The following is a 53,508-nucleotide window of genomic DNA, read 5'->3' on the forward strand; positions in this document are numbered from 1 at the left end:
AACAGATAAACCAAAACAGCATGCCTCCAAAAACCACATTTGGCTATGGAATTCATTTTTCTACTTTTGCTTAAGGCTGACTATGTCTGATAAGAGAAGAATTGGGTTTTTAAATTAATTAAAAACTCATTTTTTTGTCTGTCTCTGTTCCAGTCGGCAGGCACTGGGACATACCCTGCTTCCTGGTCCCCTCAGCTCGTCCAGCTTTCACGGTTCTTTAACCCATATGAGGGGAAGGTGGCTTCACTGCTCAGTTTCTGATCTGAGAGCAAAGAGTTCTTCCCTCATAGTCATACTTAAAAAGCAGCAAAATAAAGGAACTCAGGTTTCTAACTTCCCACCAGCTACAAATCCTCCCATCAAATTCAAAACAGAGGATGTCAGTACAATTCATCTCCCAGACACATCGTTGGGAGTTTATTTCTAACACAACTCAGCCCAAGCTCACATACAGACTTCTGGATCATATGGAACCAAACAAAGAAAAATATGTGTCAACAACAATCTAGAAAAGAGGCTTCAAGAATAGTGTTTGAAGGGACCTGCAGTTCACTTCATCTTTTTCTCCAGTCCACCATTCTGCCCAAATATTTAACCCCAAAACTAACTGACAAAATATCTCCTCCCTACCAGGCAGGAGGCTGAACAGAGAGAAGGGATGCCTGCAAAACGTTGACCACACCTGTGAAATTGCTAAAATGTCCGTCTTGATATGACAAATACTGAAATAAATTCTTTAAAAAAAGAAAAGAGAGAGAAGACAAATACTTCCCAGTGGGAGATGTGAAGAAGAGGTAAGCATCTCATCTATTTTTAAAATCAGGAGGAACAGCAGCTGTTGTATTAAAGCGGGCTTGTTAATTACTTAATCTCTGGTAAAGCCATACACTTCTGCCTGGAGAGCCCATGAGAACCGCCCAGCCTGGTCTCTTCCCTTTAGCCCATGTATCAGGGCTCAGAGGCACAGACCACTGTAAATGGTAGTGTGTGCACACTACTTCTGGCTTCTGAGAAATACATCCAAATTCAAGATGCTGTTTGATCTCTTTCACTTTCTTGCACTTTTTCTAAATATCCTGCTTGAAAAGTGGAGTCCAGAAAATCTCTGAACAAGGCAACTCTAGACCATTCCTACAGCCTTGATTCCCACCACACCCAGTGCAGCATGTACCTGCTCTGTCACAGAGGACAAAGGGACCTCTCAGACTCTCACTGACGCCCCTGGAACTGAAAACACTGGGGCCTCCTGCTCTTTACATCCCACGTGAGCAAACTTCACCTCGCTCCTCTTACTGCCCTTCACAGACTCGGGGAGGTCAAGGAACATATAGAAACTGGCCACCACTGAGCACCTCTGCTTACAGCCTCAGATCACCCACACAGGGACACACACACACACAGACACACACACACACGCACACAAGCTGATAGAAGCCAATGCCTGTAGTGTTGAATCCACACTATTTTGAGGGATAGCTTCTTTGGCAAGGTCTTTGGGTAAACAGAGGTGGAAAGTGGGCTAGGCTGGCCTGGAAGTGTTCATGTTCTGAAGCCAGACACTTGTTCAAACCATTAGATGGAGAGCTGAGTGAGCTCAGGACAGGGCAGGCCAGGGCAGGACAGGTCGGAGGACCCAGCTAAAGAGGAGGTTCCTAGAACACCACTGATGACAAAGGGCTGAATCCCAGAAGGTCACACAGGACAGGAAAGGAACAGAGATGTTGTCGACACTTGGGGAAGAAATGGTGGCAAGTGGAACGAGAAGGCAGACCCCTTGGACAGCTGGGCTGGAGGCAGAGCTGAGCTTCCTGAGAGACTCAGGAGGTTTGTCAGTCCCTAAGCACCATGGGAGGGCTCACCTACCAGGCGCTGGTGAAAGGCGAGGTCCTGAAGGCCGAGAGGTCGGGGAGGGGTTCACATCTGAACCTCCCTGCCAAGTCAACGAGTCACTCTGAACCTCAACTCAAAACCAGGGGGTTGTTCCTAATAAGAATGGCTGCTGTGAGGAGTCGAGACAGCAGGTGTGGAAAAGGTTATGGCATCTATCGACAGAGATGGCACTGAAAAAACACTGCTTCTTTCAGTTGCCAAGGGAACAGACAACCCCTCCATCCTCTTGACATCGTGTGTTTGTCCAGCTATCACTCTGTTTGCAGAACCCATGGCTGTGAACCTCAGCTTGACCCTCATTCCTGGTGTCTTGTAAAAACCATTGACCATATTTTCCCAGAGTGAATAAACAGATGAATGAACGGCTGACGTGAGCTTTCTCATGCTGGTTTCTGCTCCTGGAGATGCTGCTAATTGAAGGACTTGGCAAAGTCACTCCACTTTCTTAAGTCTTGGTTTTCTTATCTGGAAAAAGGGAGACTATTTTTTAGACTGCAGATAACCTCAAAGGCACCTCCACTCCATTTGTTTATCACCTGTTCAGGATATCATACCTTTTGAATGAACTGAGTCAGAAACACTGTACTCTGCAATGCTGAAGAACACAACGGATAGAACTTCTTCAGGAGTGCCAGGGAACATCAGAAGAACAGAAAGGAGCCAGAGCTGAACAAAGTCTTAAAGACTCACCCCAAAGATGTCTTGATTGGCCTGCAGATCATTATAAAATGCACCAAAATCCAAGTCCAGACACTGACCTTCAGCAGAACCATTCAAGTTACCAATCAATTCACACATATCATCTTGACCAACACAATAACCCTGTGAGGTGAGAACAACTATTGTTGCATTTTTCAGATGCGGAAAAAAAAAAAAAAGAAGAAGTCAAGATAAGTGACTTGCTTCTTGAGTGAGAGAGGGAGGTAAAATTCAAACCCAGGCAGCCCCACCCCCAGAGTAGCCACGTTCAAGAGGATCCAAGAACTCCCATGAAAATTCATTTGTTTTGTTCTTCATGCCAGCCTTCAGGGATCAGTGGAACATTGCTATGGTGCCCAGCAGGAGTTAGGGTCACCAGGCTGATCTCTAAAACAGCCGGAAGCTCATGGACAAGACGACAGAATTCCCTGGAGGAAATTGTTCAGCTTCCCTGAGTCTTGGAGTTTTCTAATCAGATCATCTTTACAAAAAAAAAAAATTTACTTTAGTCACAGCAAAATGGATAGATCTAGAGAATATTACACTAAGTGAAGGAAGTCAGAGGATATCACTTATATGTGGAATCTAAAAAAAAATGATACAAATGAACTTATTTATGAAACAAATAAACTCACAGACTTAGAGAACAAATTCATGGTCACCAAAGGGGAAGGTGGGGGGTAAGGGGGTGGGTAAATTAGGAGTTTGGGATTAGCAGACACACACCAGCATAAATAAAATAAACAACAAGGACATACTGTATAGTACAGGGAACTAGAGTCAACATTTCATATTAACCTATGATGGAAAAGAATCTGAAAAAGAAAATACACACACACACACACACACATATATATATATCACTTTGCTGTACACCTGAATCTGACACACATAGTAAATCAATTATACTCCAGTAAAGTTTTTTTAAATTACTCTGGCTGTAACGCAGAAGAGAGGTTGGAAAGCACCGTGATTAGCTCTGTGAGATCAGTTAGAAACATGCTGTGCAAGGCCAGCTGACCCGAGATGGTGGCCTGCACTGAGGCTGCAACGATGGACGTGGAGAGATGGTGTTCAAACCACAAGGATCGGCGACCAACAGGCACGGCAGGGCAGCAGAGAGCAGAGGGAAGTCATAGAACTGAAAGAGCAGATGGTCGGTGACAACATCCCTTGCAACTGGAAACTCTAGGGGAAGACGGGGCTCGGGGGCAGGAGACAGAAATGTGCTTTTGATGTGCCTTTTAGATGTACCTGGGGAATGTCTGGGAGCAGGTGCTACTGGGGAACTCCAGGAGAGGAGGTCTGGTGAGTTTTGTTGATTTGGAGTTTTCCTTCCTCCCTTTTTTATACAGTGCTCTGTTGCTGCAGTGGTGTGCTTTAAGACAACAGGAATTAAGTACATAAGAAGGAAAAAGTCAGTACACAATTGTGGGTGGAGCATCAGACTGAGGGTCAGCACCCCTCTGAGTGCTGCCTTGAAGCTCTAATTCTACAAATCTTGATTTTTCACACATAAACTAAAGGGATGAGCTCTAAAACCTCTTGAAGTTTGGAAGCACAGCAATTCTACCTTCATCTGAAACTGCCTTTGTACCTTCTGTTCCAGCTGTCACCATTTTTAGAAATGAGGTCTATTTCCTGACAACTTGGTTTATTGTTGTCATTCTCCTAGGAGTAAAAGTCAGATGCAGTTGAGAAAAAGAAGTAAATTTCTATAATCATGAAAACAGAAGGACCTCCCTGGTGGCTCAGTAGGTAAAGAATCTGCCTACAACACAGGAAACCCAGTTGCAAGCCCTAGATCAGGAAGATCCCCTGGAGAAAGGAATGGTTACCCATTCCAGTATTCTTGCCTGGAAAATCCCATGGACAGAGGAGCCTAGGGGGCTACAGTCCATGGGGTCACGAGTCAGACATGACTTAGCAACTAAACCACCACCAGCAACAGAATGAGGTTGTAGATGAGATAAGCTGGGGTTGAGGGATGTAGGCAGGCACACAAAGTACATTATAGAATTTTATTTACTTCTCAATGTGAGAGATTTCCTGTTCTGTAAAAGGAGAGGACATGAAGTCACGAAGGACTACTATATAGCATTTCTAGGTTTTCAGGTCCTGGTTTTCAGGTCCTAATTTTCAGTAAAAATAGGATTTCAGCATCCCATTTACTAAACGATACTAGAACTACATGTTGGATCCATAGTGTTGGCTACATTTTAGAACTCCTTCACCTTTTAGTTGAGGCTCCCTGCTTCCCCTTTAAGATCACCTTAAAATGGCCACAAAGGTCATCACATGTCCATTCAGCAAATATTTATTGAGTATATACTGTGTACCAGGAACTGTGCTAGAAATGTAAGGTGTATCAGTGGCGAAAACAAAGAACCATTCTTGCACAAAGCTTTTGTTCAGCTGGAGCAAACTATAAACAATAACCAAAATAGATGCATGATAATAAGTAAATATGCTATACCTGTTAGAAATTGATCAGTGCAATGAAACAATATAACAAGGCAAGGGGGCACCGGGTGGGATGAGTTGCAATTCCATAGAAAGTGGTCAGGATGAGGCTCTTAAAGAAGGGATGATGTATGGCCAAAGACATTAAAGAAGCAAAGAAATGGGCCGTGAGACTGTCCAAGGAAAGGGTGACCCTGACAGAGGCCCTGAGGTCATTAGAGTGTGCCTGGGATATTCCAGGAAGAGCAAGAAGGCCAGTGCGGCTGAAACAGTACTCCCTTTCAGGGAGGCCAGAGTAAGTGAGGGGAGGGAAGGAAGGGAGGAAGAAAGGAGATAACAGGCAGACAATGCTTTAAAAGATGGGACATCATTGGAGGGTTCCCTCAGAGATGGGTTTAGAGCAGAGAAGTGAGATGCTCTGGTCCATATTTTCAAAGGAGCAGTCTGGATGCTGCTTAGGAAACAGATGAAGAGGATGCAATGATGGAGGCCAAGAGCCCAGGTAGAAGCTACTGCAGGGACACAAGTCCCAGAAGATGGAGGCTTGGGGTGGGGGCAGGTGGAGGCAGCGATTGGCTTCTGGATATAAAACAAAGGCAGAGCCGATGCACTGGCTGAGAGAGAGGAGTCACAGATGCCTTCAAAGTGTCTAACTTGAGCCTCCTGATGAAGGTGAAAGAGGAGAGTAAAAAAGCTGGCTTAAAACTCAACATTCAAAAAATGAAGATCACAGCATCCGGTCCCATCACTTCATGGTAAATAGATGGGGAAACAATGGAAACAGTGATAGACTTTATTTTCTTGGGCTCTAGAATCACTGCAGATGGTGACTGCAGCCATTAAATTAAAAGATGCTTGCTCCTTGGAAGAAAAGCTATGACAAACCTAGTCAACTTATTAAAAAGCAGAGACATCACTTTGCCAACAAAGATCCATCTAGTCAAAAGTATGCTTTTTCCAGTAGTCATGTATGGATGTGAGAGATGGACCATAATGAAGGCTGAGCACTGAAGGAGTGATGCTTTCCAATTGTGGTGCTGGAGAAGAGTCTTGAGAGTACCTTGAATTGCAAGGATATCAAACCAGTCAATCCTAAAAGAAATCAGTCCTGAATATTCATTGGAAGGACTGATGCTGAAGCTGAAGCTCCAATACTTTGGCCACCTGATGGGAAGAGCCAACTCACTGGAAAAGACTCTGATGCTGGGAAAGATTGAGGGCAGGAGGAGAAGCAGGGCAGGGATGAGATGGTTGGATGGCACCACTGACTCAATGGACACAAGTTTAAGCAAACTCCAGGAGATAGTGAAGTCTAGGGAAGCCTGGAATGCTGCAGTCCAAGAGGTCGCAAGGAGTTAGGCACAACTTAGTGACTGAACAACAGCAAAGACGGAAGGATGGAAGGGTCATTACCCGAGGAAGTGAAGGCTGCAGGCAGTGTGGATCAGGAGTTGGGGGAGACAGTTCAGGACAAATTCAGTTGCATGTTTGCTCACTTTGTGATGTCAAGTAGGCCATGAAATTTATGAGGCTGGAGAGCAAGAGAGAGCCCCAGGCTAGAAATAAATGGGCACCCTTGGCACAAGAGGATATTTTAATCCATGGGGTTGGATGAGACCACCGGAGTACAATGAGCGGAAATACATGAGGCCAAGGCAGAGTGAGGAGATGGAATGAGCAAAGGAGGGACCAGCGAGAAGGAGAGTCCAGAGCGTCTAGTGCCCCAGAAGCAGGCAAGACCAGCAGTGCAGGCGGCAGAATGAGGACAGACACCTGACCTTGGAACCCACATCTCAGGCCATCAGTGACTTCAGTGAGAACCATCTTGTGGAGCCAGGCACCAGAGTCTGATTAGAGGGGATTTCAGATGAAGAAGAAACAAATTTAGGAGGACAAATATGGAAAACTGTCTCGGGCAGAAGAGCCAAAGGAGCATACATGGGGCAGTGAAGGGAACGGGCTTAATGATGGTTTGGAAGATCAGAAACAACATCCTCTGGGTGTGTGTGGGCTGAGTTGGCAGAAGAGAAAAACATAGCGAGGATGAAAGTACAACCTGAACAAGGAGCTTGCTCTGCAGAGGTTAGAAGAGCGGGGAATCAAGCCCCAGAGTGGAGGGGCTGGCCCTATGGGAGCCCCTCTGGTTCCTCTCTACAGTCTCCAGCCCAGCGGCAGACTTGGGGTTCATGTCCTAAGGGGAGGGGGTGGGTCGTGTGAGAAGTCTGTGGAAGGGCCAGACGTGCAGCCTGAGCCCGCAAGGTAGGAGGCACCTGCCTCCCTCTGAACGCTGACTGCATCCCTCAGTCCAACTGACTGCCTAGGGGCAGCAGTGCTGATTGTGACCAACACGTGTGGTGCTCCCAAGAACACTTCAGCTATATGACCTTGAGCTAGCTGTTCACACTCTCTTTGCCCTGGTTCAGTTCAGTTCAGTTCAGTTCAGTCACTCAGTGGTGTCTGACTCTGCGACCCCATGAATCGCAGCACGCCAGGCCTACCTGTCCATCACCATCTCCCAGAATTCACTCAAACTCACATCCATCAAGTCAGTGATGCCATCCAGCCATCTCATCCTCGGTCGTCCCCTTCTCCTCCTGCCCCCAATCCCTCCCAGCATCAGAGTCTTTCCCAATGAGTCAACTCTTCGCATGAGGTGGCCAAAGTCCTGGAGTTTCAGCTTTAGCATCATTCCTTCCAAACAAATCCCAGGGCAGATCTCCTTCAGAATGGACTGGTTGGATCTCCTTGCAGTCCAAGGGACTCTCAAGAGTCTTCTCCAACATCACAGTTCAAAAGCATCAATTCTTCAGCACTCAGCTTTCTTCACAGTCCAACTCTCACATCCATACATGACTACTGGAAAAACCATAGCCTTGACTAGACGGACCTTTGTTGGCAAAGTAATGTCTCTGCTTTTGAATATGCTATGTAGGTTGGTCATAACTTTCCTTCCAAGGAGTAAGCGTCTTTTAATTTCATGGCTCAGTTACCTCATCTGCAAAGAAGGTTGGATCGCATCACTGACTCAATAGACCTGAACTTGAGCAAGCTCCAGGAGTTGGACAGGGAAGCCTGGCCTGCTGCAGTCCATGGGGTTGCAAACAGTTGGACACGACAGTGACTGAACTGAACTGAAAAGCAAGAAAGTGGGTAGTCACCTCCTAGGGAGTAGTTGTGAGCATTAAAGGAAGTAATACTTGTGAAGCCCTTATCTCGGTGCCTGGCAATTAGCCTTGGCCATCAGTGTCATGGACTTCCCAGGTGGCTCGGTGGTAAAGAACCCTCCTACCCATGCAGGAGATACAGGAGATGAGAGTTAGATCCCTGGATCGGAAAGACCACCTGGAGGAGGCATGGCAATCCACTCCAGTATTCTTGCCTGGAGAATTCCATGGACAGAGTCTAGCAGGCTACAGTTACTGGGATCACAAAGAGTCAGACATGACTTAGCAACTGAACACACACACCTGAGCACGCATCAGCTCCGTTCCTCCCTGGACCTGTGAATGAAGACACCAGCCTGGCCTCCTCTCCAATCGCGTTCTGAAATTCACACTGGGTGCTACTGGAAGCACCCAGAGGCCTCACTTTGCCTCCTCATTTGCACTTTCGCAGTTTCTCACTCTCACATACAAGCAAGACAGCAGCACGGACTACATCTCTGGTTGGAGCCTGCGCTCCACGACAAACAAGCTGTGAAGTCTTGGGCAAGCCTCTGGGTCTCTTTGAGCTTTATTTTCATCCTATGTAAATGCTGGACCAAATGAGTTCAAAGGTCCCTTCAAGTTTTGTAGTCACAAAACATGTTTTTCCTTAGGGTATAAAAGGTCTTCATTATATAAAGAAATAGAATTGGGGATGGAGGGCAAGGGATGTGTTTTGCAGAAAGCTGTTTCAGGGCACACAGAGGGTGGAGCCGAGTGTGTGCTTAAGCTCCTATGGCAAGGACTTTGGGCAGCTGCTGAGACCAGATCCTGAGTGAGATGAACCTCCCCTCCCAGCCCAGTGGCCACACGGACATGCACACCAGACAAAGTGGACATCTAAGCACAGACGCAGCCCTATTGCCAAAGACTCCTTCACCCTCAAAGCCCAAAGCCCACCATTATCTCCCAAATCAGAGGGAGTCTGTCCCACGGGACTGAGGACTGGCCCTGCTAAATCCAGGCTTCAGAAAACAAGCTCAGTCCCTGATTTTCCCACTTGAGAAGGTAGCTTTTCTGAACATGACCCAGCACATTCAGAGAAGCCGGGATAAGAAAACACATCTGCCAAGAAGCAGCTCCAACCAGAAGCAAGAAACATTGTGCAAAATAAAACACCACTTTGCAGATCAACCCGGCTGTGACCATTCTGTAGCAGACACCTCTTCCCGTGTTCAGGTCAGAGCTTCGTCCAACACTTGTAAGTTTCACAGCCATGTGAGGCCTCGGCTCTGAGTGCTGCTAAAGTTTGGTACAATAAAGTAGAAAGTAAGAACCAAGCCTCCTGGAGATTGGGAGCAAGGTGGTTTTGTATGTCATGTGACAGTGGCTGAATGGGCAGATCCTGCCAAAAAGAAAAAAAAGTGTTTTGTTTCCACACAACCCTGCAGAACAGGCTCTTCCAAACCCCCAGGAGATGCGTACTAAAGTCCACATCACAAAATGCAGCTGTTCCTTGGCCATCTGAGGAATGCAGTGACGCTGAGCCGGGATCAGGCTTAGGACACGCACTCAGGGAGACGTACCTTGGACCAGGACTCAGTTCAGTGTTCAACATCCCAGGGGCCGTTTGAGAAGGTCTTGACTTAAATCATTCCCAGTTCCCAGAAAAGCTCCCAGCATCCTTCATGGATGATGCATCCAACCACCCTCCAGTGTGCACTTGGAGACCTTAAGTGCAGACCAAGGACAGATGGAGCCAACAGATGGGGTCACCATGGACAGCGGGGAAGAAATGCTGTGCTCTCAGGGATCCCCCACTCAGCAGAAGGGCCAACAGGTCTGTACAGCAGGCCAAGCTTCACAGTGATTTCTGAGCTGAGTCTGGTTTCTAAAGACTGGTTTCTATCCGGAACTGGGTGTTTCCCGGGGGTAGAACTGCAGCCACTGCAGCAATGTCTTTGTAGTGAGTTGAGTGCCAAGCTGCTAACAGGGTCTCAGGCCAGCCAGACTCATCGTGGACACAGGGAACTCAGCACCAGAGGGATGGGGGGCATTGGTTCACCCCAGTCTGCACAAAAAAGCACGAGAATGGGACTTGAGGAGGAAGAGGGGGCTCTTACAAGGGACCAATGGATGCCAGCAGCAAGGCCCCCCTTGAAGCCCCCATAACCACCATCCTCTCCCAGGAGGCAGCTCACAAGGGTGGACTGAGACGGAGGCTGCAGCCTGGGATCTGACGACACTGGGTTCTCACCCTCGCTCTGGTGTCTGCGGGCTGTCATCCTTGAGACAGGTCCCCATCCCTCTCTAAGCTGCTGTCTCCTTGTGTGTAAAGTGGCAATGGCGACATCCACCACTCCATGTGGATGCTGTCCCCTGACATGAGAAGACGCAGCTGCACACCAGTTAGTGCCACAGGGTAGGTGCTCAAGAGATGGTGTCTGTTATGGCTTGGGTACCAAATGGGGCTTCATCCATGGTGGCATTTCCGTTCAGACGGGGAAGGCTGCAGGACCTTGCATTCTGCCTCTTCCTTCCTCGCTCCCTCCCTGACCTGGGGAGTCTCAGCCACACCATCAAAGATCTTTCAAAAGCCATCACCGCGGTGGTCCACAGGCACTTCTAGGCTCCCCTCAGTTATCTGGACACTCTTCTTGCAGGGAGCCTTCCAGAGCCTGCCAGTACCTCAGGATGTCTCGCGGCTTGATATGATGGGAGGCCACAATCTTCTTATAACGGCAGGTGGTGAACGGTAACCCATCAGGGAAGAAAGTCTGCTTGGAGTGAAGTTCCTCCAGCCTGATCTTCAGTCTTTTCAGGCAGAGCCCCACAAAGACATCTTCCAGTTTAATGAAGGGCACGCTATTGGCAACATGGTACACCTCACCCGCCACGTCGCTGGAGAAAACGTAGCCAGTGCCGGAGCAGAAGGGCGGGTACTTGTCCCACGGATATTCATACTTACTGACAAACCACTTATTGAACCGTTTCCTGATGGGATACTCGTTCAGTTTTAGGAAGCCAGTGAAAAACCGAGTTGTTCTGTTTTTCTTCAGGAGCAGTTCGGTCAGATAGTAGATATTGACGAACATGTCAGAGTCGGTTTTCATCACGAAAGTGGTCTGTGGACAAAAGCTGTGGACCCACTGCATCCCCATCATGGTCTTCAGGGTCAGATTGAAATAAACATCTGTAAAGTCCTTCTGGATAATATCACGAAACTTCTGGCTCTCCTTGGCCACTTCTCTTGAGATGTGTTTACTGGGAGAGGTTCCCAGGAGAAAGAATGTTTTTATCCGCTTTCCCTTTATGATCTTTTCTCTTCCCCACGTGCTCCGGATGACCAAGCGGACAAACCACTGCTCATGAGATGAAGCTACCAGCAGTACAAGAAAGGGGGGATCCTGCCTGCAATCTATATCTGGGAGCTGAAGAAAGTCCCCAAGTTCATTCTTGAAAATCACTGGTTCTCCTTTAAAAGGATTCAGATCCTCCAGGTTATAATACAGACAAAAGGCTCCCAGGACCACCAGGGAAATATATACCCATCTCATCTTCATGTAAGCCATCTGAAAGGAAAACAATCAAATAGTTAGACCTCAAAAAGCAGGAGTATAGCTTTGCCCTGGGTGGCTGAGATGGGGGACGAGATGAGATCCATGCTTCATGGCTCAAGTTTTAGAAACTCTGGAGTCTTGCTGCAGACACAAGGGGAGTGACGAGATTCCACAGGGAGGCAGAGACGAGTGCCACCGTCTCTCACTCCCTGGTGGAAGATCGGGACCACAGGAGCCAGGCAGTGGTCCTGGCTCCTTCATGGTGGGAGTCTCAGATCCCTGATCTAGAAGGACATGGAACCACACGGCTCACTAGGTCTGTCCTTCCAGTTCTGCCCTTCTCTGACTCCATACTGGCATCTAGCTAGAGAACCTGCAATGCTGGAAAGCACATGTCCTAGACCCAAATGTACAGATACCTAGCTCTCTTCTTTGACTGATTTAAGCACTGTTTCATCACTCCCAGAAAGAAGCAAGACCAGTCTTCAATGTGCACAACTACCTTGGAATTTCATCCACGCAAAGCAGTGGCTTTTTTTCTTTTTCTTTTTTTAGGTTACTTTTTAAATCTCCTATTCTTTCACTGGACTTCCCAGGTGGCACTAGTGGTAAAGAACTCACCTGCCAATGCAGGAGATATAAGAGACATGGGTTCGATCCCTGGGTGGGGAAGATCCCCTGGAAGAGGGCATGGCAACCCATTCCAGTATTCTTGCCTGGAGAATCCAATGGACAGAGAAGTCTGGCAGGCTAAAATCCATATGGTCGCACAGAGTCAGACATGACTAAAGCGACTATACATGTATGCGTGTTCTTTTGCTCACCTATCTCTTATTCTCCACAAATCCAGGATCATCCATGTCAGCATTATAACATTAAGAAAGCAAATAACTCACGCTTTCCCTGGGTAAGATGAACCTCTTGTTTGAAAGCTAAGCCAAAGGGCAGATTCCAAGAGCTGTCAGCATATGACATTCGGCACAATTAGGTCTTGAGCTTGGTTTGTGTGCCAGAAAATGATGATTCTCTTCCTCGGGAAGCCCTATGAGGAAAAACCAAGAACAATGTCATTCAAATTGCTTATGCCTCAGCAGCAGCTCTTTACTATTTGCTGTGCTGAAGCATTTGCCGTAGTGCCAATGCACTACTCATCGGTAGGACATTATTCCTCAGCCTCACTTTTCTCATCTGTAAAATGGTCCAATCAAGACACATACCACCACATGTTTGCTCTGTTGACAATAATAAGAGCAGTCAAATATCTGAAAATCCTTTTAGCCTAATGGGTTAGGACAGCATTCCAGAACTTTTTAAGGAGACACAGCAGACAACCAAGTCAGTTACTCACATAATAGAGTCCATGGCTGATGTTTAAAGGCTTAACATAGGGAGGAAACACATCAATTCTCAACTCAATGTCTGTGTTTTCAGAATATCATGCTAGATAAGAGGACAAAGGGCAAGAAAAGAAACCCACTGTGTGAAACAAAGAAAGGGTCAGTTATTTTGACAGCAAAAGAGCACTTTGAAATTTCATTAAGGAAAAATCTGTTCCAAATACATTCCCCATAAAAGAAATGGAGCAACTAGCCGACTCTCTGGAGGTCAACTTAATCCAGCTCCTGTTCTCCTGGGTCCCCCGTGGAACTTGTAATCAGCTGGAGCCCTCACCGACTTCAAAGAAATCACCCCAGGAGGCAAATGGACTTTGAGAACGATGCTGAGCTGATGCTGTAAGAGGCTAAGAAGTCTGTCCCTTTCTTTGTGAGACTGTACTTGCAGGGCTAGGATGTGTAGTCTATTTTGGCGGGGGAAGGGGTAAGGGAAACCAAATTGCATTTTCTCCTGCAGTATGCTTTAGAAAGAAACATAAAAGCCAATGCAGGCAAAAGATGCTCTTTCTCAATTTTGCTACCTTTCTCAGATAAGTCTGCTCTTCCTCAGCGGTTGTCTCATTAGTAACCCTCGGTTCTCATCGCCCATCCTCTGCCCTTTCCTGGGACCCTCCATATGAATCTCAGTCCCCAGGAAGGGATGCTCAGCAGGATGAGCACCACGTCTGACCATCTGACTGGCCAAAGCTCGCTGGGGCTGTTTGTTTTCATGTGCAGTTGGAAGACAGTGTAGAGACCAAGAAGCATGCTCTCCAAACGTTCTACTTTGCGGAGACAAAGGCATCAGAAGTCCACAGCCCGAGAACTGGGAAGCCAAGGGGATGATCTGGAAAGTTAAGTTTAAGGGGGCTGGTGGGAGGACCACCTGCTGAAGGGATAGATCTGGAATGGACAGCAATGGTCCACTCTGAGGCCAGAGACAGTGCCTGGGGCTGAAGCACACAATCAAGGGGCTTGTGACCTCAAAGGAAAGAGAACTGTCCAGCCTGCTGGACAGGCCACGAGGAAGATGTGGTATTTAAGCTCATTCTTGAAGGGCAGGTGTGTTGTGACAGGTGGGAACAGGGATGGGAATCCCAGCCCCAGGACTCACAGAGGACAGTGAGCCGTTCAGAGGGCTGGGTTTCACCTTCAGCACACCTGCTCCAGAGCCGTCATCCTCATACATCTGAGAAGACTCTCACCATCCCCCAGGCCTTTGGAGGACAGACAGAAGGACATTGTGTGGAAAGCAGAAAGAACAAGCGACGTGCAGCCTAAACAACCCAGAGCCTCTCAAACTCAGGTATAAGAATCTCCCAGAGCTGAGAAGCTGCATCAGAGACACCGTCATCTGCAAAACCTCAAGCATTTACTTACTAGCTTGCCAACTCGTGGTCCCCTGCAGAGAGAAAAAAAGTATACCAAAGGTTCTAAGTATTTGTCTGAGAATAATACAACTCTCCCATTAAAAATAAGAAAAACTCTTAAAGCAATTTTTGAATAGAGGTGAAAGGACATTATTAAAGCATCAAACAATATGAAATATGAGGAAATAATGTCCACAAAAGGAGAAATAACGATATTTTTCTAGATGAAGTACTACCATTAAAATGTTTGTAAATTGCTGTTCACAGCAGGGTCCCAGTAGGATATGTTTGCTCTGACAGTTTTAGTGGAAAACACGGAAGGATGATCCGTCAAACATAGCAGGACATTTAAAAGAAGTTTTGGTTTATAATCAGATTGGCTTCCGTGGGTGTAAAGAGTCCACCTGCCAGTGCAGGAGACGCAGGTTGAAGCCCTGAGCGGGAAAGACCCCCAGGAGGAGACGGCACCCTCTCCAGGGTCCTTGCCTGGAGAGCCCCACTGACAGAGGAGCCTGGCTGCCACAGTCCATGGGGTCCCAGAGAGTCAGATGCAAGTTAGCAACCAAACAACCACCTGTGTTTAAGATCAGGTTTTCATCACTGGGGAAATGTTTTAACAATCAGTTATCCAGTTTCCAAAACAACATACCTAGACCTTACAAAGAAATATGAGACAGTTGTATTTAGCAGCTCTAATTATGACATAAATGGCAGGCAACCCACTCCAGGATTCTTGCCTGGAGACTCCCATGAACAGAGGAGCCTGGCGGGCTACAGTCGGACACAGCTTAGCAACTAAACAACCACCACCAAACACAGGAGAAAGGCTTTACTGAGTAGGACACGGAGCCCTGGAAGACATGAAGACAGTAAGCCAGCCCATACAAAGACTCAAATCGACTTTGGCACAGCAGAAGGTGCCACGAGGATGTACTAGAAAACTGGCAGAAAATAACCATGCGTACGAATGACCGTGTCGTTTAAGAGCAGAGTGCTGTGACACATACAGGGCAGGGAAATACGTGGTGACTGCCAACAGGCGCTTCGCGCTCGAAGAGCTCAAAGAACACACGCTAGGCTCTTGGGCCCATTGGTCAGAAAGTTACAAGTTTAGTACCAGTCTTGACTCTCAGATGGCTTAAACTCTAACCTGGTTGATACGCTGTACCTGTATCAGTGTGGAAAACAGGAGGCTGCTCATCATCACCCTTGTCAATGTGGCTGCTCTGGTTTGGGGTGGCAGCGTGGCATGACCTGTCCGCTTTATAAACATGCATTCCTTTTGAAACAGTAACTCTAGATCTACGAGTTTCATCCCACTGGAATAAATATGTAAGTAGAAATAATGTTTATTGCAAAGTTTTAATTATGACACAGATTGATGACATTGTGATTATTCAATACAGTATTGTCCAGTTAATATAAAGATGAAATTCTGTTTGCTCCTATGGAATATTGTCGTACACAATATATTAAATATGTGATTTGCAGAAAAAAAAAAAAAAAAGAATCTCCCAAGAGGCTGGTTAAAAATGCAGGACCAAAGCTTCCATTCCTTTTTTTTTAAAAAAAGAAATAATGCCATTTATAGCAATATCGATGGACCTAGAGGTGAAGTGAAGTAAGTCAGGAAGAAAAAGACAAATATCATCCGATATCACTTATATCTAGAATGTAAAATATGATACAGGTGAACTTATCTATGACACAGCAACAGACTCATGGATGTAGAGAGCAGCCATGGAGTTCCCAAGGGGAAGGGGCATGGGGAAGGACAGACTGGAGTGTGGGATTAGCAGATGCTATCTATTACATACAGAATGGATAAACACCATGTCCTACTGTGTGGCACAGGGAACTATATCCAATATCCTGTGATAAACTGTAATGGAAAAGAATACAAAAAAGAATGTATATACAGGTAAAGCTGAATCACTTCAATGGACAGTGGAAATTAACATAACATTGTAAATCAACTATATAAAACTATATTTATTTCAATAAAATAAATTGTTTTTTAAAAAATGGTTCCATCCCACACAGACTCATATAAAGCAGGTCTGGAACCCAGGAATCTGCATTTTAGTATGGCCCAGGTGATTCCACTCTAGGCTGGCCCCTTTGAAAACACCAGTGGGCACCACTTGCATAAGGCCATGTGAATGAGGCTCTTTACAACTGCCCCAAGCCCACGCTAGGCCACAGCTCTCCGCTCCCAGCCAGAGTCCAGACTCAGCCCATTGGAGGAGAGCCAGGAGTCAGCATCTGAAGCTACAGGAGCAATACAGTTCTTGCAGGGCAATGACTGTGTGTCAGCCTGCCTGAGCCATGAGGTGCCTGAACATCTGGTCAGACATGCTGGTTGTGTCTGTGATGCTGTTTTTTGCATGATATGAAAATTTGAATCAGGAGTCTGGATAAAGCAGATTGCCCTCCCTAATGTGGATGGAACCCCTCTCACCACACAGTGGAAGCTCAGAGTCTGAACCACTGGACTGCCAGGGAAATCCCTAGACAGGTTTTCTGTATATTATGATGCTTTTTAAAAGTCAAAACACCATAATATAGAGAAAATTTAAAACAAGATTAACACAACCCCAGGAAGTCTGGGCTTTACTTTTTCTGCAAACTCTGAAGCCTGGATGGCTGCTGGCCTGGAAGGCTGCTGTAACATACCAGTTGGCCAAACATGAAAGGCAGGCTTCCAAATCAAAGTGTATGGTTGCTATGATGATGCTCCAATATTTCATTAATTGCCAAATCAGTATGCACTCCATTTTCCATTTTAGATCAGTTTAAGACGCTGCAGAGCAGATTCTTAAAAGTCCTCTTTTGTTAACCTCAGGCAGCCTGCTTGGATGGAAAGATGGAGGAATTTGGAGACACAAGATCTTGTTCACATCAGGCTAGATCACAAGAGAGTGTTATTTGAGACAAAGTATTTAAATACTACCCACTTGTGTCTATGTCTCCAACTGGGGAGAACCATGTCTGCCTCTCAATATGGTTGGAAACCATTGGATGTCTGGTGGCCATTACTTCTGTCATGACTTTTGGGGGGCTTACGGCAGGTCACTTCAAAATATGTTTCAATGGCATATGGATTATTTTGAATTACAGTTATTTAAGAAGCAGCAAATGCAAGGGACACTCTGACCCTCCTTTCTTTCCCCCCAAAATAAAAAAAAATCTCTCATGTGAAAGGTGCCCTCTCTGAATCTGGAAGAAGAGAGACACCTTTATCTCCAGAAATGAAGAATCTCGGGCAGAAAAGCCGATATAAACAAACCTTGTTACTTTAATTTACTACTCCAGCCCAGATGCTGTTTAGATTTTTCACAAGGTAGCACCCAAAACCTGAGATTCTTTATCTTGTCAACATCCCACAAGTCTATTGTTTCTTTGTCTCAAAAGTTTAAAGGCTACCTGCTTTGACCTCTTCTCAAGTCCCAATTCTATGAGATTTCAGTACATAGGAAGTAAAATTGTTTCTTTTTCTCCTGTCATCTGCCCACGTCCCGTTTTGCTAAGAGTACAACCACAAGAGCTCCAGATGAGTGCAGAGAGAAATGTCACCCTCCTGACTTCTAACTGAAGCAGGATGGGGACACTCCACACTGTCACCTTGGTCCTCCTTTTCAAGTCCACCTTGCAAGGGGATTCTGTCACAACAAGCAGAGGGTGCTACCCAGGGATGACCCCAGTCCGGAGGAGCGTGGGAAGAGCGGTCCAGGGATGCCCCAGAGCTCCACCCTTGGCTGGATGCTCGCATCACAGGCCACAGCCCTGGAGGGTCTGGGAGCACCAGAGAGAAAACACAGCCTGGTGGGTTCCGAGGACAGTGGCCACCTCTTGGAGGGCCAGTGAGAGCAAGAAAACTGGGCCTCCTAACAGTTCTCTGTGGAAGTGAGTTCTTCCTGAAGCCAGTGGGAGCCACAAACCCTCCACAAACGTTTTTACATCATGGAAACTTTCAACGCAGTTCCTGAAACAAAAGATACAAGATAACCAAGGAAATCAAGTATTTTGAAATAAATGTCTGAAAATACTTTTTAAAGTGTACCAGAATAATACTCAGGCTTCACTGAGGACTCAATGATAAAGAATATGCCTGCAATGGCAGGAGACACAGAAAATGTGGGTTGGACCCCTGGATCAGGAAGACCCAGCACAGCCAAAAATTAAATAAATAAATAAATAAAGTTTTAAAAGAAATTTGGACACAGAGAGGCGCACTGGAAGAACACCAAGTGAAGATGAAGGCAGAGATGGTGGTGATACGTCTACAGACAGAGATCATCAAGGATTACCAGCAACCGGACTAGGACAGACTCTCCCCACACCCTCAGAAGGCACCAACCCTGCCCACACCTGACTGCAAATTTCCAGCCGCCAGCCCTGCGAGAAGATAAGCATCTGTCGACAGTCACATCCTATCTCCTCGGGTCCTGAGCCCTCGGTTTGTGGTACTTTGTTACCACAGCCCTAGGAACCTAACACAGCGCCATATTCATGATGGAAGGACGTGATTTCAAGGTCTTGGACCTGCTCTGGTGCTCAGGGTCTTCTGTCACCACTGGTAGACAGGTTGTCACACCCGAACTGAGGGACGGTCATGCTTCAAAACCGTGATGGCCGTGATCCCAGAAGAGGGAAGATGCATGCATGCTCAGTCACGTCCAGCTTTTGCGACCCCACAGACTGAAGTCTGCCAGCCTCCTCTGTCCATGGGATTCCGCAGGCAAGAATACTAGAGTGGGTTGTGACTTCCTTCTCCAGGGGATCTTCCTGACCCAGGGATTGAACCCGAGTTTTCTGCATTGCAGGCAGATTCTTTACCACTGAGGCACCAGGGAAACAGGAGGAAAGATAACAGTCGTAGCTATTTGAAGCACTGGGTGACATCACCCCCACACTTCCAGTCCCTCTAAGAAGGTTTTAATACTTGTTTTTATCTGACCTCCCTCAAGGACCTGAGCACCAGGGCTGAGGTTGTGTGGAGTGGAAGCTTTGCACATTTTTACCACTTTTGGGGGGGTAAAATATATTTTTCAATTTTATGGGGGAGGAGGAAGGGTGATGGTGGCTGACCATTTAAAAATTTTTTTCTACTTAACAAAATAAACCATCAACCCTATTTCAACCCCTCTCCCATTTCAAAAATGTTCAAAACCATCTGCTCTGGCTCCCTGTGCCAGCTCTGTGGAGGCCCCCTCCCTTCCCCTGGGAGGTGTCCTTGGACTGTGGCCTGGCACACCAGCTGCCTGTGACGCTGTGGGTCATCGCTGGGCCAGTGGCTGGATTCTGGGCCCAGAGGTGTTCAGAGGGCATCTGGGGCCTCCTCTTTGGAAGAAGGGAATTTGAACATCCAGACCCACGACAAATGGTTTCTTCCTCTGCCTTTCCCATCGCCTCACGCCTTCAACCAAGGACCGTGAACAAAAATCCCATTCACCATTCACCGCTCCTGCTGCTGGGACTGCAGGAAATTATGTTGGTGAAGTGGCCCCACTGACACGGCCTCAGTGGCATCCTGTGCTTGTCCTCCATGGCTGACCAGCTAGACAGGAACACTTCCCACTGGAAGAGCTTTCATGTGGCCTCTGGCTTTCGAGAGGAAGCTAGCCCTGGGCCCTCACACCTTGGATGCTTTCACTGCCTCAGAAAACCTCTTCTGAGTGTCTCCTCTGCGGAGGAGGGGCGGGGTCCAGGGGCCTGGGGCTCAAGGATAAAGAAAGTAAACTTTGGAGGTGCTCACAGCCCTAAGGATGAGCAGAGCTATAACTATGGACATGACCCAGCAAGGAGAACCTGCCTGTGAACATGGAAGGCCGTCCTTGACAGAACTTCCATCAGCCTGCTCTGAACCCCCTTCTCAGCAAGCTCTCAGCCTTGGACTCCCATGCCATCTTTGTGTCACCCGGTTTCATCAAGCATCCTGATAAGGGGGCTTACCCAGAATCCCTCACCCTCAATATCCGGTCAAGGGACTTCCCTGGTGGTCCAGTGGTTAAGAATCCACCTTGCAATGCAGGGAACACGGGTTCAATCCCCAGTCGGGGAACTAAGAACCCACGTGCCTCAGGACAGCTAAGCCTGGTCGCCACAACTACTGAGACCATGCACCGCCATGAAAGACCCCACATGACGTAATGAGGATTCCACATGCCGTAACTGAGACCCAACACAAACAAATAAATAAGTTCTTTATTATTACCTGGCCAAATTTCCTTCCCCCAAACTTGAGGCCCACCTTCAGCAATCATTCTGTCAAATTCAGTTTGGCCAGAATTCCCTGACCCCTAATGTTTCCTCACAGTAATTCCCCAACCACGAACCCACTCCACGCCCCCCTCCAACCTCCTCCTTGGCTGTAAATCCCCAGTACTCAGAGTTGAGCCCAGCTCTGTGCCAAGGTCAAGTTTTCCCCTATGACGGTACTTCTGGAATAAAATCTGTTCTTGCTGTTTTATCTGCATCCCACTCTGGCTTTGCTTTCACAGCACAGAGGAGAGAAGTCCTCCCTGAGGATGCTCAGGATTGCTGCTCCAGGGAGGCCCACAGGCAGAGGCAGGAATCTAGGAGGGACAAAGGGGAAGCTTGGAAGTGAGGCTGGAGACCAGCATGGCCTTGAGGAGTCTGACTTTTCTGAGGATGTCAGGGAATTGGTCCAGAGCTTCTCTAGGCTTTATGAATTGCTGAGTCTGGGGTCCTGGGGTGGGGGGACCTCTCTCCCCATCCATAATACAACACAGAAGCCTCCTGCTTACTTTGAACATGGCAGCTCCAACCACCCCAAGTGGCTGAGAAAATAGAGCCCAGAGATTCACACCAATGATCTCTGGTCTCAGAACCAGCGGATGCTGAGCTTTGAGAACACATTTAGTCTCCAGTTCTGTTTTACAGTATTTAACTATTATCACAGAAAAGAAATGACCAGAAGAAAGCCATGACTGTTAGTAAGTTAGCACTTAGCAACTTAAAATACACCAAAGCAGGATAATTTCATCGGTTAATAATAATGCATTATATGAACTGCCTGGCTAGAAGACTCACAGGCAAGATTGGAATCAAGACTGGAATCAATATTGCCAGGAGAAACATCAGCTACATCAGATATGCAGATAATATCACTTTAATGGCAGAAAGTGAAGAGGAACTAAAGAGCTTCTTGATGAAGGTGAAAGAGGAGAGTGAAAAAGCTGGCTTAAAAACCAACATTCAAAAAATGAAGATTATGGCATCTGGTCCCATCACTTCATGACAAATAGATGGGCAAAAAGTGGAAACAGTGACAGATTTTATGATTTGGGGCTCCAAAAATCACTGTACATGGTGACCACAGCCATGAAATTAAAAGACACTTGCTCCTTGGAAGAAAAGCTACGACAAACCTAGACAGCAAGGTCTGTATAGTCCAAGCTATGTTTTTTTCCACTGGTCATGTACAGATGTGAGAGTTGGACCATAAAGAAGGCTGAGCACTGAAGAATTAATGCTTTCTGACTATGGTGCTGGAGAAGACTCTTGAGAGTCCCCTGGACTGCAAGGAGATCAAACCAGGCAGTCTTAAAGTAAATCAACTCTGAATATTCATTGGAAGGACTGACACTGAAGCTGAAGTTCCCATAGTTTGGCCACCTGATGTGAAGAGCTGACTCACTGGAAAAGACCCTAATGCTAGGAAAGATTGAGGGCAGGAAGAGAAGAGGGTGACAGAGTATGCAATGGTTGGATAGCATCACTGATTCAATGGACATGAGTCTGAGCAAACTCCAGGAGATGGTGAAGGACAGAGAAGCCTGGAGTGCTGCAGTTCACAGGGTTGCAATGAGCCGGACACAACTAAGCAACTGAACAGCAACTATAATAATGCACATGTTGTATCTATTTGAACTTCTAATGGAAAAAAAGGAGAAAAAATAAAGGTAATGAAGCCTGATGCTGTTGGAATTTAAGTTGTTCAAAATAAATAGAATTCTATATGGTACTCCAGAAATAATGCTCTAATGGTAATTCCACCCCTCACCCAACCCATATTGAGACAGAAGAAAAAAACAAGCTTAGTTATTTCACATGTAGACTTTAAACATTAAATGCACTAACAATTATGATGTTCAAAAGATATTATTAGGACATGGATGAAATCCTAATGAAGAGTCGAGGATGTTATTTCATTTAGGTAAAAGTGAACAAATAAGTTTAGGTAATGCAGCTAATTTAAAAACAAAGGGGAAATAATGTTTTATGAATTCATTCAGTGTGTAAAAATTCAATGAAACTTGTATTTATGGTATTTTTTTTTTCTGTACGCATATTGTTCTTTAAGAAAAAGTTATCTCTGAATTTTTTTTTTTTTAAAGGCATTTTAGGGCAGTCAGACTGCCTTAACAGAACACCGTTGACATGGAGGCTTAAACCACGGACATTTATTTTCTCACAGATCCCGTGGCTGGAGTCTGAGATCAGGCTGGCAATAGGGCTGGGTTGCAGCAAAAGCCCTCTTCCTGGCTTGTGATGGCCAGTTTCTCCTTCTGTCCTCACGTGGCAGAGGTGAGAGAGGAGGGAGAGAGAGAGAGAGACAGAGAGAATGCACTAAGTCTAAACTGAGTCACCTCCCAAAAGCCCCAACTCCAACTATTACCATATCATCACCGTAAGTGAAGTAAGTCAGAAAGAGAAAGACAAACACCCTATGATACCACTTATACATGGAAGCTAAAATATGACAGAAACAAACCTGTCTTGAAACAGAATCAGGGACATAAAGATCAGACTGGTGGCTGCCAAGTGGGAGGTGGGTAGGAGAGGGGTGGGGTGGGAGGTAGGGATTAGCAGATGCCAACTTATATATATAGGATGAATAAACAACAAGGTCCTACCGTAGAGCACAGGGAACTATATCCAATATCCTCTGATAAATCATAATGGAAAAGACTACAAAAAAGAATTTATCTGTGTATAATTGAGTCACTTTGCTGTACAGCAATAATTAATACAACACTGTAAATCAGCCATATTTCAATAAAAGAGAGACAGAGAAAAGACTGTCTTCATTTAGAGAACAGAGCACACACAGTAATTTTTGTTGTTGTTCAGTCACTCAGTTGTGTCTTTGCAACCCCGTAGACACCAGACTTCCCTGTTTTTCACTATCTCCCTGAATTTGCTCAAACTCATGTCCATTGAGCTGGTGATGCCATCCAACCATCTCATACTCTGTTGCCCGCTTCTCCTCCTACCCTCAATCTTTCCCAGCATCAGGGTCTTTTCCAATGAGTTGGCTCCTCCTCCAATGGCATCGGGTGGCCAAAGTATGGTAGCTTCAGCTTCAATCCTTTCAGTGAATATTCTGGGCTGATTTTCTTTAAGATTGACTGGTTTGATCTCCTTGCTATACAAGGGATGCTCAAGAGTCTTCTCCAGCACCACAGTTCAAAAGCATCAATTCTTTGGCACTCAGCCTTCTTTATGGCCCAACTCTCACATTTATACATGACTACTGGAAAAACCTTAGCTTTGACTATACAGACCTCTGTTGACAAACTGACATCTCTGCTTTTTAATATGCTGTCTAGGTTTGTCATAGCTTTTCTTCCAAGGAGCAAGTGTCTTTTAACTTCATGGCTGCAGACACACATAATAAACCATTGCTGTCTGGAGACAAAATTCAAAAGCTTATGTCACTTGTCAATATAGCAGAGCAACTTTTTTCAGGAGGAGATAAATCTCTGGCAGAACAGCCTCTTGACTTACAGACCCGCCCCTCCACAGCACAAGCAGATAACCCTCAATCAGAAACTCCCTTTTAGTGTGGGATGACTTTCTCACTACAGATTTCATCACTCAGCAGCTCACTCTCAAGCATGACAGCCAACAACCAAAGAAATCTACAAGCAGACAGGGAAAAACTGAATCCAAACACAGGCAATCTCGTCCACACAGGCAGGCCCACTCTTGAGCAGCCCCTGGTAATTATGATTATCACCATCTATCTTGCACTGAAATGTCCTTTGAACTGTGAGCTATTTCAGGTCCTAGACATCATTGCAGGAAGTGTGGTAGGACAATCTGATCTCACAGTGGATGCTCTTATAACAAGGGCATGATGTCTACCCAAGATGACCAATACTTCTTTATGTCTGTCATCTTTTCCTGTATAGTAATCACATAGCTTCCTCCAGCCTGTTGTTACTCACCGCTTGTCTTTAAGAAAGTGGGCAGATTCTACTGATGACCTGTGGCTAGGAAAGGAGCTTTGTTTTTTCTAGCAAACATACAGAAAACCTCATGACCTCTGCAAGGCTTCCCTGGTGACTCAGTGATAAAGAACCTGTCAGCCAGTGTAGGAGACATGGGTTCTATACCTGGGTCAGAAAGATCTCCTGGACAAGAGAATGGCAATCCACTCCAGTATTCTTGCCTGGGAAATTCCATGGACAGAAAGCCTGGCAAGCTACTTCAGTCCATGTGGTTGCAAAGAGTTGGACGTGACTTAGTAACTAAATGGGCTTTCCTGATAGCTCATTGGCAAAAATATTCTGCCTGCAATGCGGGAGACCACAGTTCGATTCCTGGGTCAGGAAGATCCCCTGGAGAAGGGATAGGCTACCCACTCCAGTATTCTTGGGTTTCCCTTGTGGCTCAGCTGGTAATGAATCTGCCTGCAATGTGGGAGATCTGGGTTCTACCCCTGGGTTGGGAAGATCCCCTGGAGAAGGGAAAGGCTACTCACTTCCGTATTCTGACCTGGAGAATTCCATGGACTTTATAGTCCATGGAGTTGCAAAGAGTCAGACAGGACTGAGCAACTTTCACTTTCTTTCTTCTTTTCTTTAATAACTAAATGACAGTAGCAATAGCATGACTTCTGCCCATTGAGTTCAAGGTCATTTGGCCTGGCCTGAAGCAGACCCTGTCCCCAGGGTCTATCAAAATGTTGAAGGCCATGACACTCGGCCAAGAAATTCACTGATGGGGGAGAGTTAAGAACCCTTTTTTTAAATTCAAACACTGATCTACACAGTTGCCAAGAGACTTCACTCAAACTCCCAAGACTGTTCAACCCAGTTTTTCATTTACAAAAATCACCGTGAAGAGGAAACAATAAACATTTGTGGAGAATTAGCAGCTAGGAGGTAAGATTGAGCAAACATCTCTTCAGTCTTCTCAAGAAACCAAATTTCCACATGACATGCTAGATACAAGCTTCCCAACTGCAACATGTATATAAATATTGTGCTGGTTATGAACATTCCTACTCAGACCCTAGTTCAGACCTTGTCAAGACCCTTCCATAGCAATATGTTAACCATCCTGTATTTCCAGGCCATATAGAGTGCAGAAACAAAGAAAATGAATACCACTGCACAACATTCGCTAATTTAAACTTGACCTTTCCTTACATTTTTAAACTTGGGATCACCTACCATAGTGGTGACAGGTATGCTGACAGGTATCACACATACTTTTCGGGAGTCCATTATTACCAAAGGGCTTCCCTGGTGGCTCAGATGGTAAAGTGTGTGCCTACAATGCGGGATACCTGGGTTTGATCCCTGTGTTGGGAAGATCCTCTGGAGAGGGAAATGGCAACCCACTCCAGTACTCTTGCCTGGAAAATCCCATGGACAGAGGAGCCTGGTAGGCTACAGTCCATGGGGTCGCAAAGAGTCAGACATGACTGAGCAGTTTCACTAATTATTACCAAGGGGCCCAGGTATAAACACAGCTAGTCTCCTGTGATGGATGGAGCCACCTGTCTACATCTGCCTCCCCAACTAAAGCAATCATGCAACCATTCCCCTGTTTACAGACATAAAGGACTCAGTCTTTTAATAGAAGAATTCAATAGCCAGTTCCCATTGGGAATTTTTGGGTTAGGAAAAAAATTAGCAAGGGAATGATGGGATATTCTGTCCACCTGCTACATTCCCAGGAACCCAAGGAATAGCACAATTGGAAGGAAATGGTGGGAGATGCACAAATATTTGCTGAATAAATCATCTGGGGGAAGTCTATGATCACAAAACAAAGGACACTTTTTCCCTGCATCATTCCCTATCACTCTCCTCATTCCTTTGCCTCAAAGTGGACTCCCATTCACAGCTCACCCTGTTCTCATAATGTTTAAACATCTCTAAGTAGAAAGTGGGGTTTCCCAGGTGGTTTGAGTGGAAAAGAACCCACCTGCCAATGCAGGAGACACAAGAGACGTGGGTTCAGTCCCCAGGTCAGGAAGATCTCCTGGAGAAGGGAACGGCTACCCACTTCACTATTCCTGCATGGAGAAATCCATGGACAGAGGAGCCTGGAGGGCTACACTCCATGGAGTTGCAAAGAGTCAGACACAACTGAGCACACACACACAGCAGAAAATGTTCCTGTTCTGGGATCCAGGTTTCTGGCTGGGGAGGGGGAAGGATACTGTGAATTTCCTCCTCATCAGTTCCAATGACAATACATATTGATAACAAGGAACGCAAATGGTATTTTTTTTTCTCTTAAGATAATGGCCACTACCTACATGAATTTCTGCTTTAAGTATGGTTGCAAAACAAAACTTCATTCCTCCTCCCAAAAAACAATTAAGGGACCTTATCTAAGCAACCTGGCATCTTCTAGTAAGCCTCTTATTTTCTTGTTTCCAAATCAAGCTCCTGGAAAAAATAGTCTCCTCTCACCACTTTGGATGATCTTATCCACCAATGAATTAATCTTCAACACACTGCAATCTGCTTCTGCTTCTGTTGCTTATCTAAAAGCATTCTAGCAAAAGTCACCATTAACCTGCTTTGGGTCAGCAAACAGTTAACAGAGGAATACTGACAGGCTATTCCTCTGACCCACTCTGCCAAGAATATTGCCATTACCAACATGTTCCTTGCATGGAATTAAGGTCACAGTTCAGTTCAGTCGCTCAGTTGTGTTTGACTCTTTGCGACCCCATGAACCGCAGCACACCTGTCCATCATCAACTCTCAGAGTTTACCCAAACTCATGTCCATTGAGTCGGTGATGCCATCCAACTATCTCATCTTCTGTCGGCCCCTTCTCCTCCTGCCTTTGATCTTTCCCAGCATCAGGGTTTTTTCAAATGAGTCAGCTCTTCGCATCAGGTGGCCAAAGTATTGGAGCTTCAGTTTCAACATCAGTCCTTTCAATGAACATCCAGGACTGATCTCCTTTAGGATGGGCTGATTGGATCTCCTTGCAGTCCAAGGGACTCTCAAGAGTCTTCTCCAACACCACAGTTTAAAAGCATCAATTCTTTGGTGCTCAGCTTTCTTTATAGTCCAACTCTCACATCCATACATGACCACTGGAAAAACTATAGCCTTGACTAGACGGACCTTTGTTGACAAAGTAATGTCTCTGTTTTTTAATATGCTATCTAGGTTGGTCATAACTTCCCTTTAAGGAGTAAGCATCTTTTAATTTGATGGCTGCAATCACCATCTGCAGTGATTCTGGAGCCACAAACAATAAAGTCTCTCACTGTTTCCATTGTTTCCCCATCTATTTGCCATGAAGTGACAGGACCAGATGCCATGATCTTAGTTTTCTGAATGTTGAGCTTTAAGCCAACTTTTTCACTCTCCACTTTCACTTTCATCAAGAGGCTCTTTAGTTCTTCAATTTCTGCCATAAGGGTGGTGTCATCTGCATATCTGAGGTTATTGATATTTCTCCCAGAAATCTTGATTCCAGCTTGTGCTTCTTTCAGCCCAGCATTTCTCATGATGTACTCTGCATATGTTAAATAAACACAGTGACAATATACAGCCTTGACGTACTCCTTTCCTGATTTGGAATCAGTCTGTTGTTCCATGTCCAGTTCTAACTGTTGCTTCCTGACCTGCATACAGGTTTCTCAAGAGGCAGGTCAGGTGGTCTGGTATTCCCATCTCTTTCAGAATTTTCCACAGTTTGTGGTGATCCACACAGTCAAAGGCTTTGGCATGCTCAATAAAGCAGAAATAGATGTTTTTCTGGAACTCTCTTGCTTTTTCCATGATCCAGCAGATGTTGGCAATTTGATCTCTGGTCCTCTGTCTTTTCTAAAACAGCTTGAACATCTGGAAGTTCATGGTTCACGAACTGCTGAAGCCTGGCTTGGAGAATTTTGAGCATTACTTTACTAGCGTGTGAGATGAGTGCAATTGTGCAGTAGTTTGAGCATTCTTTGGCATTGCCTTTCTTTGGGATTGGAATGAAAGCTGACCTTTTCCAGTCCTGTGGCCACTGCTGAGTTTTCCAAATTTGCTGGCATATTGAGTGCAGCACTTTCACAGCATCATCTTTCAGGATTTGAAACAGCTCAACTGGAATTCCATCACCTCCACTAGCTTTGTTTGTAGTTATTCTTCCTAAAGCCCACTTGACTTCACATTCCAGGATGTCTGGCTCTAGGCGAGTGATCACACCATTGTGATTATCTGGGTCATGAAGATCTTTTTTGCACAGTTCTGTGTATTCTTGCCACCCCTTCTTAATATTTTCTGCTTCTATCAGGTCCATACCATTTCTGTCCTTTATGGGCCACAGATGAGGGAAGAATTGAGAAATACAGTAGAACAGAAGAAAATCAACATGGAAGATAAGAGATGCCAGGATCAAAGAAAGGGATAGGGAGGGTTGGAGACACAGTGGAAGATTTAGAGCGAGGGGACAGGGTAACTCAGAAGGCAGAAGATTACAGGGAGGGAGGAGGGAGAATTTAAACTTTTGTTTTGCATTATGAATGGAATCGCCTTTGGTGCTCTTCGAAAGATTTCAGGGAACTTCCTTGGTGGTCCAGAGGTTAAGAATCCGCCTGCCAATGCTGGGAACACAAGTTTAGTCCCTGGTCTGGGAAGATTCCACGTGCTGCAGAGCAACTAAGCCCACAAGCCACAGCTATTGAGCCTGTGCTTTAGAGACTCAGAACCACAGCTACTGAGCCCACACGCTACAACTGCTGAAGTTCGCTGGGTGCGCCTGAGCTTTGCGACAAAAGAAACCAAGTAACTAGAGAAAGCTGGCATTCAGCAACAAAGTCCAACGCAAACAAAAATAAATAAATAAAAGATCTCAGTAAAGATTCTAAATGCCTTTTGGCTATCAAACTGCTGATATTTTCATATATATCAGATGAGACTGTAAAAGATATAGTGTCAAGACTGAGCCACCGGAATTTCCCTGGTAGTCAAGTGGCTAAGACTCTGCTCCCAATGCAAGGGGCCTGGCTTCAATTCTTGGTCAGGGAATTAGATCCCATATGCTGCAGCTGAGGGTTGCTCATCTGTTTCTTCTCTAAGCACTCTGATTTTTCATTCTGACTCTCCTTTGTTAGCTCTTGTCCTCATCTTGCCCTTAAAATTGAGGTGTGCTCTTGACCCTCTCTTCTTACTTAACACAGTCTCACTTATCTACTTCACTGGTTATACTCAAAATCATCCCTCAATCCATATTGTCTTTCCACACTTTTTGATATATGCTCACTCAGTCACTAAGCTGTGTCAGACTCTTTTGCAACCCCATGGACTATAGCCCACCAGGCTCTTCTGTCCATGAGATTTCCCAGGCAAGAATATTGGAGTGGGTTTCCACTTCCTTCTCCAGGGATCAAACCCGAGTCTCTTGCATTTCCCACATTGGCAGGCAGATTCTTTACCACTGTGCCCCCTGGGAAGCCTGTTCCATACTCCAAATCCAAAAGCCTATGAACATCCATAGACATCTCAAATCCCACTCCTTTTTTCAGGCTGAAGGATCTTTGAATTTGCCCCACAAGAAGCAAACTCAAACCCATTTTCACTGCTTTAATCTCATGAACACTAGACTTAATCGCCTTCACTCCAGCCTCTATGCTGCATGACTCTGAACTTTTCAAAACCACAAGTTCAACAGCATCATTCCAGCACTTAAAACTTTCCAGTGGCAACGGAATATTACTCAGCCTTTTAAAAAGAATGAAATATTGTCATTTGCAGCAACACGGATGGATCTAGAGACTGTCATAATGAGAGAATTAAGTCAGACAGAGAAGACCAAATGTCATGATATCACTTACATGCAGAATCTGAAAATAATAATAATACACATGAACTTATTTACAAAACAGAAACAGACTCACAGACTTAGAAAACAAACTTATGGCTATCAAATTAAACATTCACTGCGTGTGTAAATAAATATTACTGTCAATGGTTTGAATTCTCTTTCCCCTAATCTATATGAAGTCCTAAACCTCAGGACCCCAGAAAGTGGCCTAATGTGGAAACAGGGTCCCTGCAGATGTAACTACTTAAGATGAGCTCATACTGGAGCAGAGTGGTCCCTGATCCAATATGACTGGGATCCTTAGTGAACAGAAATTTGAACAAAGATGCACACGTGCGCACACACACACACACACACACACACACACAAACATTGAGTGACGATGAAGAAAGAGATCAGGGTGATGTTTCCATAAGCCAAGAAATGTTAAAAATTGTCATCAAAGCACCTAGAGCCTGTTATACAAAGTGAAGCAAGTCAGAAAGCAAGAAACAAGTACTGCATATTAGCACATATATATGAAATCTAGAAAAATGGTACTGATGGTATTTGCAGGGCAGGAATAGAGACACAGACATAGAGAAAGAACCCATTCACAGGTGGATAAAAGGGAAAGTGAGACGAACTGAGACAGTAGTATTGACATATACACTACCACAGACACATATACCCTACCCCGGACACAGGTACATGACCACGGACAGACATACACTACCATTGACACACACATACTACTACTGACACACATACACTAACACTGACATACTTACACTACCATGTGCAAAATTTGATACCTGGTCCTCTGCCTTTTCTAAAAAAACCAGAGATCAAATTGCCAGCATCCGTTAGATCACAGAAAAAGCAAGGGAATTCCAAAACAACATCTACTTCTGCTTTATTGACTTTGCTAAAGCCTTTGATTATGTGGATCACAACCAACTGTGGAAAATTCTTCAAGAGATGGGAGTACCAGACCACCTTACCTGCCTCCAGAAAAACTTGTATGCAGGCCAAGAAGTAACAGTTAGAACCGGACATGGAACAACAGACTAGTTCAAAATTGGGAAAGGAGTGCATCAAGGATGTATATTGTCACCTTGCTTATTTAACTTCTATGCAGAGTGAAAATGAAAGTGTTAGTCGCACTTTCTGTTAGTCGCATGTCTGACTCTTTGCAACCCATGAACTGTAGCCTGCCAAGCTCCTCTGAATATGGGATTCTCCAAGCAAGTACACCATACCACAGTGGGTTGCCATTCCCTTCTCCAGGGTATCTTCCCAACCCAGAACTGAACTCGGATCTCCTGCATTGTACGTGCATTCTTTACCATTTGAGCCTCATACGAAATGCCGGGCTGGATGAATCACAAGCTGAAATCAAGATTTCCAAGAGAAATATCAACAACCTCAGATATGCAGATGATACCATCCTGAAAGCAGAAACTGAAGAAGAACAAGAGAGCCTCTTTCTTGATGAGGGTGAAAGAGGAGAGTGAAAAACCAGGCTTAAAACTCAACGTTCAAAAAACAAAGATCATGGCATCCAGTCCCATCACTTCATGGCAAACAGATGGATAAAAAGTGGAAACAGAGACAGATTTTATTTTCTTGGGCTCCAAAATCACTGCAGACAGCGACTGCAGACATAAAATTAAAAGACACTTACTTCTTGGAAGAAAAACTATGACAAATCTAAACAGCATATTAAAAAGCAGAGACATCACTTTGCCAATAAAGGTCAATATAAGTCAAAGCTATGGTTTTTCCAGTAGTCACATATGGATATGAGAGTTAGACCTTATATAAAGAAGGCTGAGCACCAAAGAATTGATGCTTTCAAATTGTGGCACTGGAGAAGACTCTTGAGAGTACCTTGGACAGCAAGGAGATCAAGCTACTATATTCTAAAGGAAATCAACCCAGAATATTCATTGGAAGGACTAACATTGAAGCTGAAGCTCCAATACTTTGACTACCGGATGCAAAGAGCCAACTCATTGGAAAAGATCCTGATGCTGGGAAACACTGAGGACAGGAGGAGAAAGAGGTGACAGAGGATGAGATGATTGGATGGCATCGCTGACTCAATGGACATGAGTTTGAGGAAACTCTGGGAAATAATGAAAGACAGGGAAGCCTGGCATGCTGCAGTTCATGGGGTCACAAATAGTCACACACCATTTAGTAACTGAATGATATATAAAACAGACAGCTAGTGGGAAGCTGCTGTATAAGACAGGGAGCCCAGCTCTGTGCTGTGATGACCTAGAAGGGTATGATGGGGAATGGTGGGAGGGAAGCTCAAGAGGGAGAGGACATAGGTATACTTATAGCTAATTTACTTTGTTGTACAGCAGAAACCAACACAACATTGTAAATCAACTATCTCCCAATCAAAAAAAATTTTAAAGGAAAAATGAAAGGAGAGGCCTGAAGCAGATTTTCCCCTCACAGATCTCAAAACCAGTCCTGCAGACACCTTGACCTCAGACTTCCAGCCTCCAAAGCTGTGAGACAAGCAATTTCTATTCTTTAAGACCCTCATTTCTGGTCCCTTGATATGTCAGCCCTAGAACATTTCAGCATTTACTAAGTGAATAAATGAATAAAATTACTCAAAGCAGTAATTGCCTGAATATCAGCAATGCACCTGTGCAAGCTTTGCTAAGCTGCAAACACAATAGCGGGGTATTGGGCAGAATTCCACCCACAAGCCATACTGCATTTAGATCTGTCAGGACAGACTTCCTCCTCTCTCTATGAATATTTTGAAAGGAAAACAGTTTTTTCCATGATTTTTACCCACTAGGTTTTTATTTCTGTTTAAAGAAAGCTCGAAAGGCAGGAACTGTAATTGAAGAGCAGACAGATGGTTACAACATTCAGGAGTTGAAAACAGATGGGAGTACTTCCATTCAGCTGTGTCCCCTCCCTTCTTAGTTTTTCCTGCCACATCTTACCTCTCCAGGACTGCCCCCCTTCCTGAGAAATGGAGTATTTCCTGCCATATCAATAAACAAGATTGTCACAGCCATCAGTAACTCCAGCCCTCCAAATGTGAATTTCTGAGCCCCGAGGGTACCCAGGAAGAGCCATACCTGTGATCTGGCAGCCCACCCACTCCCTAAGGCAGTACTGAGGAGCTATGGGGGGAGGGACACACACACACACACAGAAACAGGATACAGTTCCTTAAACAGCAAGGAGACTAAGCCAGTCAATCCTAAAGGAAATCAACCCTTAATATTCATTGGAAGGACTGATGCTGAAGCTGAAATTCCAATACTTTGGCCACCTGATATGAAGAGCTGACTCATTGGGAAAGAGACTGACGCTGAGAAAGGTTGAGGGCAGGAGGAGAAGGGGGTGATGGTTGGATGGCATCACTGACTCAATGGACATGTGTTTGAACACACTCCGGGAGATGGTAAAGGAAGCCTGGCGTGCTGCGATCCATGGGGTTGCAGTCGACCCGACTGAGTGACTGAACAACAACTGGCCCCAGACAGCTAAGATGCATATGAAAGGAAGTTGTTTCAGTGAGCCCAGACTCTTGCATCTTCCCATACAGAGAAAAGTGCTTAATTCCTTGAGATATCTGCTTTTCCTTAACTAACGATAATCTTTCAATGTTCAGACTACCTGCCCTTTGCTGCAAAACTTCTATATAACCTGGCTCCCCTCTTCACTTCCTTGGAACAGTTCTCTCAGAGTCATTTGAAATGTTGTCTCCCAGGCTTGAAGTCCTAAAAATTTCCATCAAATAAAATATAACTCTCAATTTCTAAGTTGTGACTATTTTTTTTTTTTAAGTTGACACTCCTCTGCCACCTCTAGGTCATCATAGCTTGTCAGTAAATCTACATAAACCACCTTTCCTGAAATAAAAAAGAAAATACTAACATGCAAACATCATCTCCTGGATCAAATGCCAGTCACTTCCGTGTGTCTTTCATGGTTTCTCCCTTGGAAACCCAGCACAGACACCATGAATCAGTGGAAGAAGGAGAAATATGTGAGAGAGACATTTCACTGACCTAACTTACCAATTCCCAAGTAGTCCTGAATGACTCACTGCCCTGGGACATCGGGGACTGTGGCTAAGATTGCCCGGAAGGAATGAATAGAACCTAGTCCCACATGCTCAGGAAATTTCCCCTCAGACACTTGGGTTTGTAATAGATTCTCCTTCCAGCTCACTCACATTCACTTTGATCCAAATCTGGCTGAAAGCACACAGTTTCATTAAATATAACATTGGCAGGAAGACCATAGATTTTAATGTGAAATGATTCAAAGTGAAAATATGACATTTTGGAAAAGCTCATTAAAATTGTTAAACGTTGATGGGTTTGTTAGCTAGTCTTACTGTTCAGCTTAACAACAGCTCTTCATTTTTTCACTGTGTGCTGGTTGTTACAGAGCAGGCTGGAACCATTTTCCTATAAAAACCAAAGCTAGAAATGTGCCCTAAGAATTTTATTGAGAATATATATTTTATTTTAATAATAAAAGAAACAAAGCACATTAGTTGGAGAAATAAGAACTCAAAATTTAGACTAAAGTAAGTGAATTATATGCTGAAGCTGAAACTCCAGGACTTTGGCCACGTCATGCGCAGAGTTGACTCATTGGGAAAGACTCTGATGCTGGGAGGGATTGGGGGCAGGAGGAGAAGGGGACGACCGAGGATGAGATGGCTGGATGGCATCACCGACTCGATGGACGTGAGTCTGAGTGAACTCCGGGAGATGGTGATGGACAGGGAGGCCTGGCGTGCTGTGATTCATGGGGTCGCCGAGAATTGGACGCAACTGAGCGACTGAACTGAACTGAACTGAACTGAAGTGAATTATAAGCACTGTTTTCAAATCCTGCTCACTTTCATTTCAAACCAGCATTTCCATAATTATAACTACGCATATTTCTAAATAGCAATATATCTGTATACAGACTTAAGAGGAAAACAACGGACCATCATCACAGCAATAAACTAAAACCAAGAAGTAACATTAAGTTTAACAAGAAGGGAATGCTACCCACTTCAGTATTCTTGCCTGGAAAATTCCATGGACAGGAGCCTGGCAGACTACAGTCCGTGGGGTCACAAAGAGTTGGATATGACTGAGAGACTAACACTTTTTAAAAAGGTCATAAAATTGCAGTCCCTTAGAAATAAAGAAAATTAACTATGAGGTGAAAGGAGATATTAAAGATGTAATAACAGATTACTTATAAAACAAAAAAGAACACTAGATAAGATCCTTTAGAATGTGCTCTAAGTTGCTTTCAAAGGCAAATGTGTAGCCTTAAGTATTTCCATTATTAAAGAAAAGAAGGAGAGAAAAGGACTCAGCTCATAAAAGAATTTAGACAACAAATGAAAATCACAGAAAAGAGAGAGAATAAAACTAAAAGCAGGATTGAATTCATTCAGACATTAAAATGTGATATTATTGATAAATCACACACATCATCTCTTTGAAAGGAACTAAGCTCTAGCGTATCTAAGAAATATAGGAAGAGGGCAGGAAAGAATAAAATGAGAAATGGAAAATGAGAAATGATACATATAAAAGATAATCAAGATGTTAAAGAGTTCTGTGTTTGGAACCCAAGGAACTGGGTCAAATCTTAAGTCAGTCACTTGCTAGTTATGAGACTCCAGGTATATCTACCTTCTTAAGCCTATTTTCTCTATAAACGAGAAATGGAAAATTTCTTGAAAGAGAGGATAATACTACCTCCCTCCTAAAGTTTTTGCAAAAGTCAATAAAGTACCTCACAGTATAGGAACTAGTAAGCACCAGGCTCTATTCTAGATCATTCCTAAGACTTCCATGACACTAGTTTGCTTGATTTGTAAAGCCCCACCATCTCTTCTTACATTTGCTCAGAATATAATCACTTAACATGGTCCTGTTAGATGCATGGTGCAGGGTGACACTTGTGATTTCATCTTCAAAATAATGCAATTCAGGGACTGCCCTGGCAGTCCAGTAGTTGAGACTTTACCTTCCAATGCAGAGGGTGCAGGTTTGATCCCTGGTCAGGGAGCTAAGATTCCACGTGTCTCATGGCCACAAAAATCAAAAAATAATACAAAAGCAATATTGTAACAAATTCAACAAATGCTTTATAAAGAAAGACCTACATCAAAAACACTCAAAAAAAATTTTTTAATGCAATTTATGGAAAAAGTGAAAGATCAGATTTGTCCAGGCTTTAAATGGAACTGACATGGCTGTGTATGAGATGGTGAAGGGGCAGCCGACATGGAGTGCTTTGACAAGGGTCAAAATGTCCTCCCCAAAATAGGTCTATACAGCAGTTTCCTGCTACAAGAAGTCACTTTTTAAAAGGTAGAGAGGTGACCTGGTGAGAATCTGTCTGCATAAAGGTGGACATTAAAATACAAAAGCAACACAATGTCTAGGAAAAGAACAATGAGGAGCAAAGAACAGAATTATTTAGTAAACAAGAGTCAGGAGGGGAACAAACGGAGGTGAAAAAGGATCAACTGGACACATAAGAGGAAAACCAATTACATTCACCCCTCGGTGTCTACAGGAGGCTGGGTCTAGCACCCCTGCAGACACCAAAATTCAAGGAAGCTCAAGTCTCTTATAAAATGGCAAAGTATTTGCATATAATCTATGCACGTCCTCCTGTATACTTATACAATCCAACTGCTACATCAACACTGGCAGGTACAAGGCAACTTCAAGGTTTGCTTTTAGATACTTTTCATAATTTCTCTTCCTGAATATTTTCTATCCATAGCTGGTTAAATTCAAAGATACAGAGCCCACTGATTTAGAGGACCAAATGTAGTGTCCCAGTAGTGGCTAAAAATTAACACTTCCTGTGTGTGAACTACTGTGTCTAAGCAGGTTTCATGTGATAACTCATTCCGTGCTCATCACACAGAGGTGGGTGTTAACGTTCTCCTTCACTGAGGGAAATCCCACAGAATGAAGTCAGCAGCGTGGAACCTAGAGTGAGTTCATGGTCAAAGCTGGCATTTATAGCCAGGCAAAGACCCATAGTTCTAAACCCTATTGCTCACTCCCTTCACAGAGAAGTGTCCCAGGGATGAAAGGAGCCTCAAGAAGGAAGAAGTCATCATTACTGCAAATCCTACCAAAAAAAAAAAAAAATGTGGAGTCAGAAGCTCCTGGACTTCCCATATGCAGCTTCAGTGAAGGAACGTGAACGTGAAGTTGCTCAGTCGTGTCCGACTCTTCGAGACCCCATGGACTGTAGCCTACCAGGCTCCTCTGTCCCTGGGATTTTCCAGGCAAGAGTACTGGAGTGGATTGCCATCAGTGGAGGAACGGTGGCTAAAATCAGAAAGCAGATGACAATCCTTAGGAACAAAAAGAAGACAACACGGGACAGCTGGCTTAAGTAAAACTCTCCATCCAAGGAATCAACGGTTAAAAAGACAAGAGTCCAGAACAAGGGATGTGGGAAGGGAAGAGAAGGAATGGATCTGCTGGGACAACTCTGAGAACAGGACGAACTAGAGCAGCAATAAAAAATAACTGATGGGGAACTATGATGGAGAGAGAAAAGCAGAAAATAAATAAAGCACCAGTCAATAGCTTTCCCCAAAGCGAAGTTCATGACAGTAAAAATATCTTACCTGTTAACAAACAGGGGCTCATCAACAACAAAAAAACAAACATTCTGATTTAAAAATGGGCAAAAGACTTGAATAGACATTTCTCCACAGAAGATATTCAGACAACAAATAAATGCATGAAAAGATGCTCAACATCACTAATCATTCAGTTCAGTTCAGTCGCTAAGTTGTGTCCAACTCTTTGCGACCCCATGAATCACAGCATGCGAGGCCTCCCTGTCCATCACCAACTCCTGAAGTTCACTCAAACTCATGTGCATTGAGTTAGTGATGCCATCCAGCCATCTCATCCTCTGTCGTCCCCTTCTCCTCCTGCCCCCAATCCCTCCCAGAATCAGAGTCTTTCCCAATGAGTCAACTCTTCACATGAGGTGGCCAAAGTATTGCAGTTTGTGCTTCTGCATCAGTCCTTCCAATGAACACCCAGGACTGATGTCCTTTAGGATGGACTCGTTGGATCTCCTTGCAGTCCAAGGGACTCTCAAGAGTCTTCTCCAACACCACAGTTCAAAAGCATCAATTCTTCAGTGCTCAGCTTTCTTCACAGTCCAACTCTCACATCCATACATGACCACTGGAAAAACCATAGCCTTGACTAGACAGACCTTTGTTGGCAAAGTAATATCTCTGCTTTTCAATATACTATCTAGGTTGGTCATAACTCTTCTTCCAAGGAGTAAGAGTCTTTTAATATCATGGTTGTAATCATCATCTGCAGTGATTTTGGAGCCCAAAAAAATAAAGTCTGACACTGTTTCCACTATTTCCCATCTATTTCCCAAAAAGTGATGGGACCAGATGCCATGATCTTAGTTTTCTGAATGTTGAGCTTTAAGCCAAATTTTACACTCTCCACTTTCACTTTCATCAAGAGGCTTTTTGGTTCCTCTTCACTTGCTGCCATAAGGGTGATGTCATCTGCATATCTGAGGTTATTGATCTCCTGGCAATCTTGATTCCAGCTTGTGTTTCTTCCAGTCCAGCGTTTCTCATGATGTACTCTGCATAGAAGTTAAATAAGCAGAGTGACAATATACAGCCTGACATTCTCCTTTTCCTATTTGGAACCAGTCTGTTGTTCCATGCCCAGTTCTAACTGTTGCTTCCTGACCTGCATACAGATTTCTCAAGAGGCAGGTCAGGTGGTCTGGTATTCCCATCTCTTTCAGAATTTTCCACAGTTTATTGTGATCCACACAGTCAAATGCTTTGGCATACTCAATAAAGCAGACATAGAAGTTTTTATGGAACTCTCTTCCTTTTTCCATGATCCAGAAATTTGATGTCGGCAATTTGATCTCCAATTCCTCTGCCTTTTTTAAAAACCAGCTTGAACATCTGGAAGTTCAGGGTTCACATATTGCTGAAGCCTGGCTTGGAGAATGTTGAGCAGTGCTTTACTAGCATGTGAGACGAGTGCAATTGTGCAGTAGTTTGAGCATTCTTTGGCATTGCCTTTCTTTGGGATTGGAATGAAAACTGACCATTTCCAGTCCTGTGGCCACTGCTGAGTTTTCCAAATTTGCTGGCATATTGAGTGCAGCACTTTCACAGCATCATCTTTCAGCACTTGAATAGCTCCACTGCAATTCCATCACCTCCACTAGCTTTGTTCGTAGTGATGCTTTCTAAGGCCCACTTGACTTCACATTCCAGGATGTCTGGCTCTAGGTGAGTGATCACACCATCATGATTATCTTGGTTGTCAAGCTCTTTTTTGTACAGTTCTTCTCTGTATTCTTGCCACCTCTTCTTAATATCTTCTGTTTCTGTTAGGTCCATACCATTTCTGTCGTTTCTTGAGCCCATCTTTGCATGAAATGTTCCCTTGTTATCTCTAATTTTCTTGAAGAGATCTCTAATATTTCCCATTCTGTTGTTTTCCTTTATTTCCTTGCATTGATTGCTGAGGAAGGCTTTCTTATCTCTCCTTGCTATTCTTTGGAACTCTGCATTCAGATGCTTATATCTTTCCTTTTCTCCTTTGCTTTTTGCTTCTCTTCTTTTCACAGCTATTTGTAAAGCCTCCTTAGACAGCCCTTTTGCTTTTTTGCATTTCTTTTCCATGGGGATGGTCTTGATCCCTGTCTCCCGTACAATGTCCATAGTTCATCAGGCACTCTGTCTATCAGATCTAGTCCCTTAAATCTATTTCTCATTTCCACTGTATAATCATAAGGGATTTGATTTAGGTCATACCTGAATGGTCTAGTGGTTTTCCCCACTAATTATTCAGTTCAGTTCAGTTCAGTCACTCAGTCGTGTCCGACTCTTTGCGACCCCATGAGTCGCAGCACGCCAGGCCTCCCTGTCCATCACCAACTCCCAGAGTTCACTCAGATTCACGTCCATCGAGTCGGTGATGCCATCCAGCCATCTCATCCTCCGTTGTCCCCTTCTCCTCCTGCCCCCAATCCCTCCCAGCATCAGAGTCTTTCCCAATGAGTCAACTCTGCGCATGACGTGGCCAAAGTACTGGAGTTTCAGCTTTAGCATCATTCCTTCCAAACAAATCCCAGGGCAGATCTCCTTCAGAATGGACTGGTTGGATCTCCTTGCAGTCCAAGGGACTCTCAAGAGTCTTCTCCAACACCACAGTTCAAAAACATCAATTCTTTGGCGCTCAGCTTTCTTCACAGTCCAACTTTCACATCCATACATGACTACTGGAAAAACCATAGCCTTGGCTAGACGGACCTTAGTCGGCAAAGTAATGTCTCTGCTTTTGAATATGCTATCTAGGTTGGCCATTAGAGAAATGCAAATCAAAACCACAGTGAGCTACTACTTCACACCCACTAGGATGGCTATTATAAAAACACAGATTTTTAAAAATTAAAAAGTGCTGCCAAGTATGTGAAGTAATTAGAACCTACCCTGTGTACTGCTAGTGGAAATTCAAAATGATGAGGCACCGTGAAAAACAGTATGATAATTCTTAAAATAAGAAGACATAGGCATACCATATGATCCAGTAATTCCCCTTCTGAGTATAAACTCAAAAGAAATGAAAATAGGGATTTGAAAAAATATTTGTACACCCATGTTTATAGCAGCATTATTCACAATAGCCAAAAGGGTAGAAGCAGCCTAAGTCCCCACTGACAATTTAATGGATAAACAAGATGTGGCATATTCATACAATGGAATAATATTCAGCTTTGAAAAAGAAAGAAATTCTGATATACTTTACAACATGAATGAATGTTGATGACATGATGCTAAGTGAAATAAGCCAGTCACACAAGGAAAAATACTTACATGAGGTTCCTAGAGTGGTCAAACTCATAGACAGAAGGCAGGATGGGGGCTCCCAAGGGCCAGGGGCTCTGGGGAGAAGTGAATGATAATGGGTATAAGGTTTCTCTTTGAAATGATGAAATGTTTAGCAACTAGACAGGAGAAATGGATGCAAGCCATGGAGTATGCACTAAATGTCCTGGAATTATCGCTAAGGTAGTCAACTTAATTTAAATATATTTTACACAAGTTAATAAAAAAGAATTTCAGATTCAATGAATTGTAAACTCTATGCATAAAATATATGCTGTGGATATTACAGTCCAATAAAATTGTTAATAAAAAAAAAGAAAAAGAATCACAGGTTGAAGAGAAGCCAAGGTCAGGGTGAGTGGGAACATGGAATCCTTTCCATCAGAGTGGGGCAGGCTGCCCACTCTGTACACCACATGGCATCAAGTAGTTGCTAAGACTTTGTGCGACCCCATGGACTGCAGCCCACCAGGCTTCCCTGTCCTTCCCTGTCGCCAGGAGTTTCCTCAAGCTCATGTCCACTGAGTCAGTGATGCCATCCAACCATCTCATCCTCTGTTGCCCCCTTCTCCTGCCCTCAGTCTTTCCTAGCACCAGGGTCTTTTCCAGTGAGTCAGCTTTTCACATCAGGTAGCCAAAGTATTGGAGTTTCAGCTCCAGTACAGTCCTGTCAATGAATATTCAGGGCTGATTTCCTTTGGGATTGACTGGTTGGATCTCCTTGCAGTCCAAGGGACTCTCAAGAATCTTCTCCAACACCACAGTTCAAAAGCATTAATCCTTTGGTGCTCAGCCTTCTTTATGGTCCAACTCTCACATCCACACGTAACTACTAGAAAAACCATAGCTTTGACTAGTCAGACCTTGGTTGGCAAAGTGACATCTCTGCTTTTAAATACACTGTCTAGGTTTGTCATAGCTTTTCTTCCAAGGAGCAGTCACTGTCCACAATGATTTTGGAGCCCAAGAAAAGAAAATTTGCCACTGTTTCCATTTTTCCCCAACTACTTGCCATGAAGTGATAGGACCCGATGCCATGATCTTAGTTTTTTGAATGTTGAGTCTTAAGCCAGATTTTTTCACTCTCCTCTTTCACCTTTATCAATATGGGACACAAAAATGGCACAGAAGTAGACCAAATATGTGATTAAATTAATTAATTTATATCCATGTAAACTAATTTTTATGTCTGAAAAATTATAACCAAACTCTAGAAACAGTTGAAAAATAAAGGAGAGCAGTTGTTTGATAATTAAAGTGTGCTAAAGTCCTCGGCATGATAGAGAAATTGATAAAAAATGCTGAAAAACTTTAAATTATATATAGTTAAAATGCTTCACTGAAAAGACCCTGATGCTGGGAAACATTGAGGGCAGGAGGAGAAGGGGGTGACAGAAAATGAGATAGTTGGATGGCATCACCTACTCAATGGATGTGAGTGTGAGCAAATTCCAGGAGATAGTGAGGGGCAGGAAAACCCGAGGTACTGCAGTCCATGCCGTTTCAAAGAGTCAGACACGACTGAGCGACTAAACAACAAAAATGGACCCAACTCTTTCCTCCCACAAAAAGCTCTAAACCCAATTTGACTGGGGCTTCTAGAAGGTCATTAAGAATAAATGAGGTCATAGGGTGGGATTCTAATTCAACAGGATGATCTTTTGAGAAGAGGAAGGGCAAGATCTCACTCTCTTGGGAGGACACAGCCACAAGTCTGCCATCTGAAAGCTAGGAAGAGGGTTCTCATGAGAACCCAACTCTGCTGATACCATGATATCCCACTGCCAGCCTCCAGAACTGTGAGAAAATACATTTCTGTTGTTTAAGGCACCCAGTCTATGGCATTTTTGCTATGGCAGCCTGAGCAGATCAAAATAACCAATAAAGGAGAAGAGACAGCCTGGAAATCTACATATATACACAGAGAAATGGTATCACAAATCACCAAGGAAAGGACTTGACTACTGAATGAATGACCTGGGGCTAGTGATAATTCAAATGGAAAAATTAAATTTGAAATCCTAGCTCACAACATACTGTCAACTACAAATTGCCACTTGCCAAGGGCATTTGCCATCTGCCTCTGCAGAGATTGAATCCTACGCTGCTGCAGCTGTTGGCCTTCAATAGGCCCTGAAGGGAGTTCAGGGTGGAGAATGAGGCACTTTGTGCTCCAGGAAAACTGGTGGAACAGGCTTTTAGATAGATATTTTCAGGACCTGGTTTCATGGCCCCAGTCCCTGCATCTCCTCATATCTAGAAAAGCACTAAATCCCTTCATGGTGACATCAGCTACTTAAGACTAACAGAAAACCTTTTGTAAGATAAGTGCTTTACTGCATCAAATTTCTCCTTCACCAAAATCACGTATACTGACCTTCTACCACTACCTTTTTGGAGCAGTTTCTCAGCTCTCTGAGGTGCTGTTTCCCAGGCTGCAGTCCTCATTTCTCCAGCCCCAAATAAAACTTAACTCTCAACTCTTACGTAGTGTGTCTTTTTTAAGTCGACGACAGGAAAAGTAAATTCAAGGAGAATTAAAAATCTGAACATGAAAAGCAAGAAGTAAAGATGATTAGAAGAAAATATACACGCTATTGGTAAAAAGTGGGGAAATTTTTAAGGCAGAAAAAATAAAGCACAAACCATAAATGAAAAATTAGCAAATTAAAAATGAAAAAATATAAGCCATAGGCTAGTAGTAGATATTTACAATGTATATTACTGACATGAAGGATCTAGAATGTGTAAAAAAGACTTTTCTAGATTAAAAAGATACCCCCACATGAAAAATGAGCAAAATACATAAACAGACCATTCATAGATGAGTCATTACATATATATGTTTCAAATACATTTTTATTATTATGTATACATATATATATGAAAAGATGCTCTGCTAGAATCAGGCAAATGCACATTAAAACAGAGCTACTATTTAGATGCTGCTGCTGCTGCTAAGTCACTTCAGTCGTGTCCGACTCTCTGCGACTCCATAGACGGCAGCCCACCAAGATCCCCCATCCCTGGATTCTCCAAGCAAGAATACTGGAGTGGGTTGCCATTTCCTTCTCCAATGTATGAAAGTGAAAAGCAAAAGTGAAGTCGCTCAATCGACTCTTAGTGACCCCATGGACTGCAGCCTACCAGGCTCCTGCGTCCATGGGATTTTCCAGGCAAGAGTACTGGAGTGGGTTGCCATTGCCTTCTCTGACTATTTAGATAGCCAGTGGGAATTTGCTGCATGACTCAGGGAACTCAAACCCAGGCTCTGTCCCAACCTACAGGGATAGGAGGTGGGAGGGAAGTTCAGGAGGGAGGGGACATATATATACCTATAGTTGATTCAAGTTGACATGGCAGAAACCAACACAATATTGTAAAGCAATTATCCTTCAATTAAAAATAAATATCTTTTTTAATCAGCATAAAAAAACTATACTATTTCACACCCATCAAATTAACAAAAATTTTAAAGTCCATGATTTAGCAATTCCACTCCTGGGCATATATCTAGACTAAATTATAATTCAAAAAGATACATGCATCCCATATGTTCATAAAAGTCCAATAATTCTAAGCAATGAGGAGGCTACAGAGAAACAAAAACTGTACACTGAGTAGGTGGGGGCATAAATTAGTACAACCACCTTAGAAAGGTGTAGTTAATATGCCTTTTTATCCATTTACTCTCTTCTAGAAATGTACTCTAAAGGGAACACACCTGGGTGCAAAAGGAGACACAAACATACAAGAATGCTATTGTCATATTGTGAATTTCCAAGAACTTTTCAAGCAACTTTGAATAAAATGACAGGAAAAACAGATATTAAATCCACCAATCGTAACATCATGATTAGTCACAACTCCAGCTACACCATTAAAAAATAACTAAGCTCATAGAATCCGGCCCCATCACTTCACGGCAAATATAAGGGGAAAAGTAAAAGCAGTGACAGATTTTCTTTTCTTGGGCTCCAAAATTACTGCAGACGGTGACTGTAAACATGAAATTAGACGATGCCTGCCTCTTGGAAAGAAAGCCAAGACAAACCTAAACAGCATATTAAAAAGCAAAGACATCACTTGCTGACAAAGGTCCGTATAATCAAAGCTATGGTTTTTCCAGTAGTCATGTATGGAATTGAGAGTTGGACCATAAAGAAGGCTAAGTGCCAAGGAATTGATGCTTTTGAATTATGGTGCTGGAGAAGACTCTTGAGAGTCCCTTGGACTCCAAGATCAAACTGGTCAATCGTAAAGAAAATCAACACTAAATATTCATTGGAGGGACTGATGGTGAAGCTGAAGCTCCAACACTTTGGTCACCTGATGTGAAGAGCCAACTCATTGGAAAAAACCCCTAAGCTGGGAAAGGTTGAAGGCCAAAGGAGAAGGGAGTGGCAGAGGATGAGATGGTTAGTAACATCACCAACTCAATGGACATGAACTTGAGCAAACTCTGGGAGGTAGTGAAGGACAGGGAAGCCTGGCATGGAGCTTCAGTCCATGGGGTCACAAAGAGTCGGACATGACTTAGCGCCACAACAACAACCACCAGCTATACTTTCTCCTCCTTCATCTCCTCAGGCAACAGAAAAGCAGATAAAACATGATGTCCAGGGTGCAAACTGAAGCTCAGAAAGAAAACACTTCTCACACAAGGACAGAAGCAATCAAGGACAAGTCACTCAAATTAAGTTGGAAGGTACAGCTGAAGCTGCCCTTCTTAAATATACTTGACATAAAAAGAAATGGCAGAGCAAATACACACAAATATGACAAAAGTAAAGAAGGAAAGCCAAGTGCAGAAGCCAGCCTGGAAGGAAATATCCTCCCAGAAATGGGTGAGAAGTTCTCATACAGGTCCTGGTGATAGCCAACACAAGAGAAGTATCTCTGGGTGGCTATTTCTCCACCCTTGATTCCATCTCTAGATCAAGCATTTTTTGCCTTGAGCCCAATTTGGAATGTTTCATTAGAAACTGGAGTGATTAGTACTTCTCAACTCTTTCAAAGCTGTCTGTGGAATATCCCTGGTACAGTGGTTAAGACTCTACACTCTCAATGCAGGGGGCATGGGTTCAATCCCTGGTCAAGGAACTAAGACCCCGTATGACTCAAGATGTGGCCAAAACATTTTTAAAAATTAAGCTATCTGTGTCCTCCCACTCACTTCAGGCTTTAAAAAGTGTTGACCACACTCTAAGCTACAAAAAGAAAATAAAATTTCTTCCAATAAATGATCTGCTATGAAAAACTAAGAACATAAAATCAGCAAAACAAGAAAGAAAACATGAGCGGACAAGGCAAAGAAAGGAGATTACAAAGGGAAACTACAGAATTCAGGAAACATCCTGAGAGCAAAACACCTCTACAAAACTAATAAATAAATTAGAAATGGTGAGAAATAGCATAGACAGAGTTGAAAACTTAAATAGTAATGCCCAGGAATGGCTTGAAATAGTTACAGAGAGTCAGAAGTTAAATGAAAGGGTTCAGAGACCAAAACTGAGACATCAAATTAAATACTACAGCCCTGACATTAGTTATTTTATTCCAGCAGTTCTACTACTGCTCAAAATAGTTTGGACACATTTGGGAGACAACTGCTTTTAAAACCAAGGTGGTTTTTTTTTTTTTTTAATTTAATAAAAGAAAACTAGCTTTGTTACTTTATTTTCCTTCCTCATCCTTGATCTGCAACAACTGTATACAACATGACTAAAGGATTGGCACATAAAAGGCAAATAACAGTAATAGCTGTAACTTCTATAACATGCATTACACAATGGCACTATTGTAAAACTTTACACCTATGAAAGCATTTAATCATAACTATCCCCCAAGGAAATAAATACCATTATTGTCTCCCATCTCAGTAGAGTAAAGTGAAAGTGTTAATTGCTCAGACTGGTCCACTTCTTTGTGACCCCGTGGACTATAGCCCGCCAGGCTACTCTGTCCAAAGTATTCTCCAGGCAAGAATACTGGAGTGGGATCTTCCTTCTCCAGGGGATCTTCCCAACCCAGGGATGGAACCCAGGCCTCCTGCCTTGCAGGCAGATTCTTTACTGTCTGAGCCACCAGGGAAGCCCCTGAGGAAAGTGAGGCAGGGAGAAATGAAGTAACTTGCCCAAGATCACCAAACAAGTACCCGACACAGCTGGGATGTGAACTCAGGCATCTGGGTCCAGCATTCATAATCTTTACCCCTCCACGAATGTGCGAATAAATAGCCAGCTGCTTCCTTTACCCAGCTTGGTCCCACTCCACTTCCTACTCTGTTTCTTCTATTGAGACTATGGGAAACCATTCAAAATCAGATATAAAAATTCTGGTTGCTATCTTCTTTCAAGTGCACCTCATTCCACAATACCCATCCCTCCTAATTTGGTTTTCAAGGAAGGTCACACTTGTTGTCAAAATGTCTAGAAGCCACCTTACCTATCCCTTCACCTTGCCTCTTCAGCCACAGGTTCAGTCCCTTAATAAGTGAGGTCTTGTCAAAACCCACAAGAGGCCAGTCATAGAAGCAAGCTCAGGCCAAGGGCAAAGGAGAAGAGTCTGGAATTAGGAGGGCTGGAAGAAGCCCCTACCCATTCAGGGGGCTTTCCTGGAGGTGGGGGAGCAGCAGCAGAGGAGGTCAGAAGAACACCACAGGAGGTTACAAACCTGGGATTACCCAAGAGCCTCAGTTGGCGGTGGGATGGCATTAGACCAAACAAGGCCTCTACACAACAAAGTCAGTGAGCTCCTGACTGGTGTTGACAGTTATATTCAGAGGGGTAGGAATGAGGTAGTTCAAAGTCTCTGGGTTCATCTTAGGCAGCCTCCCAGGCATCTGGGGAGAGAGGCTGACCAGGGTCAAATCGAGTTTCAAGGCCATTGGAACCTGGATCCACGACAAGGATCTACCTTCTGGCAGAGAACCAAGTGAAAATTTGATCAGAAGCCGGGTCAAAATAGACAAGCATCCTGAGAAACAAAGGACTCTCCTGGGACACTGCGCCTGGCTTGAAGTCCAAGTCCAAGTCCATGCCCAGGTAGGCGGCAGCGGAGCCCCTGACTCCCTTCCAGAATTGGTCTGAACTGACCTAAGTCTCATCTATTTCCCATGAAGTGACGGGACCAGATGCCATGATCTTAGTTTTCTGAATGTTGAGCTTTAAGCCAACTTTTTCACTCTCCTCTTTCACTTTCAGGACTGATGCTAAAGCTGAAACTCCAATACTTTGGCCACCTGATGCAAAGAGTTGACTCATTGGAAAAGACTCTGATGCTGGGAGGGATTGAGGGCAGGAGCAGAAGGGGACAACAGAGGATGAGATGGCTGGATGGCATCACTGACTCAATGGACAAGAGTTTGGGTAAACTCTGGGAGTTGGTGACAGACAGGGAAGCCTGGTGTGCTGCAGTTCATAGGGTCGCAAAGAGTGGGACACAACTGAGCGACTGAACTGAGCTGAACTGACCTAAGTCTGCACTTGTCCACTGCATACAGATGAGCAAGCGGGACTGAGGAAGGAGGGCTGCACACTGGTCCGTTCATGAAAGGATGAATCTGTCACCCCTGCAATGAAGCCTGGGACAGGCATGCAGCCTCTCAGAAAATCAGACATTAATTGTGATCCTTGTTTATTCAAAACACCGACTGAGGAATCCTACAGAAGGGTGCCCATGTGTGGAAGACTCTTTCCAAAGACACCATTGTCCTTGTCAATTTTTTAAGGTAACAATTTAGTGAAATATCTTTATACTCGAGTTGCATTTGTAGGAGTTATATGTCAATGGACCTCATATTGAAATCCTCTTTGCACATATCAGAGCTTAATTTTACCTAACAAAGAAACTATTTAAGATGAACTGACTTGAGAAGAGAAAGAAAAAATGAAAAGACATAGAAAAGAGATCTTAATAGATTATGCAGCCATTCCTTAAAAGGAAGATTTGAGAGAAAGATTTATTGATAACATTCTCAGGACGTATTTCTCTTATAAGTTTATAATTTTTGAGCATCTTCACTCATTCTGCCTAACACCCCCTTACCCCGGTAGTGGGAATTCCTAATAATGTACTTTCACAACCTTGAGAAATTCCACAGAAATAGCACCTGCAAAAACAGTGTATATTAAGAAACTGTGTTAATGATTATCTTTTATGCTTTTCTTAGAATAACTGCCTTGTTACAAACCCCGAGGGCAGACCCAGAAAGGATTATGACTGAGATCATGAAAATATGGACCTCGGAACACCAGGTCAGCACCAGGCATGAACACTGCCTACGCACTTATTGACTATTCCCAAGACTAGCCCAGAAGGGAATGGCCTGGGGTGAAAACAAGGAGATCTGGACCAAGTCAGTGTAGTGTTTGGAGAAAGATAAGATCAAAGAGAGTCTTATAGTCTGCAATTAGGAATAAAGCTGGACTCAGAGTGGACTCTGAACCTCAGTCCAATAGAGACTGCAGGTCCCTGACCCATGGCACTAGCTTTCCTGTCTTTATTCTCACCACTCACTCCCGCACCATTAGGGCAACACCCCCCCAACCCACCTCCACCCCCTACTCTTGCAGCCTCTGATAACTGCCATCTGTTCTCTATATCTCTGGGTTCAGTTTTGGAGAGGTTTTCATTTTTTTGTTTTAGATTCCACACATAAGTAAGATCATACAGTGTTTTTGTCTGACTTATTTCACTTAAAGGAAAATGCGAAATGCTCTCTCTTGGAAACAATTTGCCTCTTACATGTAGCTGTTTAAGAAGAAATACCAGGGCTTCCCTGGTGGCTGGGTGGTCAACTGTCAATACGGAGACACAGGTTTGATCCCTGGTCAGGGAAGATTCCACATGCCCCAACTAAGCCTGTACAGCAGTACACGGACAACTGAGCTTGTGCTCTAGAGCCTGGGAGCTACAACTACTGAAGGCTGTGTGCCTAGAGTCCATGCTCCGAAACAGGAGAAGCCACAGCAATGAGAAGCCTGCACGCCACGAAGAGTAGTGCCTGCCACAACTAGAGAAAGCAAAACAGAAACCCGCAGAAACAAAGACCCAGCAGAGCCAAAAATAAATAATTAACTAAAACGCAAAAATAAAAACCCATCAGTTTACAAAAAAAAGAGGAGGAAACACCATAAAAAATGGCCATCTACCACACTGTGTAACTTAACTGAAATATACTGTTACATGTAAGGATGGTCAGAACCAGCATGCATTCAACCACAAATGTGACTCTAGGAATTTCCTGTCTATAAGCTACTCTACACAGTAGCCATGCCCCACCACTAGTGCTCACTAGAATATGACACTTTCCTCAGATCTCTATCTTCATTAAATTCTACTCCTCCAAGTCAAGGTGCAGGGGCAGAAACAGTAAATGAGGGAGACAAGGGGATGGGAGGTACTACTAATTATCTACAAAAGGCAAATACATAACAAAGATTTTTTTTTAAGTTTGTCATTCTAATACAAAAAGAAAGCGAAAAATAACTTCACAATATCTGATTACTGCTGATTTGGAAAGGGTTTTGAGGGCTGTATTTATCCCCAACAGGTCAGATACCAAAACAAATAAAAAAAGAAAGTCAAACAGAAACAGGATTCCTGAAAAAGTTAGGCGCAATATTTACCATGCATAACACACAGACACACACAGACACACAGACACACACACACACATGACTGGCAGAGATATTACTAAAATGTTGATTATAAAATTGTAAGGCATTTAGGAATGAGCTAAAGAGACTCAAAATCAAAACCCTACTGGCACTCAGTGAAAAGACGTCTTTTCACCACATCGCCTGTCAGCATCCCCATGACGCCCACGCTCTGCAGGAGCTGTCTGGGCCCAGTGCTAAGGAATTGGTTTTTGTTTTTTCTTAGATTGGCTTATTCATTTTAACTGTGAGACTTTCTATTCAGTGTTAATTCCCTAGTCTTCTGTTTGCACTATGTCCAGTCAGTAACCCAACTTACTGGGCATGTAATGAGAGTAGGGATAACTCTTCAGAAATCAACACCTTGTTATCAATAGCATGCACGCATGCTCAGTCTCTCAGTCCTGTCCCACTCTTGGCGATCCCATACACTGTAGCCCACCAGGCTCCTCTGTCCATGGGACTCTGCAGGCAAGAATACTGGAGTGGATTGCCATTTCCTCCTCTAGTTATCAATAACAAGAAATAAACAAAACGTCCAATTTAAACATGGGCAAAAGGCAAGGAATCCTTCTTCCCAACAAGACATACTTATGGCCAACAGGTATGTGAAAATGTGCTCAAAAACTGTAATCATCAGGGGAATGCAAATCAAAACCACAGTGAGACATCACCTCACACCTGTCAGGATGCTTATTATCAAAAGAACGAGAGATAACCATATCCCCGAGCATGTGGAGAAAAAAGTAACAGAACACGTGTACTGTTCATGGAAATGCAAACTAGTGCAGCCACTGTGGAAAACACTGTGGAGGTTCCTTAAGAAATCAGAACTACCATAGGATCCAGCAATTCCGTCTCTGAGTATAAAACCTAAAGGAAACGAAAGCATCGTCTCAAAGAGCTAACTGTACTCCAATGCTCACTGCAGCACTATTCACAAGAACCAAGGTACAGACACAGTCTTAGTGTGGACAGGCACCCATGAAGGAAATGCTATATGTATGTGTATATATGGATATAGATAAAGATATACAGACAGCCCATGCTTTCAGCCTTAAAAAGGGGGAAAAAAAAGTCTTGCCCTCTGTAACACCATGGATGACCCAAGAGGGCATTATGCTAAGTGAAGTAAGCCACAGAAAGGCAAGTGCTGCCAGTATTACCTGGTATCACTTATATGTGGTATCTTAATTTTTTAAAAACAAAGTGGAAATCATAGAAACAGTACAAGAATGGTTGCCGGGAGCTAGAGAGGTGAAGGAACTAGTGTTTCTGACAACCTAATGTTTATAGCAAGGTGGCTATAGCGACTCTATGGACTGTAGCCCATCAGGTTCCTCTGTCCTGGAATTCTCCAGTCAAGAATACTGGAGTGGGTTGCCATTTCCTTCTCCAGGAGATCTTCCGGACCCAGCGATTAAACCTGGGTCTCCTACACTGCAGGCAGACTACCGTCTGAACCACCGGGGATGAAGACAGTTGATAACACCATGTTGTATAACAGAAATCTCCTAAAAGGTTAGAACTTCTCAACAACAAAACAACAACAACAAAAAAAAAAGGTAATTTTTTTTAAATTACTACACTGTTACAGACCAAGTTTGGTCAAATGTGGTCTTGTAACCATCTCCTTAATTTACAAAGCAGAAAGAGAGAAGTCAAGCCCACAGTAGGCTAGGCGATCCTCAGAAGTGCACGGGGCCCGCGCCCCCGCCTCCGGGTCCCCAGGGACCGCATCTCTCGAGCCCCCGCACCTCCCGCACGCCGCGCCGCGGGGCCTCACCGTGCGCCCCGCACTCCCTGCGCGGGGCCGTGCAGCTGCCCGAGCTCAGAGCCGCATTGCGCCGTCCCTTGAGTAGCTGGGTCCTGACGGAGCGCGGCGGTCCCCTGCGCTGGCCTTTAGGAGGTGGGAGGAGCGGCGCGCGGTGCGCACAGGAAATCTGATAGGTGAGGAGCCGGCGGGCGGGCGGGGACTCGGGGCTCTGCTGCTGGGGATGGCTGGGCCCCCCGAGTCCCCACCAGTGCCCCGCGCGGGGCTCCGGGAGGTGACTGGACCCCAACGCCCAGAGCCAGGGGAGGCGGCAGGCACCGTCTGCGCTGTTCCGCTTTGGTGGCCCCCCAGCGGAAGAGCATCTTTCGCGCAGCACCGGACATTCACGGCGATGCAGTTTGCTCAAATTCCCGTTGTTGTTGTTATTGTTTAGTCGCTCTGTCGTGTCCAACTGTTTGGGAGCCCAGGGACTGTAGCCCGCCAGGCTCCTCTGTCCATGAGATTTCCCAGGCAAGAATACTGGAGCGGGTTGCCATTTCCTTCTCCAACAGACCACCCCCCAACACACACACACACACACACACACACACACACACACACACACACACA

The 53,508-nt window shown here is 44.2% G+C and overlaps 1 protein-coding gene across 1 annotated transcript; it reads right to left on the reverse strand.

Annotated features, from left to right (window-relative positions):
- Positions 1-10,571: 10,571 nt before the first annotated feature.
- B3GALT5 (beta-1,3-galactosyltransferase 5) lies at positions 10,572-19,132 on the reverse strand. Its single transcript, XM_040232359.1, has 3 exons — positions 19,044-19,132; positions 12,652-12,797; positions 10,572-11,767 (listed from the first exon to the last, which is right to left on the reverse strand). Exon 3 carries the CDS (start codon positions 11,765-11,767, stop codon positions 10,832-10,834), a length of 936 nt encoding a protein of 311 aa, XP_040088293.1. The 5' UTR covers positions 12,652-12,797; positions 19,044-19,132; the 3' UTR covers positions 10,572-10,831.
- Between the last annotated feature and the right edge of the window lie 34,376 nt (positions 19,133-53,508).

The sequence above is a fragment of the Oryx dammah genome, unplaced genomic scaffold (assembly GCF_014754425.2).
Source record: "Oryx dammah isolate SB20612 unplaced genomic scaffold, SCBI_Odam_1.1 HiC_scaffold_2, whole genome shotgun sequence".
Taxonomy (NCBI): domain Eukaryota; kingdom Metazoa; phylum Chordata; class Mammalia; order Artiodactyla; family Bovidae; genus Oryx; species Oryx dammah.

Coding starts and splice junctions, on each gene's coding strand:
- B3GALT5 (XM_040232359.1), bottom strand. CDS start 11,767: ATGGCTTACATGAAGATGAGATGGGTATATATTTCCCTGGTGGTCCTG.